The sequence below is a fragment of the Theobroma umbraticum genome, unplaced genomic scaffold (genome assembly GCF_002168275.2).
Source record: "Theobroma umbraticum cultivar Fairchild unplaced genomic scaffold, ASM216827v3 scaffold_44.0, whole genome shotgun sequence".
Taxonomy (NCBI): Eukaryota; Viridiplantae; Streptophyta; class Magnoliopsida; order Malvales; family Malvaceae; genus Theobroma; species Theobroma umbraticum.
In genome coordinates, this window is record NW_018397255.1 from 3,445,896 (window position 1) to 3,515,026 (window position 69,131).

At 36.0% G+C, this 69,131-nt stretch overlaps 8 protein-coding genes and 1 pseudogene across 15 annotated transcripts in view; 1 reads left to right on the plus strand and 8 right to left on the minus strand.

Annotated features, from left to right (window-relative positions):
- Positions 1-9: 9 nt before the first annotated feature.
- On the minus strand, positions 10-2,986 carry LOC110409667 (uncharacterized). The gene is made up of 4 exons (XM_021419101.1): positions 2,752-2,986; positions 1,744-2,224; positions 1,245-1,453; positions 10-1,149 (listed from the first exon to the last, which is right to left on the minus strand). The coding sequence occupies exons 1-4, from the start codon at positions 2,818-2,820 to the stop codon at positions 172-174; spliced, it is 1,737 nt and encodes a 578-aa protein (XP_021274776.1). The 5' UTR covers positions 2,821-2,986; the 3' UTR covers positions 10-171.
- Positions 2,987-4,810: 1,824 nt separating this feature from the next.
- On the minus strand, positions 4,811-7,108 carry LOC110410109 (tubulin alpha-1 chain pseudogene; annotated as a pseudogene). Of its 3 annotated transcripts, none has more exons than XR_016350727.1 (3): positions 5,751-7,108; positions 5,634-5,662; positions 4,811-5,525 (listed from the first exon to the last, which is right to left on the minus strand). The product of XR_016350727.1 is annotated as a tubulin alpha-1 chain pseudogene, transcript variant X2 (transcript). The 3 variants fall into 3 exon arrangements; XR_016350728.1 differs by lacking the exon at positions 4,811-5,525 and having other exon boundaries at positions 5,585-5,662; positions 5,751-5,808; positions 5,922-7,108; XR_016350726.1 differs by lacking the exons at positions 5,634-5,662; positions 5,751-7,108 and having other exon boundaries at positions 4,811-5,585.
- A 3,673-nt stretch (positions 7,109-10,781) lies between these two features.
- LOC110410104 (tubulin alpha-3 chain) lies at positions 10,782-13,330 on the minus strand. The gene is made up of 4 exons (XM_021419699.2): positions 13,088-13,330; positions 12,120-12,354; positions 11,665-12,035; positions 10,782-11,579 (listed from the first exon to the last, which is right to left on the minus strand). The coding sequence occupies exons 1-4, from the start codon at positions 13,178-13,180 to the stop codon at positions 10,923-10,925; spliced, it is 1,356 nt and encodes a 451-aa protein (XP_021275374.1). The 5' UTR covers positions 13,181-13,330; the 3' UTR covers positions 10,782-10,922.
- A 798-nt stretch (positions 13,331-14,128) lies between these two features.
- On the minus strand, positions 14,129-18,472 carry HSL2 (HAESA-like 2). The gene is made up of 2 exons (XM_021419032.2): positions 15,381-18,472; positions 14,129-14,668 (listed from the first exon to the last, which is right to left on the minus strand). Exons 1-2 carry the CDS (start codon positions 17,944-17,946, stop codon positions 14,298-14,300), a joined length of 2,937 nt encoding a protein of 978 aa, XP_021274707.1. The 5' UTR covers positions 17,947-18,472; the 3' UTR covers positions 14,129-14,297.
- Positions 18,473-26,081: 7,609 nt separating this feature from the next.
- PMDH1 (peroxisomal NAD-malate dehydrogenase 1) lies at positions 26,082-30,060 on the plus strand. Its single transcript, XM_021418573.2, has 8 exons — positions 26,082-26,720; positions 27,207-27,521; positions 27,881-27,970; positions 28,059-28,142; positions 29,146-29,181; positions 29,303-29,392; positions 29,516-29,610; positions 29,725-30,060. Exons 1-8 carry the CDS (start codon positions 26,427-26,429, stop codon positions 29,795-29,797), a joined length of 1,077 nt encoding a protein of 358 aa, XP_021274248.1. The 5' UTR covers positions 26,082-26,426; the 3' UTR covers positions 29,798-30,060.
- Positions 30,061-37,650: 7,590 nt separating this feature from the next.
- On the minus strand, positions 37,651-41,592 carry LOC110408857 (uncharacterized). The gene is made up of 2 exons (XM_021417973.2): positions 38,861-41,592; positions 37,651-38,318 (listed from the first exon to the last, which is right to left on the minus strand). The coding sequence occupies exons 1-2, from the start codon at positions 41,442-41,444 to the stop codon at positions 37,852-37,854; spliced, it is 3,051 nt and encodes a 1,016-aa protein (XP_021273648.2). The 5' UTR covers positions 41,445-41,592; the 3' UTR covers positions 37,651-37,851.
- Positions 41,593-47,766: 6,174 nt separating this feature from the next.
- On the minus strand, positions 47,767-51,587 carry HKL3 (hexokinase-like 3). The gene is made up of 9 exons (XM_021418870.1): positions 50,935-51,587; positions 50,699-50,849; positions 50,129-50,308; positions 49,949-50,023; positions 49,708-49,866; positions 49,513-49,611; positions 49,134-49,264; positions 48,630-48,711; positions 47,767-48,280 (listed from the first exon to the last, which is right to left on the minus strand). Exons 1-9 carry the CDS (start codon positions 51,213-51,215, stop codon positions 47,960-47,962), a joined length of 1,479 nt encoding a protein of 492 aa, XP_021274545.1. The 5' UTR covers positions 51,216-51,587; the 3' UTR covers positions 47,767-47,959.
- Positions 51,588-55,323: 3,736 nt separating this feature from the next.
- Positions 55,324-58,283, minus strand: LOC110409012 (transcription factor bHLH19-like). Of its 3 annotated transcripts, XM_021418223.2 has the most exons (6): positions 58,206-58,283; positions 57,775-57,855; positions 57,309-57,680; positions 57,081-57,215; positions 56,244-56,615; positions 55,324-56,085 (listed from the first exon to the last, which is right to left on the minus strand). In XM_021418223.2, exons 2-6 carry the CDS (start codon positions 57,808-57,810, stop codon positions 56,011-56,013), a joined length of 990 nt encoding a protein of 329 aa, XP_021273898.1. In that variant the 5' UTR covers positions 57,811-57,855; positions 58,206-58,283; the 3' UTR covers positions 55,324-56,010. The 3 variants fall into 3 exon arrangements, with proteins under 3 accessions (XP_021273898.1, XP_021273896.1, XP_021273897.1); XM_021418221.2 differs by having other exon boundaries at positions 57,081-57,680; XM_021418222.2 differs by lacking the exon at positions 57,775-57,855 and having other exon boundaries at positions 57,081-57,680; positions 58,206-58,266.
- An 8,591-nt stretch (positions 58,284-66,874) lies between these two features.
- Positions 66,875-69,131, minus strand: part of LOC110409234 (transcription factor bHLH18-like) — a 2,559-nt gene continuing 302 nt past the window's right edge. The window contains exons 1-5 of one of the 3 annotated variants that reach the window (XM_021418514.2): positions 69,041-69,131; positions 68,831-68,897; positions 68,108-68,710; positions 67,642-68,016; positions 66,875-67,533 (exon numbers count right to left, since the gene is read on the minus strand). The exon at positions 69,041-69,131 is cut by the window's right edge and continues 302 nt beyond it. In XM_021418514.2, the coding sequence (XP_021274189.1) occupies positions 67,459-67,533; positions 67,642-68,016; positions 68,108-68,710; positions 68,831-68,866 (1,089 nt within the window). In that variant the 5' untranslated portion in view covers positions 68,867-68,897; positions 69,041-69,131 and the 3' untranslated portion in view covers positions 66,875-67,458. Of the gene's footprint in view, positions 67,534-67,641; positions 68,017-68,107; positions 68,711-68,830; positions 68,925-69,040 lie in introns of all 3 variants that reach the window. The other 2 variants (XM_021418513.2, XM_021418515.2) reach the window with 2 other exon arrangements.

The window sequence follows — 69,131 nt, forward strand, 5'->3', positions numbered from 1 at the left end:
ATCAGTAAGACTTATATAGCACAACATTTGATGTGGGTCTTTGCCCTGGTTAAACCCTGCTATCCTCCAAAATTTTGGGCAAACCTCTTAAATGTCGACAAAACACAATTGTTTAAGCCCAATTGAGCAGAATCCATCCATCATCAACTACACTTGTCAAACAATTTTCTATCACCAGTTATCATATTGAGGCAGATCCTTGGGGCTAGTTCCTACTGCAGTATCCATCTTGTAAGCAACCTGATCTTTGGTTTGAGCAATTTCTTCAGCTTCTGAGCTAACATCATCTCCCACTTCCTCTTCATTCTCATCCTTTGCTGACCCTACTACGGCATCTTCAAGCTCATCTGAAGCATCCTCTTCATTCACAAAACTCCAGCTAGGGATGAGTTTTCCTGCTTGTCTGATTACACAGCCATTATCATAGAAACTTTGGGAGATCGTATTATGTATACTTCTCCGAGGCTGATCTTCAGGGTGGACACTAACAGGCCAACTAAGGGTTTCAACATTTGTTCCTCCCAGGTGTGTGATTGAAGCAACCTTGTTGTTTTCTTTAGGTTGCTGAGACAGAATCGAAACGGCAGCTTTAGACTCACCTACCTTATCACCACTACTTTTCATTTGTAAAGAGGAATTAGTATCAATTCCACAAATTTGTATGCCATTACCTCCCTGGTGAACTTGATTGTTGAATGCAGGCATCGGCAAATTACTTCCATTAACTTCCAAGTTAACACTGCTGTTTGTCATGACGAATGGGATCTTCTCACCATTATCTTTCTGGGTACTAGAAATGGACTGAACTGTTTTTTGTCTATCTTCCAACTTGTTCAGAGCAACTTTCTCAAAAACAAGAACTCTAGCCTCAGGTTGAACTTTACCTGCTGCAGGCTTTCTAGCTCTAGCTCGAGGATGAGACTCATCAGGAGAAGCTGACACATCAACTGAAGCAACTGATCTCTTAGGTCTCCCTCTCTTTGATGCTGCTCCAGATAAGCCAGTTCGAATAACTTGAGCAGCAGGCTCATCCACAGATGGTTTCAAAGATGAAATTTCAGCTTCAAGCTTTATTAAGCGGCTCTTGTAATCAGCTATTTCTGATTGCAATTGACCAATTACACTCCATAGCTGAACATTCTCAACTGACTGCAAATGGAAGCAGATAAAATAGCGTTATAATCATAGTTAGAAGAGGGGAAACCTAACTAAAATAACAGATTAGGTGAAGAAAAGACAACTACTTGAGCTTCCCAAAGTTGTTGGTGCTTCTGAGAAAGTTTTGTTGTAGGCCTGATTATTCCTCTCTGAGAGGATTCTCCAAAGGTTGCTGAGCAATTAGGCATTGCTGGTGGTGCTGAAGAAAAGTAGCCAAAACCTCCCGGGGAAGTATAGTTGAAAGATGGCTGAGATTGTTGACCATGAGCACACCAAGAAGAGGGATCCCAAGGACCTATTAACATGAAAACTCCACCATTATATATATGACTCAACTCATGCATTTAGCAACTTCTTGAAGAGTAATTTAGAGACTATGCAACATAAATTAGAACAATACACGAGTCAATGACTAATCATATAGCATCGTATATTCATTGATAATCAATTTTCAATCAAGGTGAGATGTTAAAAAGTCATTTTTCACTATTTACAATCATGCAGTATGACGTGAGATGATAAACATGAATCAGAAATAATTGCCTTGTCTTACTAGTTACTAAAGTACTTAAGTTGATATACTACCTGGAAAACCCGGGTATGGACCAAAATGGTAACAGAGATTTGGAACTTGCTGTTGGCTTCTTGAGATGGTTCCTCCAGTTATAGCAGAAGGTTGCCAGCTAGCATCAACTGTTGGAATGGAAGTGAATGACTGAAATGTGGCAGGCACACTTACTGCAGGAAAATGGTAACTATGTCGCTGAGGCAGCCAAAAGGGTGTGGTCGATTGGGCTAAATGCAATGTAGGTTGGCCCTGCAGGATTGGATGATTAGGGGTATTTGGCTGCAATGGTGCTACTTGCTGCCAACGACTTACAAGGCTTGGTGCACAAGGTCTTGGATTCAAGGAAGACTGCTCTGCAGCATGTTGAGTGGTGCACGTCCATTGAAGAATATGTGGGTATTGCTCATTTAAGGAAGAAAGATTTTCTTCTGAAGGGCTCCCAGTTTTGGTATTCTTTGCTGCAAGCGCCTCGTTGGATTGATTTTGTTCTTCCTTGCTCTGTCACGATTAAGTTCACCTCATTAAAATTGGAAAATAATATGCACACTCAACAACCTCACTCATCTCATTAAAGCCATCCATCAGCTGCAAAGTGGAAATGGATGCGTTAAATGGGATGAGAGGAGATAGTGATTGCTCATAACATTTAATTTTCATTGTAATTAATAGAAACATAAACACAAAAAAAAAACATAATTTTCTAGCACATACATTTAGCATTATGCAACTATTACAATTTGACCTGTTCAACACTATCGCCTAAAATTAGAAATCAAAACAATAGCAACAAAAGCATAGAGAATATGCACGAGTTCTCACTCCAATATGTTAAAATGAAAATTAGTCTTGTTCTTATCATCCAAAACAATGGGAAAACAATTCGACACTGAGATTTTTTCATTTTGTTCTTATCATCTGAAATACAGCGGGAGACGCCATGTTTAAATAGGGAGAACAAATAAAAAAAGCCTAACCCTTTTAAGAACAAAAAAAAAATTAAAAAAAAGAGAAGGAGAGGCACATACCAAGAGGTCATTTGAATCAGGTTCTTGACTAGGAGTCACAACTTTCTGATGCTTCTTCTTCTTTTCCATGGCATTAACTAAATAGTTTTTTAGAAGCTCAAAAACCTATCTTTTATGGATGAATGTGGAGAAAGTTAACTGCTGTAGGTAAAATGCTACATTACCCTAAAAAGAAGGAGAGCGAGAGAGAGGGAGGGAGAAAGAGAGGGTCAAAGCCATTAAAAGAGCAGGAAAAGAGCCCGAATGTCTTCTTCAGCACAAAGAGAATGTGAAGGAATATTTTACAGCTTTTTTCCCTGTTTCTTGTTCTTGCTGCAGACTTGTCCTTGTGTCTCTGTTGCAAATCAACCAATAATAGTAATTAAAAGGAAACAGAACAATATCATAAATAGTATTCCTTTCATGACTAAGTGATCATTATTTATTTATGAAATATTAGTTAGCGGTGAACACATTTTAAGGTTTATCAAAACCTATTTAAGTTTAATCTATTGCTTCAAAAAAGTACTGAAATTAGTGCATTGAACAAAAACATCAATAATAAGTTTACTTCATTCATTTATAGAGTGCGACAGAAAATGGCCCAGCACGTGCGGTAGAGTATTAAATGAAACATTTTTAGATCAAATGCTTGATATTTTTCTGTGGGCGATGAAGTGCAAATTTTCTCATGCAAGTAGTAAAAGTTTTGAAATTGCTTCGGTTTCAGCAAAATGCCTTGGAAACTAAGAAGCGGTGGCAGTTTTCCTCTTCCACTTGCAGCGGGCCAATGGGAACCATGAGGGGAGGACACAGGCAACATACATTGACTTGACAATGGCATGATAGTCATAACAACAAGGCATTGGTGAGCAGCTTTGGACGCTGATGTCTTGCCTTTTTTTTTTTTTATTTCCAATTTGCTTAATTTGTTAGCCACTGGCTTCTAATTCATGAAAATTATATACACAATGGACAGAGCAAGTAGCCAACTTCTACCCGAACCAACCAAAATTGTAGTACCAAGGTTTGTTTTATAATCATTGTGGAGGAGGGAAATATTTGTCCTAGCAGGGGAGCAAGAGCATGGAAAGGAACGTTTGCTGTGTGGGAGACCGCCCGCTCAAAATTTTACTTTGGTCAAAACTGCATTTTGTTTAGCTGGATAGGATCCGAAGCCCAAACAAGGATGCCTTTTCCCAATGCCTCCTCTAATTATGTACCTGCACGTGTGCTCTACGCAAGGGTGAAGAAAATTAGTAAAAGTACTAGTTTTCTAAAAACAAAAAAGAGAGGAAACGCCACGGAAAATGGAGAAGAAAAAGAAAGCGGACCATGTGAGCGAAGGAAACGCTTCAAGGCCCACTCATTCCCTCTGTCAAAATCCGGAGCCCAATGGGTTTTAACCCTGTGACAGATTAACCTTCATCTACTCTAAAACATGCCATTGCATTAAGCTTCGGCTCGCGATGGTATCCGGTGGGAGTTCCAAGGCAGGCCCTGGGACATTCGGGGTTCAGATTAGTGCTTATCGGTCGGGCCTTGGGACTTGGGAGGGTAAAGTCGATCTCACAATTGTCAAATTAAAAAAAAAAAACCATCCAATTTCGAAACCATCAATAGCTTTAGATATGCTTAGAATAAGATCAAAATGGACGTTTTAAACTACCACAAAAAAAAAATATGAAGAACTAATAACACGACAGAAGCATTACTTTCATAAAATAAATGTTATCAACTTAGCCACAGAAACAGCATACTTGTCATGAAATATGTGAATCCATCTAGAAAAGTAACAGCTATCGTGGCCCTGCATTCCCGATTTCAAACTCTACTTGAAATAGGAGCCTTACCCTCTGATAAAGGTAGCTCAAACCTTCCTCTATTAATGATAAAAAATTGTCACACAAACACCTAAACAAAATGTAGATTTCAGCCACTTAAATTGGAAACACAAACTGACATCTACCAATCAACCTGTTCTGAAACTTATTAAACAACCATATCAGGGTTCATACTTCATAATACCATATTACGCGTGCTGTTAAAAGTGATGCTATTTCATATGAATAAGCGAATCTTAGAACACAATGCCACAAGCATATCATTGATAAAAGTTTTAGTGCAGCAACAAAGCCAAGCTACTTCAACAAAGCAAAGCAGCACCTCAAGTAAGATAACTAGAATACATGTCCAACTATTATGAAAGCATAGTAACACCAGACATCACTCAAGAAAAGCAGACTAAAGGTCCAGAAAACACATTCAATTCTAGTACTCATCTCCCTCATCACCATCTTCACCCTCAGCAGACTCAGCACCAACCTCCTCGTAATCCTTCTCCAAGGCAGCAAGATCCTCACGGGCTTCAGAGAACTCACCTTCCTCCATGCCCTCACCAACATACCAGTGCACAAATGCCCTCTTTGCATACATGAGGTCAAACTTGTAGTCAATACAAGATAACACCTCTGCAACACTGGTGGAGTTGGAGATCATACACACAGCTCTCTGCACCTTAGCAAGATCACCACCTGGAACAACAGTTGGCGGCTGGTAGTTAATGCCACACTTGAATCCAGTTGAGCACCGGTCAACAAATTGGATGGTACGCTTAGTTTTGATGGTGGCCACAGCTGCATTGACATCCCTCGTCCCCACATCACCTCTATACATCAAGCAGCCAGCCATGTACTTGCCATGGCGAGGATCACACTTGGCAATCATCGATGAGGGCTCAAATGCACTGTTGGTGATCTCTGCAACAGAGAGCTGCTCATGGTAGACCTTCTCAGCTGAGATGACAGCAGCATCAGAAGAAAGCATGAAGTGAATCCTCGGGTATATATGGCACAAGGTTGGTTTGAAATTCACTCACATCCACATTTAAGGCACCATCATACCTTAAGCAGGCAGTCAGTGATTATATCACCTAAGTCATCAGTCGAAAGAAGATTAGTCCATATTCCCTGATAAGACAAAGTAGCTAGATATTCAACAGACATGACAACAAAATATACCTGAGAAACTAGACGGTTAAGGTTGGTGTAAGTAGGACGTTCAATGTCAAGAGAGCGCCTGCATATATCATATATGGCTTCATTATCAAGTAACACAGCAACATCTGTATGTTCCAGGAGGAAATGGCTAGAGAGAACACTGTTATAGGGCTCAACAATAGAGGTTGAAACCTGTGGTGATGGATACACAGTGAACACAAGCTTGGACTTCTTGCCATAGTCCACTGAGAGACGTTCCAGCAGAAGGGAACCAAGTCCTGAACCAGTACCTTCACCAACAGCGTTAAAAACAAGGAACCCTTGTATACATTGGTATGTTCTTTAGCTTTTCTTAAACACTGAGACATTGGAATTAGGAAAATTATTCTTCTTCCAAGAATAAGATATTATCACTAGCTATAACTTACATGATCAATTAACTACTAGTGTTGGCATGAATTCCTATTCCTGGGTTGTAATCATGAAGCTACTTTGTGTTAAAGGAGAGATCACACAATAACAAAACCTGTATGCTTTCTGATATGTTTACATCGATATTTATGACATATTATATAGCTTTAGAAGATTAGTGAAGTACCAAACGAACCGTTGGTGGTCAATCTTGCTGCACAGAGCATACCAGTAATATGAAAAAATTGGCCCACCGTTAGATTAGAATTTTGAGGCTTGCATCATATTGTCCACACGTGCAATTCTTTTGCCAAATGTCCAAAATTGAGCAGGCCAACTGTCAACCGAAGAGCCGTTTGCGAAGGAACAGTTTTCAGTCTCTCTATTGGTAATTTATCCGTGTCTATAATTGAGAGTTATAAAAATTTGAAACTTAAAGGCATAATATTTTTAAATTAATTCTTAAACTTTTTTTTTTTAAAAAGGCGGTAAGATATCTCATTAATAAAGTAGAAGATAACAGGAAGCGGGCATACCCTCCCTTTGTACAGAACTGCATAAACAGAAAGAGCAGCAGCAAGGTATCCCAAAATTAGGCTGCACAAGAGTGTGAGAAAGAACAGGCACCATAATAGCCTTAACAATGGACGGCGGCTAACGGCCCCTATACAGTCTTTAAAAATTCCTATCCGATGAAACAAAAGAGAGAGCGAGCAGACCAGCAACCAGCAAAAGGAGAAGAGATACAAAGTTAACAGCAGCTTCAAGAGGTCGGGGCATAGGAAGGAACATACCAGTGGAGTGCAAAAGCAGGGAGATGAGGATCAGGGGTGATTATCAAGTATCCAAAGAAAATCAACAGGTCGGAGCACACCTTCCTTTGCAAGTGAATCAGCAACGTCATTTGAGGAAGGTGGGATGCGTTTCATAGACCACCTATCTATCTTGGCAAGGAGAGAGCGCGTTTGGAGAATGATAGATCTCAATCGCCACGGTGCATCATTGGGATTTAATATCCACTTAACCGTGTTACAGCTATCACATTTTAAAATTTTTAATTAGATTCAATCAAAAATTTTTTTATATTAAATTAAATATATTTTTATATTTTTATTTTAAATCAAATAAATTTATATTATTTGTTATTTTATGTCATGTTATGTTTATAAGAAATATTAATATATCATAATTAATGATGATGTGATATGTTAATATATTATAATTAATAATAATATGATATGATAATGTAATATACATGTGACATTATAACATGCTGATGAGGTATTTTTACTCTACATGTTAGTATCATGTTATAATTATGTGAATATAAAATTATCAGTGTAATAAAAAATAAATTTATTTAAATTTTTTAAATAAGTTAAGAGTTGTTTTAGGCATTATGCCAGAATTAAAACGACATAATTTTATATACTCAAACTCCTAATAAGAAGAGGACTTAGGCTGGTATAAGTGAATTAATTTCTAGGGCACAAATTAATTATTTGATCTATTACTATTATAATTATTAGTATAATAGTTCTAATACCAAAAGTCTGAAACTAGGCTTTCCCAAAAAAGTACTGAGACTATAATTTATGTAAATAAATATAGATGCCCTAAATCAAGACATTAAGTATTCATAAGAGCTTCTACAACAAGAAAGCCACTATTGTTTTCAGTAAGTTTTCGACATCTCTGTTTTCATCTTTTTCTTAATAATTTATCAGTTGAGTAACAGAATACTATCGTATATCAAGACTTAAAATTCAATTATGTTTTTTTTTATTTTCTTAAAAACTGAGATGTTGGTATTACAATGTATTAATCTTCTTGCAGGAAATTATCACTAACTATATCTTATATGATCAATTAATTACTTATATTTGGTATGAATTCATATTCCTGCTTTGTAATCATGTTTGTGTTATTGGACAGATCATATAATAAAACTTTTATTCTTTGCGATAAGTTTATATTGGTGTTTATGACATAGTATGTAGTCACGTACTGCTCAAAAGCTGTAGAAGATTAGTGAAGTTGGAAACTCATGGTTGGTAACTAATCTTGCTGTACAAATGTACTAGTGTTATGAAAATATTTGCCCACCGTCATATTAAAGCTTCCAGGCTTGCATCATATTGCAAAGCATCTTCTTAATATTGTAGTATGTACAAATTGAGGTTTGGGTTTTGATTGATTTTTTCTGTTTTCTTTGCCTAGGTTTCTTGCCTTTTAAGAATGGGTAAGAGAAGTTTTCAAATAATTGAACTTTGGTGGAGCTTAAGTTCTGTTACCTGACATGGCAATCTTTATAGGTCAACATCCTATCTTATTTTTTGGTTTTAACATTGTAAATCAATTCAACAATTATTAGTATAATAATCCTAATACCAAAAGGACTCGGTCCACCATTTAGGTATATAAACATACTTCCTTCACCTTTTGATTATGCAGATTCTCCATCTCCATGGCTGTGTTCATTCCGTAAGGCTGGAAATAACATGGAGAAATGCAAATTCTTTCATCCCATGCACAATGTCGCTTATGAGATCAAAATTAATCCAGAAGTATCGAATGTTACAATCTTGTTCTCAGGATATGGTTGGTTGCCACTTTCTAAGGGTTATGGACAATTATTTTTATTTGATCTTGTCACAAAACAGAGCATTGACCTTCCTGATTGTACTGAAGATATGGTATCGGTGATGTCATTCACCCCTTCTCCGGCTTCTCCTGATTGTTTGGTAGTTGGATTATCATCTGTGGGTGACGTAGGCACCTCCTTCACTTACAAACTCGGAGAAGATAGTTGGAATGTATATTTCATTGAACTCGACAGACCATTTCTAACAAAAGATTGTTCTCTATTGTTTGGACGGGAAAGGGTGTTTAATAGAATTCAATCCTAATGAACCTGACCAAAGTTGGGCTACTTATAAAATGCGCCTCCCTGAGCGAGAGTCAGCAGCTAATCAAACTTCTATGCTGGAAAAAGAAGATGAGTTGTTGGCTGTTTTGATTACAGAGGATTCAAGAAGTGTTCATGTCTATAAGTGGGATGATGAGCAGAAGATGTTCCAGCCAATAAAAAGTTTAGGAGACTACATGCTATTCGTTAGTCATGGTGCATCATTTTCCGAAAGAGCTACTGTGAGAGGAACGGGAAACAAAATCTTTTTTCCAACATTTTTCGGCAGAAATGGCTCATACGCATTTTACTCGCTTGCTACCAAGAAATACCATTCTTTCTTGAATAACTATTCTCGTGAAAATTCTTATGGAATGAGGGAACTTCATAATAGCTTTTGGTATAGACCACCCATGACATGTAATAAAAATTTAGAGTGATAGTATATTTTTAAAATAGTTTAGGAATACGATTTTTCTTGCTTTGAGATTTAATAGTTCAAATCTATTTTTGTCTTACAATTATTAGATTGTCAAACTTTTGTTACTATGGGCATTTTTTGGTTATATTATCAAACTTTTTATTGAATTGTGCTTGTTTATTTTGTAATTGTCACATGATATTCAAGGTCTGTAATAGATTTAAAAATGAATTGATTAAAAGAAAAGCTAATTGTGCTAACGAAAAATAATTTATAAATTCAACATTAATCTTATTTATTTATTATTTTATTTTCTTATTATCATGTGTAGGTAAAAAGATTCAAAAAACTATTTAACCATTTATCCGTTTAAATATGATTTTATTTTGTTAGTTGGTTTAACATTATAAATCGATTGAAGGTTGTGCTTTGATTTAGAATTTTTTTTTTTTTAGTATTTGGTAAGGGTATAGCAATGGGTCAAAATTTGGCTGATTCATGGTTACGTAAAGTAATATAATTTTATAGCAATATAATTTATATAAACTCATGATTTACAATAAAATCTTTATAAATTAATATTTTTGAAATCATGAAAATTTATTAATTAAATGAAATTTTATTTAATTAATAAATTATTAATTTATACATTAATTAATAAAAAATTAATTTATCAAAAGTATTTATTTTTTTTAAACTTGGAACTTAACACATATATTTGTATATTATGATTATATGAATACTATCTAATTATTAAATTATGAATTATTATTATTTTATCGAGTTTTTAAAATGCATTATTATCATTGATTTTATCAAAAATTTTTGGAGAGTTATGAAATTGAGATATCAAAGCCAAAGAAGATAAATACTTTAGACACAATTAATCTTGCAATCTTGGCTTGTACAATAAATGTTCAAGCAAGTAAAATTACAAATTGTTTTTGACATTGTAAAATAAATGTTATAAATTTTTCCAGAGAAACAGCATACTTGGATGACAAATGTGAATCCATCCAGAAAAGTAACAGCTATTGTGGACTGCATGCCCGACTTCAAACTTTTTCTGAAATTGGAGCCTTACCCCTCTGATAAGTGTAGCTCAAACCTTTCTGTTTTTATGATACAAAATTATCACACAAACACTTAGACAGAAAGTAGATTTCAGCTACTACGATTGGAAACACGAACAGATATCTACCGATCAACCTATTCTGAAACTTATTAAACAGCCATTTAAGGGCTTATACTTCATAACACCATAATACGTGTACTGTTCAAAGTGATGCCATTTCATATGAATAAGCAAATCTTAGAACACAAAGCCACAAGCATATTTCATTGATAACAGTTTTAGTGCAGCAACAAAGTCAAGCTACTTCAACAAAGCAAAACAGCACCAGACATCACTCAAGAAAAGCAGACTGAAGGACCAGAAACACACATTCAATTCTTAGTACTCATCTCCCTCATCACCATCTTCACCCTCAGCAGACTCAGCACCAACCTCCTCGTAATCCTTCTCCAAGGCAGCAAGATCCTCACGAGCCTCAGAGAACTCACCTTCCTCCATGCCCTCACCAACATACCAGTGCACAAATGCCCTCTTTGCATACATGAGGTCAAACTTGTGGTCAATACGAGAGAACACCTCTGCAACACTGGTGGAGTTGGAGATCATACACACAGCTCTCTGCACCTTAGCAAGATCACCACCCGGAACTACAGTTGGAGGCTGGTAGTTAATGCCACACTTGAATCCAGTTGGGCACCAGTCAACAAATTGGATGGTGCGCTTAGTTTTGATGGTGGCCACAGCAGCATTGACATCCTTAGGCACCACATCACCTCTGTACATTAAGCAGCAAGCCATGTACTTGCCATGGCGAGGATCACACTTGGCCATCATCGATGAGGGCTCAAATGCACTGTTGGTGATCTCTGCAACAGACAGCTGCTCATGGTAGGCCTTCTCAGCTGAGATGACAGGAGCATAAGAAGAAAGCATGAAGTGAATCCTGGGGTATGGCACAAGGTTGGTCTGAAATTCAGTCACATCCACATTTAAGGCACCATCAAACCTCAAGGAGGCAGTCAGTGATGATATCACCTAAATCATCAATCGAAAGAAGATTAGTCCATATTCCCTGATAAGACAAAAGTAGATATTCAACAGACAAGACAACAAAATATACCTGAGAAACAAGGCGGTTAAGGTTGGTGTAAGTAGGACGCTCAATGTCAAGAGAGCGCCTGCATATATCATATATGGCTTCATTATCAAGTAACACAGCAACATCTGTATGTTCCAGAAGGGAATGGGTAGAGAGGACACTGTTATAGGGCTCAACAACAGAGGTTGAAACCTGTGGTGAGGGATACACAGTGAACCCAAGCTTGGACTTCTTGCCATAGTCCACTGATAGACGTTCCAGCAGAAGGGAACCAAGTCCTGAACCAGTACCCCCACCAACAGCATTAAAAACAAGGAACCCTTGTAGACCAGTACAGTTGTCAGCAAGCTTGCGGATGCGGTCCAAGCAAAGATCAACGATCTCTTTCCCAACTGAGATAAAAAGAAGCCAGTTTAAGCAATCAACATTTCAAGCAGTAAGAATAATAGAGAAATGAAGAGGACAAGAATTATTACTGGTATAATGGCCACGAGCAAAATTGTTAGCTGCATCTTCCTTGCCACTAATGAGCTGTTCAGGGTGGAAGAGTTGGCGGTATGTTCCGGTCCTAACCTCATCAATTACAGTGGGCTCAAGATCTACAAAAACTGCACGAGGGACGTGCTTTCCAGAACCAGTTTCACTAAAGAAGGTGTTGAAAGCATCATCTCCTCCACCAACGGTTGTATCACTTGGCATCTGGCCATCAGGCTATACAAAGACAAAATATAAGTTTTAGAAATTTTATAGAAGCTGAAAATAGCAATAGTGCCAGCAACCAATGAAGGAGTGGCGAGCTCATAAACTATTTCATTAAATTCATTATCGTACAGTTAGGATTAGCTCTTCAAAACCCACAAAACAATTATAGCAAGTGTTAAAGCGGTTGGTTCTAATGTTTTAGAGGACAAATTCATCAGCCAAATTCGACACCATGGCAATAAGCAAAAACCAAGTCACACTGTGGCTTAAAAATTAAAGCAACAAGCAAATCTGCCAGAAGAGAAAAGCCAAAAATGCATAATCAGACTGTTACTAATTGAAACAATTGCTTTCAGGAAAGTGCTAGATCTTTTGAAAATGAAATAGGATAAAATAAACTTTAAGATCCAACTTGTAAAGATTAATGGATTGAAAATCGCATGTTAATTAACCTTTCATTTACATTCAGTTGATGATGCGGACATTATTTCACAGATTAGCACCAATCATGAAATGCGATGTAAACTATAATTATTTTCGTAGATCAATCTAAAAAAGAATAAATCAAACGAAATTCAATACTGAATCAACAATAATCGCCAATTTATATCAGATAAGCATGAAAATCAGACATAAAAATGTGCATCCGGCCCTAAAACTTTAGCATTTTACCAAAATGTATTCAAAATTGAAACTATCGATCTACACAACAAATTATCCAGCAAAGAGATAGAAAATTCACCTGAATGCCGTGCTCAAGACAGTAAAGCTCCCAGCAGGCATTGCCAACCTGAATACCGGCCTGGCCGATGTGGATCGAAATGCACTCTCTCATTTTCTCTGAGAAAACAGAAAATCAACCGAGAAAAAGGAAATGAAAGAAAATGGTATCGATAATGAAAGAGAAAGAGAACGGCGTTTATGAAGACGCCTTTCTTTCGAAATTTTTTGCTTCTCCAATGCGGAAATGCGATGGAGGATTTGGTCTCCCTGGTGCCCTTTATATAGTTGGCGAGGACGTAAAAATGTCAAAATGGAGATGATTTTACCGTGGTTAGATTGACCTGCCAGTGGAGAATTCTTATTGGCCAGGGTTAACGACTTTAAAATTAACTCGGGGTATGGTCCCTTTTTAGCGGGATTTTCCATTAACGGCACCATTTCAAAATTCTTGCAGGAAACGACGTCGGTTCATCGATAGCATGCCGGTTTTAGGGGTTTTTTTTGACCAAATAGAAATGCTTAACATGACAAACTTGAAACTTTTCCCCTCTTGTATAAAGGAATAGTAAAATAAATCTATAATTTAGGCAACCAAATATAAAAAATAATTTTTAAAAAAAAGTCTGAAAAGGGTAGGCCAATTACATCAACAGGGCAAATGTTGCTGTGATGGGGTTGACAATTTAGACACCCTTGGGTTGTAAGCCAAGCGTTCATGATGTGATCTATAAGCGGATACCTGCCATCTCCAATAAATAAGAGTATCAATGTAGCAGAATGCAAGTTATGCACCTTGAGTGCATTCTTTTTGGTGCAGTTTTTCGATCAAAGAAGCATCAACTTTTCGCTTGATCAAATAGGAAGGAAATTATGTTCTGCTTCATGATCAGATAAGCTGTCATATCTCAAATTTATGTATCTTATCAATTGAGATTTACCTTTTTTAAGAAATGGTATGTTACCACTTAAACATAGATTGAAAGGTAGATAGGAGCATGGTACTGCATTTTCGCCTGTAAATGCTATATACAGAAATGGTGAAATTTCTTGGAAGCAGAAAGCAAAGCAACACATTCTATATATTTTCCCGTAAATTAAAAATATACATAAACTAACAACTCAAAATACAAGAACTAAACCACAACTACTTTGGCACAATTGCACTAAAAGGGAAAATGTGCCATATGTCTCAAAGTCATAGAGCAGCCAATGCCCAAACCTTTGGTTCATCAGCTTGGACGAACCGTTTTGTGGTCCTTTAGCAATTCAACCACCTTCCTCATAGAAGGTCTGTTAATGGGAAATGCCGAAGTACATTTGAAAGCCACGTTCAAAACTTTCTCAATCTCCTTCAAATCAGATGCAGATGGGTTCATCCTTGGATCAACAATCTGGGGTAGGTTTCCACAGAAGTTCCCGCCATCCTCGATTCCTTCTTCAGGAGATGGTGATAAAGTAGCCTCTGTGACCCACTTCACCAGGTCCTTGTTCTCACCAAATGAAGGGTCGTTTGGCCTTTTGCCAGTAATCAATTCCAGCAGCACCACCCCGAAACTGTAAACATCACTCTTTTCCGTGACTTTTAGCGTGTAAGCATATTCTGCAATGAGCAATCATTTCAACAGTAAGTACTGGTAAACCAGTTGGCATCACAGATGGCAGGTCTTTCAAGAACAAATAAAGCAATTTACAAGTAGGAGACAAGGGAATTTCTAAATCCAAGTGTACTATACTATTTAGTAGTACTGTTACTTAAAAAAAATCCAATCAAACTATACCAAAATCCAAGCATAGTCACAATTTGCATACATTTAAAGTTGCATTTGTGTGACATTATGGCCTCAAACTTTCAAGTAATCTGTATTTAAAAATTAGATCATGTGATTAATAAATTGTTATCTTTATATAATATATTTAAATTATTATTATTATTAATATTATGGTTCTTTTGAGAATTTTAAACAAAATTATATTTAATTTGTAGGCAATATCAGATATGATAATTTTTAATCTCCAATAATCAATAATTATAAACCAAACATAATAATTCTAAGATGATTAAACCACCATGATAATTCCAAAATAATACCAAACCTAACCTAAACAAATATCATGGGGCCAAAGCTTAGCTTCCAATATCAACAAATACCAAACCCATCAAAGCTTTAACAGTAGCATAATAATACAAAAAGTTCGGTGCACTATCACAATTTTAGCAACAACTAGAAATTATAAAACGGTAAAACATGACAAATCAAACATAAAAATAGTCTAGTACTCGAAAGTAAAAGGAAGAAATGAGAATGTCTGACCTGGCGCGATATAACCATGGGTCCCAGCGACGCGAGACATGGCCCGATCACCGTCCCCAACCTCAATCTGCAATGTTTTGGCCAACCCAAAATCAGCCACGCGCGGCTTCATCTCCTCATCCAACAGTATATTGTTACTCTTCACATCCCGGTGCACGATAGCTGGTAAGCAATCATGGTGCAAATAGGCCAGCCCCTGAGCCGCGCCGATTGCAATCGTGAACCGCTTGGGCCAATCCACTGACCCTGCGAACTTGTCTCCATGCAACACGTCACCCAAACTCCCATTCCCCATGTACTCGTAAACCAAAATCCTGAACTCTTCTCCGCTGCAACACATAAGCAATTTTACGATGTTGCCATGTCGGATCCGGCCCAATGTCTCGGTTTCGGATTTAAAAACCGCATCTGTCTCAGGTTTAACTCCCCATAGCCTCTTAACCGCCACGACTTGACCTGTTTTAAGCTTCGCTTTGTAAACCCGACCCGACCCACCTGTTCCGATGATATTTTCATCTTTCAAAAACGGGAATATTTCCTCTTCACTAAACCCGACGCGTTGGAATGCCGTGACTTGATACGGGCGTCGGGTTTTTCTTCCGAACTTGACCCGGCTTCTGAAAAACCATATGAGCGACCCAATGAGAAGGAGAAAACATATTGCTAAAATACCCACAACGTAAAAGGTTGCGGGTCTAGATCTCGGGCATGGAGGAAGCGGTTTCAAGTTCGGGCTACAAAGACCCGTATTACCCAATAAACCCGAGATGAAAAACACATGATTGAAACCCGAAGGCACTTTCCCAGTCAACTTATTATCCGAAAGGTTAAATTGGTTCAGCCTCAGCTTGGTTAAATCCTGTGGAATTTTACCGCTCAGTAAATTACCAGACAAATCTAGGTAAGTTAATACCGGTAAGTTACCGAGGTCGGGTGGAATTTCACCAGTGAATCGGTTTCTGGCCAGGTTCAATTCGGTCAACTCAGTCCACGAATTCCCTGAACTTGGAATCTCCCCTGTTAACTCATTACCTTGCAAATCAAGCTTTTGCAACTTCAAGTCCGTGATACAAAACGGCAGTTCACCAGAGAATCTATTATGGCTCATATTAATTTCTGTAACATTCTCCAACCGACAAATTTCTTCTGGAATGTTTCCGGAGAAATTATTACCATAAATTCGAAGACCGGTTAACTGATGAACGGCTGAGATTGAAGGAGAAATCGAACCTTCAAAATGATTGTTTTGTAATTCAAGAAATTGAAATGAAGGATGACCCCAGAACTTTGCCGGCACGGTACCAGAAAAAGCATTATCACCCATCCGAACATAATTCAACGTTGTACATTCACCGTACGATTCCGGTATGTTCCCCGACAACCGATTCTTGAAAACGACAATGCGTTTAAGCTTCTTTTTATAACAAAGAAACGGCGGTAACGTCCCCGTAAAATCATTTGTAGAAACATCAAAATCTTCTAAAGGAGAAAATTTACCGAGGTTGGCCGGTAACTTTCCGGTGAAGCTGTTATTAAAGAGTTTTAACTGCACGAGATATTGATTCGAAGCTAAAACTTCAGGTATTTCGCCGGTGAAATAATTGTCGTTGAGATTCAAAGACTCGAGCGGCAATGCAGCGATTTTCTCTGGTAATTTGCCTGTGAGACTGTTCTGTGACACGTCGAATTGAAGCAGGGCTGTCAAATTTGCTAGACTCTCGGAGAGCTCACCGGATAATTGATTCTGGTAAAACTCAATTTTCTCCAGATTTTTTAACATTGATAAACTTTCTGGAATTTTACCGCTCAAAAAATTACCCGATAAATCGAGACTCTGTAACGAAACGAGATTTCCAATGGAAACAGGAATTTCGCCGACGAGATTCGCATTCGTCAACCATAAAACTTTGAGTTTCGACAGATTTCCAATCTCGTTCGGCAAAGGACTTTCTTTAAAAGGATTATAACCGAGTTCGAAGTGAGTTAACTCACTTAGATTACCTAAAAACGAAGGAATGTTTCCATTGAGTAAATTCCCACCAAGTGAGAGAACTTTGAGAGACTGCATCCGTCCGAAGCTCAGGGGGATATCGCCGGTGAAGTTGTTGTTAGAAAGTTGGAGAATTTCCAAATTCTCGGACCAAAAAATGGGTAACTCGCCGGTGAATAAGTTGTCGGAGAGATTAATCTCTTGGAGACGAGAACATGGAGAGAGAACCTGAGAAGAAAGTGAACCGTTGAGGAAATTATCTGCAAGGTAGAGAGTTCGGAGGGTCCGAATCCGACAAAACCCAAACGGAAAGCCGCCTGAGATACCAAACCCTGAAAGATCAATTGAAATAACAGTTTGGTTTTGAATTTTGCAGGTAATGCCGGTCCAATTACACGGACTTTGATCGGGCGTTGAAAGAACCCAGTCATGAAGCTTTCCATTCGGGTCGTTGAGCTGAGAATCCTTGACCCAAGTCAAGATTTGGGAGTCTCCATGAAATGAGTTCACAGAAGGGAGAATGAAAAAAGACCACCAAATGAAGAAAAGGAAAGTTTTGAATTTTGGGTTTCTCATTTCAAATCAAAAACAAAAACACAGGAATGAGCATGGCTTTCTTAAGGGGTTTTGGGTTTTCTAGGATTTTGTAAGGAAGTGAAAGACAGTAACGGTTGGGGGGAAGGATACAACTGCATGACCATGGTGTCGAATACGAGGTAAAGTTTAAAGTGAGATTAGAATTTTCTCAAGAAGTTCGCATGTAAAGGAGAGGAAGGGGCAGAGTAAATTCTTCAACGTTGGAAACTTCTCCCTTCCGCTGTTTTTCTTTCTTTTCAGGTTTAATCTTTATGGAATGTCGCGAGGACATTGGTCAATTGCTGATTGTAATTAAAAGAGCTTTTGTAGTTACGGGGAGGATTTTTGGAAAACAGGAGAACTGGAAAACGTGACCGCCCTTCGTCTTTTTTAGCTTTTGGCAATTTTGAGGAGGAGAAAGTGACAAAAGCAGGTGGTTTGGTTAAGTTTTTAAGTGCTTTTTTGGGTTGGAATTGGGAAGAAATTAGATGCCCAAGATGAGTTGCCAAACAAGGAATGCATGCAAGACTAGTCTGATGTCAATCATAGTTCTTTTTTTCTTGGTGCTCGGAAAGAGACAGGTTTTTATTGGAATCGATGGAAGATTTAAATTTTCTTTAGTTAGGCAATGCAAGAACTGGAGTGCTTGAAAGCGTTAAGTACTGTTTCATTGTTTTGAATTTTAGGCTAGATTTAAGGCCTTTTTTTTTTGGTTCTTTTTCATTCTTCTGCTGATAAATGGATGTGCCAAAACATTAGAGGCAATTTGAAGAATAATGGTGATAATTGGGAAAGGGTTGGTCTCAGTCAATTTAAGAGTCTATTCAATCAGTGGTATTTGAGATGGCCTAAAATTGGGAAAAGTTGGTTGGGAGATCAGATGCAAAAACATAGTGGGCTGTTCTTTTCCTTTCAAGGAAAATAAGATTATTAATCAATTAATAGTTATGATTAACTCATGGAAAACAAATTTACATTGCTTTTATTTCAAATTATTTATAACAGAATTTTAAAACCGTCATTACTTCTGGAATTAGTAGGGTTGTAGGGGAATTTCGAGCTTTGGCTTATGATGATGGATTCTAAGAATCAACCCAAGTGAAGCAGAGTTAAAATTTTGCCATATTTGGCACATTTCTGCAATTTATTTGTCTACACTTTGGATTCTGAACTTACGAGGGGGACAAGTATCAAGCTTCTGTAAGAAGTGAGAAGTTTGACAAGTGAGAGAAACAGCTGCTAAAGTTAAATTTCCTAAGCAGCCCTGAGCGTTTAAACATGCCCCAGAGAGCTTACCCGGGCCAGGTAGAACCTGACTTAATGTCAGTCCATTCTTCTTCTCAAAGCCTTTGACAAAATAGAAGAAACATTGAAGATTTGCAGTCTCCCAGGGAGGCATATTAAACACATTCAGATTTCATTTCCGGTTTTGGGGTGCATGGGGCCTTGATATGTGAGATTTAAAGATAATAAATTAAAGATCAAATTTAATTAAAGAAGGTTTCGGCTTGGGAAGTAGCAGTCTCCAGCAGGCTCTGCGTCCCCGTAAAGACTCAGTTGTTTGGAGGAGAAGCTGTTGAAAATTATGCTTCCCGAGGCCCATGTGTTTAATACCAAATTAGGGGTGCCCCAGAAAGAAGAAGAATATAAATTATAATTATAAGCTAATTTACCATAACTCATCAGGGATATTGCTAATTTGTTCCTCGACTTGTTGATATGAAAGTTAGCAGATACTTTCAAATATAAATAAGATAACAAAGAATACTTTATTTGTTGAATCGTAAACGTAAAGTCTTATACATGGTTTATGGATTTAATCATTAAGAGAGACCTTGGCCACTTAAAAAGAGGTCAATAATGGAGTACTGTGGTTGTGTCATATCCACTACTAGCTTTTGTAGGTTACAACAGCTGCATTTCTCTTCTGTAAGCCGTTCCCCTTTTCCACATAAAATTCAAAAGCGACAAAACTTGGTTGGTTGAGCTAACCCATCTGATTCTCAATTATATACTCCAAAAGGTTTAAAAATAAATAAATAAAAGGAAAGAAAGGCTAATCACGTGGTTAACAGCCTTAATCCATATTAAATAGAAATTTTATGAAAATGACAAATGGTTAACAAATGAAGCCAGTCAAAAACATACATCGGGAGTCAACTAATCCTAGGTCTTGCAGATTAAAAACATAAAGAAAAAAGGATAAAATTCTAAGGATTTGAACTCCCCCCAGTCAAGCCAGTCAAAAAATCTAGTGTCTGGTGGGGTGTGTGTGTTTGAGAACCAGAACTCGGCAGCAACTGTTTACCACTTTCGGGAAGTTAATGCTCCACGGTCTATTGCAAACACCCAACTCTGCCGGTGAAGTGCACCGACACAGGCTGTTTTAGCTTTTAATTCTTGAAGATTCGTCGATATGAATTTGAGTCTGCAAAACTTCCATTCCTGAAACAGTAACATACTACAATTTTTAAGTCAAGGACTCTTGATCCTTTCTATTTGTATTTTTCTTTCTTTCTTTTTGGTTTTATTGTATTGTCGTGATACAGTCTTGCATATGTGTATGTCGACGTTGTGAGAAATTTGTATGGAATCCATGGATATATCAACCTCTCCAAGTCAAACACAAACAAATTTCCAGTCGAAATCGAACCGGAAAAACCAACTTTGGATTTTTATTTAATTAGCCTATCGCTAGGAGACGTTAAAGTTCGTAGAATTGCCGTGGAAACTAAAGTGACGAGTAATTGATAATAATTAATTCTTTCGTTACACCATTTCATTCCAGAAGCCGCGTTTTGCATCGTACCCTTTGCTGCTCTGGAAAGGGGAGGGAAAATGATAAAACCTTGATCAGTTTCCCTGAATGTGACCCTCCAAATTAAATCGCCATTGGCCAAGACCCTAGTGGTGCCGGATGCCTCAATAGCAGCCAGCTAATTTATGTTGTTCCTAGCTAGGCTATAGCCATTGACAGGACCAAATGCTTCAAAACAACAAGAGTTTTATGCCTAATTTGTTTTTATTTGAATAGTTTTTAATTTTGAAATATAATTTATGAATAGGAAGAAGACATGGACTTGAATCAATTGCAAAGTCCAATAAGTTTATGAAGCGATAGCAACCCTACGATTCTGCTTCCATGGTTTGCTATTAGTTAACCTTGAAGCCAAGCATACTACATGTATTATGTGCCCTTATATTCAAAAAAAAAAAGAAGAAGAAGAAAAATGTACATATATAATGGTATTCTTCATGAGAATTTGAAACCTTTTTTCTCCCAACTATTTGTACTGATCTTAAGATAGTGCATATTCCGAATTCCCACTTAGAAAATGGTGCAACTATTACTTTGATTATATGAATAGTTATATGAAGTGATAAAACATATATCAGCCAGGTCTGGCTTTACCCTACATGCATAGTCTAATATTGCCGCATTTCTTGACTTGGTGATTTGCCAGGATTACTATCTGTACTAGTAAACTTTAATATGTTACTATTTACTAACTTTTATATAATCATATTGCCAGCAAAATTCCACATGAAAAGATTATTCAAGTAATTAAAGGGTTGGCCTCGGAAGCAGAAAAGTTAGTAATGTAGTTTTTGGGAACGAAATTAATTATTAGTTTAGTGCTTCACATACTAACATTTTTGTCCTTGCTTTTCTCTATTTGCACAGCAAACCAAGTGTTTTACTAGAGGTACTAAAAGAGACACAAAACATTTCCATGAAAACTGGCTACATCCAAGGACAGCAGAAATTTTTGAACGGGTGGTTTCAAACTGTAAGAAAAAAACAATAACATTATCCCACATTTCAATGGCGTTTCAAAATATATAGTATTTGTTCATTTAAGTAAAAATAAGTTAACTTGAAATTGATTCAATCATGGACATGCGTCTTCCTGCCATCCAAGTTCAAGAATTGAAATTAAAAGATAATCCATTTAATTTGCTCCCACATCTTCAACCATGGTGCATCTTATAAAACGATGAACGCAATGAGAGAGATATGGAAATAAGTTTTGGGAGACTAAGCATCTTTCTGCACCTTATAAGAAAATAGAAACCAATATATTGCTTATTTATGGAGCATATATAGATAGACCCCATATGTGTATTAGCACCAAGTTGTTCCAATAATCACTTTAGGTTTCCATAACTTTGATCATCAGAATATTCTAAAAAAGAACGAGCCTAATAAGAAAAAAGAAGAGAAAGCTAAGACAGTAAAGAGAACCAAAACCATTGAGATTAATGAAAGCAGTATCAAATAGACAAAGTAGATGATTAAATGGAGTGCTGTTGAGTCTAAATAGTTTCCAGTTTCAGTACTCTTCTAAACCCTGCACATTCTAACAGTTGAATTTTGTGACATTCAGCAAGAAGAAAAACGGTATGCTTTCCTTTGCTTTTCTCTTCTTTCGTTTCCACTATGTTGGGCATTTAGCTGCCAGAATATCAGGTTAAATGCAATGTATATGAGACAAACAACATCCAGGGGCAAGGGCCATTGAATGCAGCGAGAAAAACAAGCAGCAGCAAAACATCAATCTTCACCCAAAGAAATAATTGAGGATAGATATCACTTACAAGATACTTTTAGATCTCAAAAATATAGAGACAAACCTACATTTACAACCATGGATATGACATCAAAAAGCTTCAAAAGGACGCCTCTTAGTGTCAATAAAAACTGCACTAGTTCAAAACTTTTGCCGGCTGGAGATAAGGAAAAAAAAATAGAACTACTCTTTTTAACTTTTTCCTTCTTGCCATAAAGAATATCTTTTTCTGCATGTCATACGAGAGAAAAAAACATGCAAAACTCGAGAATTTCTTTTTCTAAAATAAAAATCAGTGTAAGGATGTATTACTTTGATCCCTAAAGATCTACCAGATTGATTAATTTTGTCAGAAAAATTATAGGAAGCTAAAAGTCGAAACCCTGCAAACACAGGAAAGCAACTCTCTGTATAAGCAACCAGATCAACAAGTAATTTATGGAAAGAATGAAGTAATGTTTTCTAACTTCAGAGAGAGAACAAATGAAAAGTTTTTTAAGTGGTTAACTCAGAGTAGTCCAATATATGTCGTGCCTTCAACATATTAAAAACTACAGAAAGAGAAATGGGCAGGCCAGGAAAGAACTATCCTTAGTAATCGTCTAGAGGACAAACAACCATGAATCAATAATAATTAGAAGGCAAACAGAAAATAGCTTGAAGAAGGAAAGGAAAACAGCCAAGATAAAGAAAAGATCTGTTATATTTTTATGTATGAAAATAATTATACAATCTATTGAAAAATGGGAAGAAAATGCAACATCACCATCATCATTGTGCTCATAATAACATGAAAAGGCCAGATTCTCATGCAGATACATAGATAAGCAGATGGTTTCTTCATAGATGCTGGGAAAGACTTGCTGCTAGCTCTTCCTTTTCTTGGAAAGTTAATGAAGATTTAACCAAAAGGAGTAATGGTATGATGAGAATAATCTAAAACTAAGCACAGAAAACCATAACTACTACAATTGCCTGGCTCCATCCTGTCTGCCTTTTTTCTATTCTATGAAGGAATGATATTTTTGTACTGAGATAGACAAAGCGAGAGAGTTTACATTTTCACTCTTCAAGCTTAATGCTGTTTTCCCAATTATGACCTTTGGGCTTACATGGAAATGGATAGAGGGGCAACACAGTCTCCGAAGGGTAATTTGGTCTCATCAATTCCCCGTATAGAGAAATGGGTGGTTGAGAAAGATGCGAAGTGCTTGTCCTGTTGAGCCATTTCTGAAATTTTCCTTTCAGCCCCCCAACCCCACCCAAAAGAATTTCCTTCCTTGCAATTCTCCCTCAGAGAGAAAATTAAGCTTGGGCCTTTGAGGTATGGAGAGTGTAGGAGAGGAAAGAGAGATGGGGTTATAAAGAGGGACCCAGCATAAGAGAAGAAGAGGCAGAGGGAAGGGATTTTATGCATGCGGGGAATAAACTTTTTATGGGGCAGAGGCCAAGGCCAAAGCCGAAGCAATTTTTTGGGTGTGTGTTGGCTTTAGGTGGCCGGTGAAAGAGCCCTTTCAACTTACCCTTTGGTCCGTTTTTCTGGTAAGACATAAAGAACGATCTCTTTCATTGTCTCATTCAATTTGCTAATTATTATTTTAAAGGGTCACACTATACTGACCCACAAAGGCATGCAAATTTTTAGGTCAAGTTTTGTGTGACTCCAATGGGTTCATCAAAGCCTGTAGGTTCTCATTTCTTCCCATGGATGCTTGGATTGACTTGGAAACGCATAAAATTATATAGGTTGTCCCTTTTAATTCTTAATAAGGCAACAACCAAAATCAATAGTCTTAACAAATAACACATAAAAACATAATAATATTGACAATGACATTTGATTTGTATGGTGACTTAATCCAAGTTGGAAGATAGCTCCATTTTGATCCTTACTTTTTTATTTTTTTCATTTTTTTTTCTCAATTTAAATTGTGATTTTTGTTTTTTGACCATATAGACTAGCGACTAACTAGTTAATTAGGAGAAAGCAAACCACAAATGACCTCTAAAATAAGACGCAATTAATTTGTCATGTTGCAGCATTAATCAACTAATGAAGAATTACCCAGCAAAGGGTTGAAACGATGAGAAAAAGGCCTTTTGGGATGGGATGATGAAACCCTGCCCAAAGCAATTTATAACTTCGTAAATGGTTTATACTATATTTTATTTCCTTGGATTCCAAGTAAAATGACAACAAATGTCTCGGTTTCATTATGATGTTCTTGCTTTCGTGCCTCCGCCAAGATAACAACAATTCCTTTAAAAAAAATTATTTTCTTAAAAAGGATTAATCCACAACCTTGCTTTGTATCATAGATTAATATGATTAAGATTGGATAAATAATGATTAGATTTCCAATGGGGGTACGGAAAGATTTGGATAAAGGAAAAACAATTCTTAATTAACCACTAATACTTAAATTTGTTGAAAATGAAATATTATATTAAAATGTCCCAACATTAGGACAGCCACCCTCTTTTGACAATGAGAGGGGATATTCAAGTGCTGTGCCTTGGACGTCAATGGTTCTCTACATTCAAAGGAAGCCATCATCAAACCCCTAGTCCCCCAAATTTATATTGCAATCAGAAAAAGACATCACCTTTTCTAGAAGCCCTTTTTCCCTCCCGTGATTTCTTTAACAATGGGATCAGAAATGCCGACAGAGATATTTGTATGGTAAGAATAATTAGATATTAGCTTAGGGTAATGCACTTTAATTAATTATGTGTAAAAGACTTTGAACCTATGCTGGTTGGGCAAGAGAAGAAGCGCATTGGGTCAATAAATAACTTATACAAACTCATGTTTACGCCCAACTGGCTTCACAATGGGCCTCTGTCTATGCCGTTTGAATTGCTAAATCTGCGAAGGCAGGCTCTGTTGGACCGACTGTACAATACAAGGCCGGTGGGTGTTCTGTGAGTCAATTTTTTTTTTCTAATTATTACTCTTTTTTTTAAGATTCTAATTATCACCTCTTTATCTAATTACAAATGTGATTCACGTGATCTTTTAAAATAATTATTAATCCCAATGTGGCAAAGTGTTGATGGTTGGAAGTAATTTTTTTTATGAATTAAGGTGATAAAGTGTTTTTTTTTTCAAATTTAAACCTTAAATTCTAAAAAGTTATATATTTGTAAAATTAAATATTTGAACTTAATTCTTTGTATATAGCATTGATCTAATTTATTTTAAATTAAATGTCTGGTTTTACTTTGTTATGGTAAAACAAAATAACTTTGATCATTATTTACTATAATCTTATATGCAATATATAATTAAATGTAATCAAGAGATAATATGTTTGATCAAATGTACAGTTTTGAAGATTAACCTTTGTTTTCTGTGTTAATGAAATTCTTTACTTTTAAAAAAACTGTAATGAAAATTTCAAAAAATAAGTTTTGAAAAGCTCTAAACTCAACATTTTGAAATTATGATAAAGCTGATTAAATTTGATTAAAAATGATAAAATGATGATTTAATGTGGAACAAAAACAAATAATTATTATAAAACTTCAAAATAATAATACTAGTACCGGTGAATTTCAGGTGAAAGGAAAACAGTGTGATCATCTGAACTCGTGGAGAGATTGGCTAGAGCAGAAGTTTAACCGAATTTTCCAAGTAATGCGTGGCATCGAAAGCCACAATTATTTATTGTTCTGGAAAGTTCAGTGGAGATAAGATCAGTTTGCACGCTTCCCAATTCAGCAACTCTGCGACAGAACAAACAAATCTCGCACGTCATCATCTTCAAGCTTTTCCCACTCCATCGTTTATAAACTCCAAACAGCTTTTGCAAATTGCCAAAATCCCATCGCCCTTTCAAGTTCCAGCCCCCAACCTTCTAAAACAGGAAATTTGTAATCGAACCCAGAAAAGGAAAAGAAAAAAACATGCGGTTTAATAACTCTCAAGTCAACCAACGCATTGCAACAATCTCAGCCCATCTCAACCCTCCCAATTATTCCCAGATGGAGGGTGGTTCGGGTTTGGGTCGAGCCAACTGCCGGGCCAAAGGTGGGTCAGCCGGGTTCAAGGTGGCAATTTTGGGAGCAGCGGGGGGAATAGGGCAGCCGTTAGCGATGTTGATGAAGATGAACCCTTTGGTTTATGTTCTTCATCTTTATGATGTGGTTAATACCCCTGGTGTTACCACTGATATTAGCCACATGGACACTGGAGCTGTGGTATGTTAATGTTAATGTTTTCCCTTCATAAGAATATGCTTTTTGGCTTTTGAAATTCATTAAATTTGTTTCTTTTTTTTTTTTTTTGGTGGTGGTGGAATTGGTAGCCTGAGAGAATTTTTGGGTTCTCCAATTGAATTTGATGTTTTGGTTGGGAATTAGGAGAGTATTATGATCAAGCCATATATACGATGCCAAACCTTGAAATCAATAGGAAGTGAAGTAAACAAGTAATCTTGATTGGTACACTGAAATGATCAAGCCATATTTAATCCCACAAGATTTGTACTTGATTTTGCAGTTCCTTTGACTGAAGAGAACCTTCAAAAAGAAAAAAAAAAAAGATCTTCTTTTCACATATATTGAGGTTGAGTATGCTGACGACTGGAGAAAGAGTTCTACATCAATTTATAATTCTAATTGAAGGTTTTTAGCTTTGGTTGATGTATTTGTTTAAGGATTTTAATAATGTTGTTTAATTTTTAGGTACGTGGATTTTTGGGGCAACAGCAATTGGAGGAGGCTCTTACAGGAATGGACCTTGTAATTATTCCAGCTGGAGTTCCCAGGAAACCTGGAATGACAAGGGATGATCTTTTCAACATCAATGCTGGAATTGTTAAGACTCTTTGCGAAGGAATAGCAAAGTGCTGTCCCAAAGCTATTGTCAATTTGATTAGTAATCCTGTTAATTCAACAGTGCCAATCGCTGCAGAAGTTTTTAAGAAAGCTGGCACCTTTGATCCAAAGCGACTTTTGGGAGTCACAATGCTTGATGTTGTCAGAGCCAATACTTTTGTGGTAACTACAAGTCTTGCCATTTATTTTCTCTCCTTTGTTGTTGATTAGCCAACGCCTGGCTTTCTTAGACAATGTTGGATAGGATTCTTCATCATTTTGCTCCATGTTGTCAGTGCTGATGCTTTTGTGGTAACTAAAAATCTTGCCATTGATGTATTCTTCTTTACTTTAGATTAGCCAATAGTGGATTTTGTTACACAATGTTGGATAGGTTTCTTTCATCATCCTTTTTGTGTGGTATAGTGGAAATTGTGTTACATATGTGGTGAAGCTAATATTTTGTAACGTAGCTGTTATCAATGTTCAGTTCTGGTATTCAGTCATAATTTTTGGCCCCCATTATTTTGGTTTCTTTATAGGCGGAAGTGTTGGGTCTTGATCCACGGGAGGTTGATGTTCCTGTTGTTGGGGGGCATGCAGGGGTTACTATTTTACCTGTTCTATCTCAGGTTCAAAAGAACTTTTCAGACAATTACTTGCTTACTGTTTTGTATTATAATGACTTTCTATGTAATAATCACTGTTCCCCTTATACAGGTTAAACCTCCATGTTCTTTCACCCAAAAAGAAATTGATTATCTGACAGATCGCATTCAGAATGGTGGTACGGAGGTTGTTGAGGTAAAGCTTATATCTTTTGATTTCAATACTAAGCAATCAGATAGCTTGAAACCACTTGGTGAACTAAAAGTAATCAAATCTTATGTATGTTTGATTTTGTTTGAGCACAAAAAGCGTTCCTAAAATATATAACACATCTAATAATTAGCATTTCAAGAAATGGTGGGTTTGCCACAGAGCAGTGGAAGCTTTAGGCCAAATTTCTTGGAGCATGTGCATTTTCCTATCTTGTTAAATATGATGCAGAATTAGACAAGTTCTATAAATATCCAGCAATTGATATGTAGAAGCAGTTCTAGTTGCAGCCTGGGGTTGAGAATTACTGAAAAAAACTTGCGATGGGGTAGAAAAGACTCTTGTTTGTGGACAACCTAGATCAGGTGGCAACAAAAACTCTGAAAAGGCAACTGTGCAGGATCTGTTTATTGGGCATGATGGAGTGATTCATGAGGAATTGTTTTGAGTATCTGGTAAAAAGATGAATCTGGATAAAGTTTTGTTTGATATAATGCAGCTGGCATTAAAATTTGCAGTGAGTTACACAAAAATCCCTGTCCACATCATCTAATTCCGTGGTTGGAGTTTAACAATGAGGATGAATTGAGAGATCTTTGCATTTTTTATTTTCTTTATGGCTTCATAACTTACTATTAGTCGTGGCATTCTTCCCTGCTTTAAGGGAATCCTCCATAGGATAAGACAAATATGAGAACACCACCTTTTTGCACTTGTAGAGCACATCTGGCCAGCATATGTGCATGATACTGTGGAATTTTTGCTGCTACACCAAGATTTGTGGACAATATGTTGATCAAGTTTAAGACATAATGAACCTGACTGTGCTACTGCCTACATATTCTGTTGGTTTTGGTGAAGCTTTCCACTTAAATTGGTTCATGCTAGCATGTACCAACTTGGGCTCTAAAAACTTATTTTACCTATATGTTGCCATTGTTTACATGCTGGAAACCTGTCAGTGACCTTACTCTGTAATTTCTTGCAGGCAAAGGCTGGTGCTGGGTCTGCAACATTATCAATGGTTAGTCATATATGTTCTCTGTTTTTCTCAACCATTAAGTACACATATTTTGTCAAGTTTCCTATTGAGACATGATTCTAGCTGGTTGTTACACAAATGTATAAACATAATAAAAGTGCAGGCATATGCTGCGGTTAAATTTGCTGATGCATGCCTTCGTGGCTTAAGAGGAGATGCTGGCGTTGTTGAATGTTCATTTGTGGCCTCACATGTATGTTATCTGAGTCCTTATTTGGATTCACATCTCTTTTCCGTTTCTTCCTTCCCCTCTCTTTTCCTTTATTTTCTTTTTCATTTTTTAGGTTTATAATACCTAATACGTTTCCTTTTCTAGGTGACTGAATTACCCTTCTTCGCCTCCAAGGTAAGACTTGGTCGGTTCGGAGTTGAGGAAGTATACCCTCTTGGCCCACTAAATGAGTATGAGAGGTTTGTAATTATCTTTGTTAGAGACCTCCTCCTGAATTTTAATTGAAAATTTCATTTGTCCCATATGCCATATGTATTTAAATTTAACATAAAAATGGAAATGATGATCAACAGGGTGGGCTTGGAGAAGGCAAAGAAAGAACTAGCAAGTAGCATTCACAAGGGCGTTTCCTTTGTCAAGAAATGAGTAGGTGCTTGATATCTTGGTTTACCCTGAGAATCAAGGAACGCTACAGTTATACCTATTTTCTGACAACAAAAGTTTCTAGGAATAAGGGGTAAAACCCCTGTTTTGTTTTACCAAAACCCTGTGCCATGGGTTCGTGGATGTGAGCCAACCTCGCAATTGTGGTGGGTTATGGTTAAAATTCATGATGCATTAATGGTTTGTAAATTAGGAATGTCTGTTTCATTTTTTATTCTATCAATCAAAAGTTTATGTTATGCCGACTCTCCTATTTACCGGACATGGTATGTTTGAGGCTTGAGCGTTTCCTGACATCTCCTCCTTACGTCGAAGGTGTTTTCTATGATTCTCATTGGTAATTTTGGTCTACCAAATCATAAGGAGTCGAGATCAGTTGAAAGGAAAAAAATTGTTAAAGCATCAATTCTGGTTAGCTTGTGTGCCTGGGCTTGCAGCGATAAGCTGGCCTGCCGCGACCGGCCTCTCCTGCAATTTCAGGTACTCCTTAAGGCTTGCACTTCACCTTAGCGTCAACTGTCAATAATCTTTCTGCCTTGGTGGAATTAGATGTTTTTATTAGAGGTGGTAAAATGAACTTAAACTCGAAAACCGGAATATGATCAAATTTAAATCGATAAATAAAGGAAAGTTAAAATTGTGAATTTCAAAATGATTTCAATTTAAGATGGATTTAATTTAAAATTGTACAAATTGAAAACATAAGGGAAAATTGTACTAAATGAAGTCATAGAGCCACGGGCGTGACTCCAGACTTCAAACTGCACTGATTTAGGGCCAGCACGCTGGCGGGGAAACTTATGTGTCAAGAGTTTCCAAAATGTTAAAATGATTCTACCAAATCAGCTAGCTCTTTACATGGGGTCTTATCTTGTTGCCACATTTCTGGGCCATTAGAGATTTAAAGCCCATAATGTAACTAGGCCGAAAATCAACTCCCTCTGGACCATCTGCCTTTGGTTCCAAAATTGGGCCGAGTACTGGACATTAAATCTCTACCAACGTAAAGCCTTGCCTTTTCACCAACGTCAATGGCAAAAGCTCCTTTTATTCACTTCTTTATTTGGGAGACCAAGACAAAAGAAAAGATAATCAGGGCCACGTGTGTGCCGGAAATTTGCTCTGACTTTCTGGTTGGTGGCACATGAAGATCACATGATACCATGATGGTGCTAACTTTATTTTTCAAGCTTTGACTCTTAATCCATCGGCTTCTAATGTTATAAAACATAATCTTAAAAATAAATTTATTTTTATACATAAAATTTATAATATTACCATGTATTTATTTAAATAATTAAAATTAATTAATTAGTATATAGAACAACGTTTTTAATTATAATACCACCAAAGGATAAGATGAAGGATGAGGAATCAACAATTATAGCCCCGTGAAAACCTCACATGATTGAAAAAGCTGTTTCACTAAGTTTATCCCTACCCCAGAGTTTTTCCTGACCCCACAAAGTTTCCATACATTTTGTTCATGCACATACCAAAGCTTCATGGGATCTCTCTTTCATAAACAGATAACATTAATGTATTTTATGGATTACCTTTTCCAATCTTTCCAATGGGAGTAGGTTTCAAATAATAAACATACTTTTAATCGGTGGAGTGGACTTTGGTTAAAGGTTGCTTTAAATGAAATATATGATGTTGGAGCCCCATGTACATAGCCCCACAAATGTTTTCTCTTCTTTTCTTTTTTCGCTTCTCATTACACATGTTCAACTTTGTTGCTAAAAATGCTGGACAAGTGAGTGCCAAAGTCCAACTTATCTTTCATTCTGCTTTTGCAGTCTTGTTGCTTACCAGGCTGCCATTTTCCCTTGTTGAATTTTCAAAAGTTATGAACATGAAAGGCGCTTGTCATGTCTATCCTTTTATTTCTTTTCCCTACATCAATTCAGTGTCTCCCCCTCGACTTGTGTGTGTATATATATATATATAATTTGCAGTGGAACAGTGTCTTAATTGATGGAAAAGTGGGAATGATATAATTTTTGGAGTAGTCTTTGTTTGCTTTGGAATCCAGCCATCCTGCCAGAGGCATGTTTTCTCCATGCAGCTAGCTGTGTTTAGAGACTAAGAATTCAGCTCTTTTGGTATTCATCCACATGATACCTAGAGCTAGCCATATGATCTTTCACTTGTCCAACAATCAATCCTAAGAGGGAATTTGTAAGTTCTTTCATTAAAGAGTCGACACAAAGCTATCGATATAATTTACTCGTACATGTAAGACTGTGCATAGTTACCGAATGTTAAACTTAAATTCCAGGGTCTCTTTATATTCTTAATTACTTAGGATGATAGCTTTTTCTATGATTTTCAATTAACTTTCACTCTATGTTTTTACTTTTCCATGAAAGCTTGGTGCTTCATCGGGTGAATTGAACATGTCCTTCTCCACTAGTGTCCTTTCTACCAACTCAAGTGCCTTTCCTCCCAAATTTTGGATCATCCTGTCTCTCATCTTTATCTCGTTTATCGTCTTTTTCTTTTTTGGTACATTATATCATCTTTTTACTTTTGTCTAGCATATATAAAATATAAGGCACACTTTCAAGGAAAAGGCAATGCCCCCCTGCTCATGGTCTTTTACAAGGTACAGAGAAACACTAGACAGGAAATCTTTTTACCATAAATTCAAAAAATTAAACAGTGAAAAAACAAAGAAAAGGAAGAAAGAAGTGAAATTTTCTGCAACTTTGCTATTCAAAGGGAACAATAATGTGAGTTGTTAAATCATGGACTGGCTTCTTCTGCCTAATATTATGAACGGCTGTCAATGACTCTCATTTCCATTAGCATGCATTTTCACAGCTTTTTTTGATTCAATTTTTGCAATATATCAAGGAAGAAAAATGAAGTGGCATGGTTTGTACTTATAAGGTTAGGTAGTGTACTAAATTTAGTCCATGATGGGAGGTTGAATTCATTAACTCTTCAAACCTATATAAAAGTAGAGGGGAAAAAGAAAGAAAAAACTAGTAAGATTATAACTTGCAAACAAATAACCTTTAAAATGCATAAGCAAATAATGAAAGTCTATAAAGCACAAATAATTGTGAGTTTAGCTGTAGTCCAATTTAGGTATAAATATTATATAGTATATCCTTAGTTAATAATTCACAAATATACTTATTAAATTAAAAATAAAATTTTTTTTAACTGAAGAAAAAGGATATCCGAACTTCATTCTTTGAATAAGAGATATAAATGTCATAAGATAATAACAGCTGTAACTGGTGGCCATAACAAGTGCCTACCAGGTAGGGGTAAAACCATGGTGAGTGACATTGAATTTACATGAGGGCATGGCATTGATGATACCCAAAAGTTTGGGGAAGTAACAGAAGCACAAATTATGAAAGAACACAATAAATGAAGGCATGTGCCAAGAATGGTACCCTAATAAAAGATTGATACAAAGGAAGTATATATATCTGGAATTAATAAATGAAGCTGAACCCAAAAATCCTAACTTCAAAATGAAGTGTGAAGTCAAAGAGATAAAGCAGATGAAAGGTGGGGTGCCACAAAGAAATATAAATCCCTTACCTACATTGTGGACTTCCATTTCTTCCCTAATTTCAGCTTTTATTGCATGTACCAAATTTTCCGGCCAAAATCCCAAGGCCTCTAAGTCCCCTCAACATGAATTAATATGTTCTTCTTTTCTCTTTGCTTGCCTCGCCATCATTAACATGCAACCTGAATAGGCCCACTCCTGTGTCCATAAATATAGAATCCATCAACCACAGATATATAGAGAGAAATCATTAATTTCTCGTAAATAAATAGAACCGAAAAGATTACATTTTAATTCGATATAAATAATTTAGAGAATAGTAAATTTTAAGACGAGCGCTTAGCTAGCTTTCCCCTCTCCTTTCTGTAGTACAATAAAAATGTTTAGTTAAAGAATGAAAACATATACCCTACTTATTGGAAGTTTCCCTTTCGATAAAGGGCAAATCAACATAAACATTGGATCCCATCAATTAAACAGCGACAGATTTGTAGTAGTGGAATACTCTTGACTAATAAGCATATAATCACAGGAACAATAGAGTTACATTGATTTGTTGAGTGGTCACCCTGCTAAATGAGAAAGAAATGCCAAAAAAGGAGATGGAGACAGGGAATTATTATTGGCAAACTTCCATTAAATAATTTTGAATTGTGATGGGGTAAAATTTAATTCAAGACCTATCATTGTAGAGGGAGGCAGTGGATTCCAATGTGAGAAAAAAAAGACAAAGCTTGAAGATCTCATATGGTTGTAGCAAAAAGAAAGGCTGATTTGCTAAGAAAGAAAGGAAAAAAAAAAATATTACTAGTCCTTTTAGTCCTGGTTGGTGCCCCATGTTGGATGCATTTTTTCCTTTGAAAAAGTTGTTTGTCATTTAGGAGTATTTCATCTTTCTTATTTTGACCTTGTCCTAGTGTTTTTTCTTTAAAAAAAAAAAATCTCTCATGTTCATCATTTAAAAAAGAAAAGAAAAGAAATATAGACATCAAATATCAACTTGAAGTCCCATTCACAAGAATCCTGAAACACATTCTGATTTCCACCTTATCACATTTACCTCATTTCGTTTTCCTCTCTTCCTAATGTTTTGTCCTTTCCTTTTGGGTTTTTTCAAAGGTTCCCTAGGTCTCCATTTCTCAGTTCCACATCATCAATCATTGAGCAATGATCCATCATCTTCCATTGAATGTGCTTCCATTGTTAAGGCTTCTAGTGACCAACCATAACATTTGGAAATTCTCTTTTTTCCTTCTTCCCTAACTTCAGAATTCTATAAACTTATTAATCAATTGGGAAACGAGAAAGTTTAATCCTGATACCATTCTTCGGAAAGAAACCATGTTTAGGTATCAATCAAATTATATACTATTAAGAATCTTTGGATCAACTATCATCTATTACGTTAAATGTAAAAATCTTTATATAACTAATTAATATCTTAATGAGTGTCCTAACATACAAAAAGAAAAGAAAGAGAAACAGAAGGTAAAATATTGTTGCTATTATCAAGTGACATAATGAGTAGGTGGGATTAGGTTTTGAACATTGATGTCCACTTACTAAGCTCCCAATTATTTAGTGACTACCCTACATTCAATGTGCTAATTGCCTAATTCAATCCAGACCGACAGTGAGCTCCCTCCTTGAATAGATATCTACGGAAAAACCACCTTTTTTCGGTATTTTTTTCCCTTTAATTTTACTTCTAGGAAGATCTATGGAAGAACCAATATACTTTATTAGTTAGTTTTCTGTCCTTTCTTCTGTTTTCCCTTCATTATTTGACCTTCACCTGCCAGTAAACCTATTAGAGAGGGGACCATATGTTCACACATTAACGTAAACACGAGGCAAAAAAAATTAAATGTTGTAAAATGACTCAGGCAAAAGCACATGCATGAGAGGGTATGGAAGATGAAATTCTTAAAACACATTACTACAACCGAAATTATTGGCAAAGGAATTGTTTACATTATCAAATCAAGAGGTAGATTATAGCCAAAATCCCACCAAACTTGCCACAAATGGTGAAAGCTTTTTAAAATTTTAGCCATCTTGGATTAAGGCAAGGGGGCCAGGAGTGGGGCAGATTAAGTCACACCCTACTATCAGAAATTGAAGTCCTTCAACTTCATGTCATTGGGTGGGTCTCAGCGTTAGAAAAAAAGGGTCATCCCTTTGGACAAAGACATTGTGAACAGTTATAGTGATAGGTGAATATCTATTATTGGAGTACCCAATACTAAAAACACCATAAATAATCAACTCCTTTTCACTTTATTTTTTTTAAGCATTATTCCACTTTACCAACCAGAAAATTGAAGAGAGATATTAAGAGAGGAGAGGAATTGAAGAGTTCTTTTTTGAACTAATTTGAACAACAATCAGGGATATATCAATATGATGAAAACCTCCCTCAGAAGGAAAAGAAATGGACCAGTGAAACTTAATAGATGGACATTGCTAAGAAGAATTTACCCATTCCCCAGGAAAAAAAAAACAAAGGAGAATCTATTGTGCTTTTCAGCATTTGAAGCAATCTATGAAATATGAACGAGAGCAGAACAGATTGAAAAAAAAAGATTATATTATATATCAAACTTTACGTCAAAAGAAAAAAGAGATATCAAACTTGACCTGACTCCCTGGTGAAGAAACCAATCCGCCCGTGCAAAGCCCAGAAAAATAAAGGTGAATGAATTCCTCTTTTCGTTTTTAAATTTTTCAGCTGATCATATAAAATAGTAGAAGAAAGATCAACAACATCAGAAAAAAGAATATAATGTCAGAATTATTTTACAATAAAATATTTTAAGACCTAACTTTCAACTCAAAATCAAGGCTACACGAGTGTACGTGGTGGTGAGGAATAGTAAGGCTATGTCAAAGGAGGAAAAATGCAAACTAGTGGAGTATATTTATTATGCAGTGGTTGCATAGTGGATAGCAATATTTTGGTACAAATTGCAGGGGTATATGATCATTCCATTCCTGGTGCCTGAGTTTTCACTTCGCAAACTCCAATACAAGGTGGGCAATTAAATGTAATAAAATTCAGAAACGTATAAAATTAATCCCATCAATCAAAAAAGCTCCGGAAAACGAAAAATGCCACCCCAATCTTCTCCATGCTTGTTACTTGGATTGGACGTTCCACGTCACTGATGAAATATACGTACAATCAACAATAAAGAAACTTAGCCCACTTTGGGCGGAATCAAACAAACCTCCAACATGGGCACCGCACGTCTTAGCCATACGAATAATTGCCAAACACAAGTAGGTACAAGCAACCGCTACCAAGCTGGGACGTCGTGTTTTGTCGTTGTCCTGTAAAAGAGCCGTATCATATGATATGAATGTTCATGTAAATTTAAGATTGAACATTTTCTGTTTTTAAGGTTTCATAAATATTCCAGATTGGTAGATTGTTTTTAACCTTTAAATTAGGGGTTTCAGATGTGGATATAGAAATCCGAAAGTAACAAATTATAGCTAAGAGACAAAATTTGATATAAAATGGCTAGGATGATTTTTATTCTATCAATGGGGTTTTTTTTTGGTTGGTGATTTTGTTGACGAAGAATCACTCCGATTCAAGAATCAGAGTCCAACAACCAAAAGGACAATCCCTCCCTAACTCAAATTTTGCATTTGCATGTGAATTCAACTTGCATGGCATGTGACGGAAGCCTCAAAATGGGGTCCAGCAGGAAAGGCCACCATTCCCTTTGCCTCCAAAACCAGAGACCAAAAAATATTTAAACCCTCATGGTCCCCCTGCTATTGCTACACCAAAGCTTTATTTATGGCGGGTGAGAAACTAAGAACGTAGACTTGTAAGTTCGAAGTGAGCTTAAGCATGTAAAAGGATCCATCCCTGCTTCCGTTAAAGGGGAAACAAGCACTCATTTCACTTGATCAATTGATTCAGAAAAAAAAAAATGCCAGAGAGCCCATCATCAGAAAAGCCGACGAGGTCACTCTCCACCAGAGGAAATCTATTGGCCATAGGCCTGGGTTGGTGAGCGCGACTGCTTTCATCTGTTACTGTGTGCCTATCCACTTTACGGGCTATTATTAATCTGCATTGAACCATATAATACACGATTTTGGGTCTCTTTCAATGTTTCACTCTCGTCTGTCAGAAACGCTCCTCAAAATACAATGACTAATTTTCCCTTGATGTTTACAATGGGGCTTTGAGTTTTGCAGGGTTAGAACAGTTAACAGATGTGCCATAAACAGATAGCAGAGGGGTGAAGCAGCGGCATTTGCAGCCAGTACAGCATGATGAAGACAAAAGCTTTTATAATAAAATACCCCCCACCAATCCTACTGTACAAAATTAAAAAGGAAAAAAAAACCCTTCAAACGTTTAAACACCTTAAAGTTAGAGAAAACCCCCCAAAAGATAAATAAAAAAACACAGTAGTAACTAGCACAATTCATGAAATTTAGAGCACAAGCCAATCCCTCCAAGCAAAAAACAACTTTAAATGCTAAGAAGATCAGGCGGCGGTGATTTAGGTGCCGGAGGCTGTTGCTGGTCTTTCTGGTCCTTTGTTGTTGCATTAGGAGAGTCTAAACTTGTTCCTGGGGATGGTAATGACTCTGAGACTGTGAAATCTCCCTGCTTTGAGTTGGGTGGTTTTGGGAGTTCTGTTAGAATTTGAACCACTTCCCTCATTGTAGGTCTCTCTACAGCTTGTTCTTCGACACAGAGCATCGCTACATAGAATACGTGCATCACCTCATGGAGAGGCACTGAAGGGAGTCTGGGATCAAGGATTTTGAGAACCCCTTCCTTGTTTGAATCTGTCATTTTTCGAACCCATTGAACTATGTCTACACCATCGCCAAATTCACCCACTGGTTTTCTGCCACTAACAAGCTCTAAGAGGACTACACCAAAACTGTACACATCACTCTTCTCATCCACCTTAAGCGTGTAGGCATATTCTGCAAAAAAAATGACAATGAAATTCTCAGTGAAACAACAGAAAGAGCCAAGTATGAACTTCAATGTAGCACAGTTATATGCTGTTGATTTTTTAACTTTGAGCAGATTAGTAAAGACGATTACAGTAGATCATTTGAAGCAAGCAGCTAGAAATAACAGATTTAAGTTTCTTGTAATTGTTTCTCAATCGTGGACAAGAGGTTTACTTGGTCAAACTTAACTAGATTGATGTACTTTCAAAGCTACCGATACCGATTGAAATGAAGAAAATATTTAACTTCCCTAAAGACAGTTTCGGAGCACCAAACCATGCTAACAAGAACCCACAAAGTCAAACGAAGTACACAAGAAATTATTGGTAGGTATTAATGCATGATCCTAACCCAAATCATAACAAGAGTCAAAAAGTTCGCTTGGAAAACATGAGTTTTTAAACTTTTTTTTTTAAAACAAAGAGACAAATATATGAAAACTAGTACAAATTTCAAGAGACAAAAACAGCAAAAAATCAAAATTCATCAATTTTAGAGTTTGATTATACCTGGAGCAATGTAACCGTATGAACCAGCTATAGCAGACATGCATTCAGATGTGCCTGAATCTTGCAGAAATTTGGCAAGGCCAAAATCAGCAACATGTGCTTCAAACTCAGAGTCAAGGAGGATATTGTTCGATTTCACATCTCGATGGACTATCAAAGGGGAGCAATCATGATGAAGGTAGCAGAGCCCCTTAGCAGCCTCAACTGCGATCTTATATCTCGTATCCCAGTGCAAATGACCCCCTTTTTTGCCATGAAGAACCTCTCCTAAACTCCCATTCGGCATATACTCATAGACCAAGAGATTTGTCTCATGATTTGAGCAAAAACCCAACAGCCTCACAATGTGCCTGTGCCTAATCCTCCCCAGAGTCTGTATCTCAGCATTGAATCCATGATCATGAGAAGATCCTCGGCTCATCGCCGGTAACCTTTTAACTGCAACCTGATCACCATTAGGCATAGCTCCCTTGTACACAATCCCAGCACCTCCTTTTCCAATAATGTTATCCTCCTTCAAACAATCCAAAACATCATCACAGGTAAAATCCAAGCGCTGGAAAGCAGTTAACTTCCACGAGCGAGACTCACTGGCCTTCTTCAAAGATCTTGCTTTGATTATAGCCGCGACTGCAAACAAAATCGAGCACACAAGTAACCCAATAACAAGCAAAAGCTTCAAAGAAGCTGAGAGTCCACCTTTGACATGAGTTTGATGAGTTCCATTAGCAACCCCATCTTTACAAGGCCCCAAATAAGGGCCGCATAGTTCAGGATTCCCCAAAAATGAGGTGTAGTTAAAATAACTAAACTGACCAGTGCCCGGAACCAAACCAGAAAGATTGTTATATGAGAAATCAACTGAAGTTAAACTTTGCATAGTAGCTATTGATGAAGGAATGCTACCAATAAGATGATTTCTTGACAGATTCAGGTAGTTCAATATCCTCATACCTGTGATCTCAGTGGGAATCTCACCGGAAAGCTCGTTTCGACTAAGATCAACAAACGTTAACAGCTTGCATTTGCTAATTTCCGGGGCAATCGTACCTGAAAACTTGTTATGACTAAAATCCATCTTTGAAAGTTGTTGTAACTTCCCAATCTCAGCTGGGATTCGACCCGAAAACTTGTTCCCATCAAGAAGAAGCTTCTGAACACCTGAAAAGTTACCGACACTAGCCGGTAAAGCCCCCGAAAGCTGATTGTTTGATAAACTAATTTGCCCAAGATTCGCCGAAATAGAAGATTCAGTAACAGGAAACTCCCCGGTTAAATAGTTATCTTGCAATTCAACTTGAGTAAGCTTAGGTAACCCGAAAAGGCCTTTCGGAATTGATCCGTTGAGAAAATTTTCCCCCATTCGAATGCGACTGAGTGACTCACATTTCCCCAACGATTCCGGAATTGGACCAAACAGGAAATTCCCCAAAGTAATCAACGTATGCAACGTGTAGCCGGAACACATATCCCGCGGCAAAGTCCCCGTTAACTTATTCGACGAAAGATCTAGAAGCTGAAGCTTCTTATTACTTCCCAGCTCCTGAGGAATACTTCCCGTGAAGTTATTTTCCCATAACTGTAGAACCTCCAACTCAGGCAACTCACCAATGAACTCTGGAATCTGTCCATGAAGCTTGTTTCTGAAGAGATTTAGAAGTGTCAAGTTTTTGAGGTTGGCGAAACTCTCCGGCATCTCTCCGGCGAGCATATTGTTCGATAAATCCATTGATTTCAAGCTTTTTAAGGTTCCCAGCTCGGGAGTTAAGGAACCGGAGAGTGCATTGACTTGAAGAAACAACGTGTCGAGCTTCTGTAACTTGCCGATTTCTGGTGGTATTTCGCCGGATAACATGCAGTTAGCAGCGTCGAAACGAACGAGTTCGGACAAGTTTCCGATCTCCGGAGGCAAACCACCTTCAAAACTATTGTAATAACCAATGTACAACTGCTGCAACTTGGTCAAGTTACCGATTTCCGGTGGAATTTTACCATCGAGTTCGTTACCCGAAACGGCTAAATATTCCAGAAACTCCCAGCGGCCGTAGCTTGACGGGATCTGACCGCTAAAAAAGTTTCCTCCCAAATGTAAGTGGCGTAAATTGGGAAGCTCAGTAACGGAAATCGGTAACTCTCCCGTCATGTTGTTGTTGTATAAATCGAGGACTTGGAGATTTTTGAGTTGGGAAAGTTGGGAAGGGAAAGAGCCATTGAAAACATTGTTGGATAGGTTGAAGTAGCGGAGAGCGGAAAGAGCGGCGAGTTCCGTCGGGATTGGACCGGAAAGCTGGTTGGCTGCGAGGGAAAGGCTTTGGAGGAAACGCAGCTGGGAAAAGGAAGGGGAAAGAGTTCCGGACAGGTTGAAGTTAGATAGGTCGATGGATGTCACATGACGACCGGTATAGTCGCACGCGACTCCGGTGAATGAGCAAAAGGGTAGTATTCCAGTTGGAGAGATAAGATTGAGGTCGTCGGTAAAGGAGGATTTAACGGCGAGAAGCGCGCGAAACTCGGAGACGGGTCGTGCGGCGGAGGAGTGGGAAATGTGGAGGAGAAGAAAGAGAAGGAGGAGGAGCAACCTCATCTCGCTCTTTCTTTTTTTTTTTGGTTTTTTTTCTTTCTTTTCTTTTCTTTTCTCTTCCTGTAATGGATATTGGGAGGAATGGGAGGGAAAGGAGAGAGGGTGGGGAGCGAAAAGAGAGTGAGGTGAGGTCGGTAACGAAGACGCGAAGAAGTGTGATTTTATTCTGTTTTTTTTTTTAAAAAAAAAATATTATTATTATTATTTATTTGTTTTTTTTTAAGTTAAGGTAAAGCTGGTATTTGAACAAGATGGGGGGAATTTTCATAATTGCCGAAAGGTTTCATTTATTTTCATTTTGGACTGTTGTTGTTGGGTTAATTCTATTTATCCCTCTTTTCATTTAGGAAAAAATTACGACTGAGTTGGCTTGCTTTTGTGATTTTGTTAAATTCTGGAGGCACAATGTTAAGAGTTCGTTAAAGTTAAAAGCCATAATCAAAGAAGAAATTTCTCCTTTAATTGAATGGTCCAAAAAAAAAAAAGCAAGTTGTTTATTTTCCCCCAAACTTGTTGAAATTATTTCAATCATGTTACCCAAAACAGAAACAAAATTACTAGTATTAAAGGAAAAGATAGGAGGAGAAAAAAGTATATCGGCTGAATTTTACTATTTTAGTCAGCCAGCTAATAAAAGTTAGCATATACTAAGAAAGTAAAAATTAGAAGAATGAACCGTTGATGAGTGGGTAAAAAGATTTGTCTCCAAGTTTGAAATAAAATGGGTTCTCTTGTGAAGATGAATAATGTAATTTTTAAAATTTTTTAGGTGACCAGAACTTGAGATATTGAAAGAAGAAAAGATGGGATTGGAAAAGGGTTCCCAAATTAATCAAATTTGGAAAATTGTTTGGTGTGATCCATTATTATTTATTATGTTTTTATTATATATATATAGTTAAATGTATTTTCTTTTTTTAATTTCTTTTAACATAATGATTTGTAGTTGCTGCATTGATTTGCAGCAGTATGAAAATTTTGGCATTATTCGTAGACGGGTTTCATATTTCTGGTAGAGGCAATATATGTAGACTAGCTGTATGTGGGGGGGTTGACCTCTCTATATTGAGGCATTTATTGTTCAATTAATTTCACAAACTGGTAAACTTCATCTCATCATATGTTACTGCAGATTTTAATATTGTCTCCTTTCTCTGTTTCTATTTTTGAGCGTTGGGGTTATTTTTTTTTTATGCTGATTGAAATCGTCTAATTATTGTCTGACTCTGACTACACTCGATGCTAAAATGTGTAGTATTAGTAACAGTGAAAAGGAAAAGAGCTTTACTAAATGAGACGGCTCACTGGTATTTGTTCCAGGGTCAAGAGACTGCTATTTTGTTTTCTAGCAGATTGATTACAGTGCAATGACCCAGGAATCAGGATCATCATAATTCATAAGCAAAGAACTGAATCACTGCACCAAAAACTAAAAATAAAAACAAAGAAAACATGTGGATTAGTGATAATTAATGGAGGGGATGACCCAAAATTCTCTACCCTAAAAGAATGGGTCCCAGTTGGTGTCTGATGCAACCCCAAGGGATCAACCACGAGACACCCGAAAACCAAACCAATACAAAGGGTAGAAGGGTCCCATATAACCCTTACACTGTTAGCTACTAACTGTGACCATAGAAACCAAATATACAACAAAAAAAAAAGTACCCATCATCATCCTCATCATCATTTCTTTTTAACCCACCATATCCTCTCCCAATTGCAGCCAATATTGTCTTGACTACATTGTAGAATCTAAAGAGGAAGAAGAAGAAAATATGAAAGATCGGGAAAAAAGGATGGATGGGGGGGGGGAAATCATTTACAATTATTAAACAGTAATAATTTTGCTGGGAGGTGGTAAAGAAAGTTGGTCAAATTCTGTTGACTGACAATGGAGAGAGACACGAGAAGTGGTGTCTTCGTGAAAACCCATTTCTCTGTCTCTCTTTGCTATTAGTATCATTTAGCAGGAGTATCACTTTTTTGTTTCTTTAACCAGTAGGCATAATTACCATCGCCGTGTTGTGAAATTTCGGGATTACCCTGAACTAGGCCTTTGGTAAAGACAGGGGACCCCGCTAAAGGGACACCCTAGGGAGGAAGATGGTCCAAAAACAGGGAAGAAAACACAAAAGAGAGCTTGATTTCCCATGGCGGCAAAATGACCAAACGGCCCTTACACGCCAGGGGAAAAGCCACACTATACTGTGGGATGAGGGCGGGGGGGCAGGTGTCCACCAAAAGGGACTATAATACCCCTTTCTTACCTCGTGGATATCAGTGACTTTTGAAAAAAAAACAAGTGTCCCTTTCAGGGTGTCCAACAGCTCATGTGGTTCAAAAGGGTATTGTAGTGATTTTATCTATCCGTGCAGCTAGCAAAGTTTTTCTTTTTACAAATTCTTTTTGCTTTTTGAATTTGGCCTTATCTGTTTTGGCTCTTATTCAACTCCAACCTCGTTGCGCAAAGATTCACAGCCAATGATCTAATGGCACCCAACGATTCCTGAGCAAGATTAGGCACACTGCCACTGCTGTTTCTAGTAAACTGCAGCCTTGCAGTTTTAATTAAAGGGGCTATTAAACCTTCTTTATTATTACTCATTTTTAATGATAATTATTTAACAAAATTATTACACCGATTGATAAGTTTTTTTTTTTAATGTTTTCTTATACATCTACACTTATTTAACTTAAACTACATAACGAAAGATCGTTCTAAACTTGATACCATTGCTATTCAAAAAAAATCTTATATCGTTCCATAAAATTTATCAATTTACTTTAAAATTCGAATTCAAGTCTCAAATTCTAACCAATGAATTATATTTCTAATTTATTGAGATAATTAACTAAGAAAATCCATAATCTTAATTTGGTTTATGATTTATATGGCGTTTTGGGTATTTAGATAAAAGAGTGATAAGTATTTATATTTCAAAATCAGAACCTTGGTTGCTCAACTTTTATAAAACTTCGTAGAAGTAAGAGGGAAGATTTGGAAGGGTGGCTGGTGGGATTGGGTGTGGGTGGGGGGGTTAATATATATATATATATATATATATATATATATATATTTGGGAGTTCCTTGGGAGTGTAGTTGGGAACGGAGGTAAGTGGGTGGGGTGAGATTCGCTGGTTTTATCTGCTTTTTTCAAACGCTCTTTCACTAAGTACTAGAAGCTTTGGGCTAAGATAAAAATATCACCGAGCCCAAAGCTCTTCCAACCCAGAAAACACGTTATGTCTCACTATTTTATGCCTTGAATGGTGTTCCTTTCTGTCCCCTCGCACTTCTCTTCTCTCCTTTCCATGGAAAAAACATAGAGTTTGGCTCGACTTTCACTTTCTTCTTGCTTTGGGAGAGTGAAGCAGGCTCCAAAATCATCTTCTTTTACCCTCTACTAATGCCTTGATATAATACAACTAATAGGATACGTGCTTTATCTAGGGCCAACAAAGCCTACTTAACTTTCTTCATTTCAAAAAGTTTTTTATGGTTTGTTAGGAATGTGAGTGTTGTACACGACATGACATGAAAAGTTTAAAATACTTAAACTTCCATCTAATTTAATCTTTTTCCTTATGCATTCTACAACTTTTGTGCTTAAAATAATGTATCTGTGTACTTGTATTCAATAGAAAAATAGAAACAGATAATGGCTATAGTGAATCCCGATTTCTTCTTTAATTTTTAACACTTGGACAGTCTGATTATTCTGTCAATAACGATTTCTGGACATTTAATTTCTTATATGAGCAATTGATTGCTAAACACTTTAGCATTCTTTTACAATAATCAATCCCATTAACCTTTTTCTGATTTCCATAATTGTAACTTACACGTTGAGACCATTAATTGATTTGCCATCTTGTAAATTGGGCCTAATAAATTGTTCATTTTTTCCCAATCTTCTCTAATGGAGAAGTGATTTCGAGGCCAGAATATGGGGACACCTCCATATGAATCTAGAAACAGCGAAAAACATACGTAAGAAGGGATAATTACGTGAAGGGATGATTACAAGCACTAAACCATCTCAGCCTGCAAAAGCCAATTTCCTTTGTCTGCCTCATCTTTTTCTTCATTGTTCGTGGGAATAAACATAAATAAATCTCGCCTTCAACTTTTGTTTCTGACTGTGATACATTTGTTGCTACTGACTCTTTCCTCTTCCCCACCTCGTCATTGATACCCCATTTTTATCTAAATATATATGTATGTGATCACATCCAAGACAATGGAAGGGAACATCTATGATTTGATGTATAAATAACAATTAAAATGTTTTCATTACTCTTCCTAACGATATGTGACATAAAGCTGTTAGTGGACTATCATTTCCTTCATCTTTCAATTTTCCTTTCCCCTTTTTTCACTGTCTTCTTTCTCGTGGGAGCTGGGGAGAGTGATAGAAGAGAGGCAGGAGTTGCGTGTGGGGTAAAGTTTAATTTCTTGGTTTGCTTCACTATACTTTATTGATTTGAAATTGTCATATGTTTGGAACCCAGATTTACTTGATGTGTCAGCCCGATGCTTGCAACTTTCTCTTGTATAAGTGGGTAATGGGTGGTCTTTTTTTTTTGGAAACCAAATTTACAAGGTGCTTTGTCAAAATAAAAGTTACAAAGTGTGCATTAAAATATAAATTTGACTTAGATCTATTACTCTCTGTAATTATTTTATTTTGGTTTTGCTGTAAGCCAATAATAAGCCAGAATCATTGTTCCACTTGCAAGCTTTCTTAAGATGAGGAATTCTTTTTTTCCAATTAATCTCAAGTAGGTGAGAAGGTGAGGATTTAATCCAAGTTTATTACAAGCTATTATTACCACCAAAACACCTAATTATCAGTAAGGGAATCTGGCATCTTGGGTTACACATGGAATTTAAGGTTTCTTATCCAATGGAATTCAAACTTAAAAAGCTTCATTTCCATGAGTGGTATTCATAACCTGTGTATATAAGTTTAATTTGAATGATAATTGCTTGGTCATGATCCAGAATCTTCGCAGCCTTAAGAAAGGCTGTGCAGTCTTTAAATATTAAAATAATGATCTATACCATATACACTATTCTTTTTTCAGATATATGATTTTCATATGACCCATGAACGATGCCAGCTCTCACAATTTGAACTTACAAGCGTCATATTTTTGTAGGATGCGTTTACATTTTATTAGAGAGCTTGTTACATAAACCACATAAAATGAAATGATTCCGTTTTAATCTTGAGGAAGAAGCTTCTTATTCTCCATTTAATTTTGATTAGCAGGTCAGATCTCACTGTCATTGGATTTGCTACACAGCCCCTGCAAAAGTTTCAAAAGGCTACACTGGTGACTTGGGATTGGACGTCAAAATTGCAAGGTACCCATTTGACCTGACGTTACAATCGTTGAATTAAATCACCACTTTTAGTGTAAGCGACGGAGTTGAGAAAGATCAGGGTGGTCCAGAAAACAGCTTGATAGGATTAACATGGGACCAAGCTTATCCTCTTGCAATCTTGGCCCAATGAGTGTGTGGGCTTCTAAACGAGCTTCTACTAGCTTTTTTAACTAACTAATAAGGTGCTGGGATACGCTCCAAAATTAAACCGGAAGCAATCAAAGCAGTGAAGTATAGGTTATTATTTTCATCATTTCTGGTTTATTTAAATGCAGTTTTATATGCATGTCTTGATATGTGGGAGGTTCAACACTGAAGAGTTCACTGAATTTCTTTCTGCTGCTTCTGGGATCTGGAGCAATTGCATTAATGTTGTAGGAAATTGACAAGTAACAAGACAACGGTGTTTCAGCAGTTTTGTTTTTTACCTTACAGCTCGAGTCGTTTTCAGCTTGTCTTGCTTAATATGTATCGTATTGGTCAAGTGGGCACCAGTCCTTGTTACTGCTGCTCCATTTGCAGGTTTTGACACCCTGGATAACCATTTGCTCCTTAGTGGAATAGGTGAAACATAAGAAAGAAAATGAAAAATGAAATCTCACAAGTGGGTTATTTCCCTTTGCCGGGTTGGCTTACCAAATTTACGTGTGGCATTGGAATGGTTTTTCACACATGTACTCTTTCGACTGATAATGATATATCAAACATGCCTCTGTTAATCTGTTTCAAACAGAAAGGCATGCATGTCGTTTTTGTACGAATAGTCACAGGTCAGAAACCATCTCTTAGCATCTAGACTTGAATCCCAGATCTCAATCGTTTTTCAGAGGAGATACATCTCATTCTTTATTTCAGATGAAGCTGAAATTTTTACTTTGACAGTCCCAAATCCGTATTTGTCAACCGACACCTTATTACCAAGATGTCCAAAATGATTCTTTGTATTTGTTAATGGATGTAACTTCCTAGGTAAACAGTTATTCTGTACCTAATGGAAGTGACAAGAGCAAAACAGACCTGGGAAAAAGTGAAAAAGAACAATTACGCACCAAAATGAACTACTCTTTTTTGCATGCTTAGAAAACATGTACACTGAGAAAATCAGGGATGATTGTATTAGGAATCAGGAGGAGTCGGTATTCTGAGAAGCGGCAAGAAACAGAGCACCAGCTCCAGAGCCACCATGAGCATGTTCAATTATTATGTTGCCTGAGAGCTCATCCCCAAGCATTTCCCAAACACTGCTGTGAAGATAATTTCTGAAGATCCTGTAGTGCTCATAAAGCCCGCCTTCTATTACAACAACACTCCTTCTGTTGGCTATTCTCCCAAGCTTCTTCGTAATGGCCACAATGCCTGCTCCAGCCAGACGGGCTCCTCGTTCTGTTACGATGTCACATACCTCTGCAACAATTTCTCTTGCCATTGCAGTAGAATTGGTGATCTGGGTGGATGAAATGTCAGAGTTTAAAGGAGAGAAATTTCCACTTTTAATCAGTTTTAAAATCTAACATCTTGGTTTCAAGAATGAGAGTTATAGTAAACAGAGTATTTAGGAATTGATTTATTTCAATTTGGTGACAGAGAAAAGATCCTTAACATTCAATACTAGGACTCATTTGAAGCTTCCAAGGACATGTCCAACATAAATGCATTCAATATTTTTTTTTTTCTAAATTTTGCCTTTTATTTAGAACGTTATACCCTATATCCATGTTCACTTTAATATGTGATGGACATTGACATACGTGGAGTACAGTCTGATGGAATCCAAGACGAGCAACAAGCCTTACCCCAAATATTTCCTTGAGTTTTTCATGCACGACTTCAAGATCTTCTGATGTATCTTGATGCATTGCAGCCATATCTGGCGGTCTGAAGAGGAAAAATTAGGTCAGGATTTAAAGATTAGGTTGACGTGTCTATGATGCAATCCTGATCTATCATGACCACCGAATGGAAAATTCTTTTTCTTATAATTATTGCCAAATTTTAAAGATTATTTTTATCCTTTTACTATTATTCTGTACTCATATAAGATGCAATTAAGCAGGCAATCATGCACTTAGATTAAAATTATTGTAAGCTTGTGTATCTTAGCAGGTAAGGAATCACAAATTTTAGAGGTACAATTTCACCAAACAGGGCTGCTTCCTGGGCCAACCACGACTCTTATTACAATTTCTTCGAATGTATATTGCCAATTTAATGATTATCTCTAATTAGTTTGGACTCAAATGAGATACAATTAAGCAGGCACTGATGCATTTAGATTAAAATTATTTGAAGCTGTGTACCTTAGCAGGTAAGGAATCAGAAGTTTTGGAGGTACAGTTTCACCAAACAGTGCCGTTTCCTTTGCCATCTCAACTAAAACTCTCCTTACAATTTCTCCCAAATACATTCCTGAAATCAGCTTTTCGAAGATCTGAGATAAAACAAGTAAAACCAAATAGAGAAAAATTATGTATTTCTATTTGAGACGCATAATCATGTTCCATAGTACTCATTTACTATTTAACAATCTTGTGTGCCTTTTATCATTAACTTTCTATAATTTTAATTACTAGTGTTATAGTTTCTGTTTTAACCTTGTTCTAAAAAACACAACTCAATGGATGAGATGTCATACAATTAGAGTTGCACGTATCATCTGAAATAGGAAGGTTGCCTTACCCGGCTGCCAGGATTCGAACTTTCTGCATCTAAAGAAGCATCAAACTGAGTTATTGGAAGTTGGCAGGAATTGAAGTTTCCCCATTCGATGCTAATAACCTATGAATGAAACAAGCTCAACCGTCAAATTTATGTTCACTTACAAAGCAAAACGAGCAGCATATAGTTATAAATATATATATAGCATTGACATACTATCTCGCCTGAATTTGGCAATAATGTGCCACGCCATCTGGGAGCTGATTGAGTTGTGTCTACGTAAGCAGCATTTATGCCCATTCCTAAGGCAATTGCAGCCACACTTTCCTTAGTATAGTATCTACCACCAGCTAAATCTCCAACAGTGTCGTCAACCTGCTCAATATCTTAGCTCAAACATACTCCTATCTACTAGGATAACAAGAGTAACTAACGCAAGCAAATGAAAGATGCTTACTAATGCATGAACACGCATATTTACGCCGTGTTTTTCCAGAGCTTGATTGATTTCGCTGACCAGTCCCTTTCCTTCCTGATTACGTGGTTAGATTAATAAATATTAGTCTGATAGCTATGGAAGGTTGTGAATTCATGTTAACCATGTTACCAAGCAAAATAGGATAAGATAAAGCTTAACCATGTCGTCAGCAGAGAAATTTTTCCATTTAATAGCAGAGCCAGCGGTGGCTGCAGCTTGGTTCGCTGCATATGACAAGGTAAACCCCAGTTTCTTGTCATTTGCTGCTGTTTCATCATTGTTCTCGGGATGAGCCGAGATAAATTTTGATAGCTCCACGGCAATGAAATCGTATAATTCCTGAAGATTAAAACTTAATTGATAGGAATGACTGTTCAAATAATCACGGAAATTTGGAAGCAATAACAACAACATACTCAACCTTCTATTTATGATCAATATTCAAGTTCATTATGTCGAGCAATTTTATTTCTTTTAGCAATTTACTTTATCAGAAACATGGTAAGGAAGTTTTTTAATTGACAGAAGGATTTGGCAAAGGAAAATATTATTTCATCCTATAGATGGTAAGGTGTGTTACATGTGGTAAATTTCTTTATCAATCTCATTATATACTAAAACTTTTCTTTCTTCCAGCTTTTCTGAAACAACTATTTATCTCTCACCCGATTATTCGTACCACTATATAGTTTATGATAATCAAGACAATCAGCTACACCAAAACCACACCTGTGAAGTTCCAAGCATGACATTTGAGGGAAGAGAAATCTCCTCTCTATAGAAATCAGAAATAGGCTCATTTTTGCCTCCAAGCCTCGCACACACCATCAAAAAATCCGTTCCTCTCAAGTTCACCCCATAATACATTCCCTGCTCATTCCTGCTACCAAGGCAACACTCCAAAACAACATCAACATATACTATAAAACAATTACCAACTATCTATATTTGAGGATTGAATTTACCCCGTGGGAAGAGGAGAGACGTAGGAAGCAAGCATGTTGAGGCAACTTCCTGCTGCATCTGAAGAAAGTGAGGCTTCCATATCAGATACCATGCCATTAGCCACTTCCCATAACTTGGGGACCGGAGTTGCACATTCCCTTGCAAATTTACGGATAATTTGTTGACTTTTCTTCCATTGTCGTTCCTTTTTTTGCTTCCAATATTGCCTCGCTAGAGTCACCACCACCACAACCGTTGCAGCCGTCGTGGTCACTACTGCAAGCGTCACCTCTTTCTTCATCGTTCTCTTGGTTAGATCACTACTGGGCAACAGAAACTCACCTTTTTCTTTGTAGTTAGTAATTAATCCTCTTTTTCTTTTCCCATGTTGTTAAGGTATATTAACAGAAATCCGTGTATTTAGTAGAGAAGAACGAGTATCCTGGGCGGGAAGTTCATGATTGTGTTAGTTGAGATATAGGCAGCAAATGTCCAAAGGTTCCAAGCCCAAGTTAACGGGGAAAAATCTCTTGGACCGCCCAGCCTGGGCCTTTGTTTGGGCTTAAGAAAAGTTCATGGGATCCACTTCCAAGTAAAGAGAGGCTTGTTCCAGTAATATCATATAGGTCTCCATTGTCAAAGCAGTGCAATGGTGGCCCAACCAGATCAACAATAGATTTGATCTTCTGTGACCCAATACAGAGCTGTCATATTTCTATTTAATAATTATGTTAATTTAGCCTAATAAATATGTGGCAAATTGTATAAAATAATTTTCCTAAAAGTTATATGGCGGCAACTTTTTTCCTTTTTTTTTTTATTTAATTTCCTAACTAAAGGACTTCCACGTTAAAAAGAGGTGGAAGGGGGAAAATGCAAAGAAAATTGGAAAAAGGGTAATGCGATCGCATCTTGGATACCCTAAAAATTGTCGTTGGATTTTCTAAGAAAGAATAAGATATGAAATGAAAACCTTGGTCGTTTTCAAACCCAGCCGACGTCTTTTTATTCTCTTGGGTACTTTCCCGAGTGAGTCTCTGGTCTCTTTTTTCTCTCCAATAATGATCATCTTACATGTAAAAGCCTAATCATTTTGCGTGCAATTTGGAGAGGTTTACTACATCAAAAGTTCCGAATCAAGTCAAATTTGTGGTGCTTAATCATTTGCCTCCGTGGAATATTTTAACGTTTGAATATTTTCTTGTAAAATCAGAAATCTTTGGACAAAAATTAAACTGTTTCACTTGTATAAAAGTCAGCTGGAAAAGCTTTACCCTAAGTCCTTGATGATAAACCCCATGACTTTTTTGCATGCCCCTTTTGAAGATAACGCATGTCCTTACTAGAAGGCCAACCATATTTGATGCACGAAATCAAGGAGGCACGGCTTTATCACACCTCCCTATAGCTAATTTTCTCTTTCGGTTCCCAGGATAAGGGGAACAAAAACCTGTATGGGAACAGAATCTTTGATAGAATAATAATCATACATTATGAATTAAAAAGATGTGGATATCAAGACTTATGTATATAATGACTTTACTCTCGACCAGGCATATTCAAGTGCTTTATAATTAAGTCATTTTGTTTAATTTGAGTTTCAAATTTTTTTTTGAGTAATTATCTATTAAAATCTTTGGATTAATATCATATATATCAATAATAAAAAATTTTAACTTCACAAACAATTTATTAATTTTTTTAAAATTTCAGTTATTCTTACATAACAACCACCTTATAAATATATCATTGAGGAAAATCTTTAATTTTACGAGTATGTTTGTAGTTTGAATGTCTCGTTTTTGTTAAAATATTTTTTGAAAATTTTTTTACACTGTTTCAATTTGTATTTATAGAGAATTCTTGATGTTATTTGTTTTTATCTCTCTTTTTAATTAATGAAAACTTATATTTATTTTTTCAAAAAAAAAGAAGAGTCACGGTCAATGTACATGACAAGTTTTTCCACCTTATTAACTTTGACTACTTCTTGGTAAGTAAATAGGTGACAAATTCCTAGTTACTTTAACATGGTGGGGTATTGTGACTAATCACAGCATGAAAGTAGAACCGTGTGTAAGAGTTCTCTCCCATTGGGTCAAGCTCCGGCAACCTAGAAGGATTTAACAAATTTGAATGAATATGGCTTCACGAAAAAGGGGGAAAACATAGAACAATGGAAGAAATAAAGGTACTATCGTACAAACTTTTTGAAAAAGTATGAAATAATTATAATATGCGCATGTATATTATTAGTGGTAATAAAAAATTTTGACATAATAATTGTTCCCCACTGATTCTAAATATCCAGCATCCAGTGCAAAAGGTGGTGATGAACACATTCATTGGCAGGACAAAACCCACCAAACTTTCACCAACTTGTCCCCGAAGAAATTAAGCTAAGAAAAAAACAAAGCCAAAAACTAACTTTGTGTTGTTTAATCGTAGTTCAAATGTCCATATCAGGCCATAAAATGAGAATTTCTGTTTTTTTTTTTTATAATCATCCGATTTCTCTCTATCCAAATCAAGAAATCTCATTCAATCTTTTTGTTATTTTAAATAATATGAAGTAATTCAATAGGAATAAGGGGAGGCTTAAACTTTGATTATAAGCCACTATACATTAAAGATTGTTTACCATTCTTCTTTTATGTCATGTAATGCTACCAAACCAAATTTTTTCCATCGCAATTACACAGGGCATGGAATGAGTATATATGCTGGATAGATGCATGACATTTAGGTGGGGGAAACTCCAAATTTAAAGGATATGCATCTTGTCATACAGTGGGATGTGCCCTAAAGATGGGAAAAGGTAGGAGATAGAACATTAACATCATTCTAGTTGTAGCCGTCAACCATTCTTCTGCTCATACCAAACTCAATATTAACACCACCGACCTTTGTTTGGACTGTTTGGGTCAAAAGTCGTAAGAAAATGGGCTCTGTTCCTCCTTACACGTAGCTGCCTCACTTTGACTATTCCTCCTTGTCTCGAAGGATCCTAGAAAATGAACACGACCTTTTTTCGATTACAAACTTTGGGGACCTTTCCAAAATACCGTCCATTGTGGTCGGTTTGGGTTGGTTTATAGTCTCATCTACCTTCATTAAGTGCAGTACTGCAATTAAAGTTGCAAAATCTCGCCATAATGGTTGGTTAATTAATTAGAAAGGTTTTAGTCTTACAAGTTAAAACGACGGTTCCTTAAACCACTTTATACAGGCATGACTGTTCCCCCCCTGCGAAAGGAGTTTAATTAATGGAACATCTGTTTTGGACTTTTTTTAAGTGGATAAAGAATGTTCACCTAAAGGATCAATCTTTTAAATTGAGCTATCCTATTTATTAACTAAGAAGAGAGCATTACAACTTGAGTTCAAAGTCATTAGACAATATTCCTCATCTTATTTTAACTGTCAATTAAGTTACATACACAAAGAGCTTAATAGAATGTTCATGATCTACTCTCTAAAGATTGTTTTGCTCATTGATGAAATTCATAATATTTATAATTATTTAATTTCAACCATCCGACTGAGATTGATCATACATACCATAAACCGTAAGTGATATAAACTCTTTTAACGGACTTGTATCTACGTATTCAGCTCCTTCAACTGATATATTCCCTTCCTTTGAAACCAATGTACTAATTAGGTTTAGTTTGCTTGGACTTTTAAACCCTCTACCATGTACCAAAATGATAAAAGTAAGAGTCACTCCTTCTGAAAACAATGACAAAAGCCATAATATATAAATATAAGATATTTATTTAGATATTTACTCTATCCTACAAGCTAAGATATGCTTAGGTAGCAAAACGGAGTTACCCCTTGATGTTCGTTTTTAACTAGTAACCTCGGAACTCGCAAACATCGGATGGTGTTTCTATCCATCGATGCTACTCCAATTAATGTTTGCTTTGAAGCAATCGAAATACCGGAGAGAAGAGAAAGTTGCAACAAACTTAATTCCCCATTAAAGGCAGAAAGAGATAAGAGAGAACAGAGAGTCAGAAGTCAAAGTAGAGAAAGAAAATGAGGCAGATCACTATCTTTGGTGGGGACTAAGATAACCTCTTTTTTGTACAGCTATTATCTGGAAAGTATTAAATATTTTCACAAGGCCCCATCTGTTTGCTTCCAACTGTTACAATCATCTTACCTCACCATTACATATCTTCTGATCTTCTCTGTTCATATATATATATGTTCATTTCAAAAATATAGTTAAATTAAAGATATTTCCCAATTCAATAATGAGAATGATATACTCAAACTCCCCTTATTATAAAGGAAGTTGCCCATTCACTACTTTACAGAAGAAGAATGTATGTGAAAAAAAAAATCCAATTGCGTAGGGCTAAAAGCAATTGATTAGGACATTGAGATAATTTTAGATCATTGTCAAAATGCGATGTCAATTTATTCGATTATAACTCTATGGGCATATCATAAAAGATCATAATTTAATCATCTTAGTTAAAAATTAAAGAATAAAAAAAACAAAAAAAAACCCTGTTATTCAATCCATCAACTACAAGGTGCAAATTACAAGGAGAGTTTACACAACGACAACGACCTAAAGATAAGCAAATTATCTAAAGGTTCCTAAAAACTCCAAATTGTCAAACCTAAGAAAGAAAAACTGCCTGTAAATCTCCAACTTTAATGGAGAAAAAGGAACCACTGCTTACAGCGGGAACGAGGCCACGTAGAAAAGTCAAAACCTCACAAAAACCTCTTCAAGCTAGCTAGAAGAATCCAAATCGAGCACATGGGGGAGTTAAACATGGTCAACAAGTCAACCACGCAAAAATAAACACAAGAGACACTCCCTTACTGCAAAATTGGTTCCTCCCAGCTTTTGTTAATGGCAGGTGGTCATTGTTGCTGAGAGAATAATTTACAGGCTCCTTTTCTCTCGTTAAGGTCTGGGGGAAGAACAAACAAAGATAAACTGTAGAAATCATCACTGATCAAAAAGAAAAAAAGAAGAAGCTAAATAACTCTATAGTGTTTATTCCTATCCAATGGAAGTCAATGGGTAATCCTTTTTTTCTCAATGTGAACATGGTGTTGCAACTTCATCACATGAACTTGAGCAAAGCCGTTCGAAGGCTTTTCACAAGATCCTTCATTGTCATTGAAAACTCAGCTTCCATCTGCAATTTGACATAAAACTATGGTTGAAGTCAAGGGTTGTTATAACTTGTAACTAAACTAGATTTGAAAAAGCAAAGCAAGCTTGAGAAAAGATTGAATACAAATGGAGAAACAAAAGTTCTCTACAATCGCTAAAAAGGTCTGTTGAATTAATTACCTGAACAACAATGGTTATGTCTTGAGTAGCTTGTCCAAAGGGCAAGACATTGGTATTGAGCACAGAGAGATGAAGCTTTTCGACTTCGTTTATGATGTTTGGTATGCACCCTTTGTTTTTCTCGCAGTGGATTCTGATGAGCACATCCTTGTCTGCAACTCTTGCTTCAATTTCGGGGAGTGGCTTGTTAGAGTGGCTATCAAAGTTCTCATCAGATGAAGATGTCTCATCATCTGCAAAAATTTGGGTTTTCTTCACAAAGATTACAGATTCCATTGTTTTCTTAGCGACTTGTCCCTCAAGTGTTGTTACTCGTTCTTGAAGCTGTTTCAGGTATTTGATAGCGTCTCCAAGAACGGAAGCCTTGTCCGTCTGCATAGGCATATGAGATCAGCATAAGGCTAAGCTTTGTTTCTTTTGAAAGTACTTTGCTTTTGATGAATTCCAAAAGTTATTGCATGCAATACTAATATCATAAGAAACTAATTAATATTAGGCTAAACCTTCATATTTTATGACAATTAAGAGTCCCATCGGACAGAGAATCATGAAATTTAAACATCACATATGAACCGAAATCTAAAAGATTGAACTTAAGCTTTTATTAGCTCCTTTATTTCAAAGAAATCACTTCATAATTTCTTGACTGCTTTTTCCCCATGAAATCATGGAATTCATCAATCAGGTTAAGGCAAGAAAACCAAAGCTTAATAGTTTTAATTAAATTTCAAAGCCACAACGACCGACAATACTTGTTCTCTACATTGACCTAAACTATAAAACAAGGAAATTTAAAAAAGGAATCTTTGAAAAGAGTTAAGGACTCTGCACTCGTACCTTTTTGAGGCCAGGAATAAGTGCTGAAAGAGATATAAACCTCTGGCTGAGCTTCTCACGGCGTTTTCTTTCAGCAATTACATGATCTTGAGCATGTAATGGAGTCCTAGTCAATGAACCAACCCTCTTTGAAGCCTGCCCATATTTAGGTGAACAATATTGGTCCTTGTAGGCATTTTGAGGAATCAAATTAGATGGAAATTCAATACAATTTCCATCATAACCCACCTCATTTTTTGGTTTCACAGCACAGTCTAGACCATAATATTGCTGGGAAATAGCTGGTGATGAATTCCAGTTGTCGAAGGATATAATATGGGAAGACGGGGAAGAAGAAGCCTTTGGTGGGATGTTTTCTGTGATGCAAGAGTTCGGGCTGTTGGTCTTGAGTTGTTTCATTGGCCTTTGAAAGTCGTCGACCTGATGAGAAGCTCCAATGCATGAATCATTCATATTGTTGTGGGAGCTAATTTTCTGGTCGATATTTTGATAAGATGAATAGCTCTCCGAAGAAAAAGATTGGAAATTCAGATCGTCAAATGAGTAGTCCATGGGGTTCATCATTTGGTATTGTGGGAGAAACGTGGAATCCTCCATTTCCTGGCAATCAAAATCATCATAATTCTCATAAGTAAGATTTTTTTCTTTATTTTTGCTTCACAAAGGTTGGGAACTGCGGCAGAACAGTCTTTACCAGTTCAGATAACCATTTGCCTGAAGAGATTTCCATTAAAGAAGCTTTTCTTTTTCTTTTTTTTTGTTGGGGTCCTTAAACCTGGAACGATTAAACCAGGGACCAAAATCTTAGAAATGAAGGCTCCAACTGAAGAAATCAAGCAATTAAAAGTTGCTAAGATTTCAAGCTATATATCTGATACTAGTACTATATATCCCATAATCATCTTTGCTTTTGACCAAAGAAACTACAAAGAAGAAAAAGCCAAGCAAAACTATACCAACGCACAGATCAAGAAGAGAAAATCCATTAAAGACCCAGCAGCAAAAACCATCAAACTTAAAGCCAAAACAACATAAAATGGAATATAAAAGTTAATTGTAGAGATCCAAAAATCTCCAGAAAGAAAAGTCAAGTGGAGTTTGGGGTTTGGGAGTTGAAAAGCCTACCTTCAAACAAAGACTGGGAGTCTGAAGGGAAGTTTTTTCAGCTTTTGGTTTGATGGAATTCTTTCCCAATTCGCCAGGAGGAAACAGATTCGTGAATGTATATATACAGGTGTACGGCTACGTACGCGCTTCCAAGTATTATATGGCGTTCTCACATGTGTGAAAATGTTGATACCCTTTTCTAGTTTTCACTATTCATGTGGAGGCTCTGTTTCTGGACTTTCTCCTTTGAATTTAATATTACTAAACTAATACCCCCACATATATCAAGGATCTCCTGCTTTTCTTGCCATATTTTGATGGCTTTTTCAACAAAAAAATTATGGTAGTAGTGAAAGGCTTCACTGTTCAGTAAAAATATTGCTGCTTTCTCTTAATTTGTTTATTTTAATTGGGAACAAAACTTGAATACTTGATGTTTGCTTACTAATTCATACCGCCATTTTTTCCTGGTTATATTTGTAGTAGAATTGCTAAATTTTGTTCCTTGTAACCTTATAATTTTTGTCAGAGAGGGAGGAAGAAACTTTCCTATAATGGATACTGCCATACTGGTATTGCTTGACTCTTCTTAAAATATCCACATGTTGGAATCTCATTTCATACCCAGAAATGGATATGAATTCAACTTCCAACGGTATGGTGATCTCCTTCTCCACATTGAAGAGATAGCACATTTTTATTTTGCTTATAAAAATGCAAAAAAGACTGAAATAATATGAAGTAATAAGTCTATTCCCTTGAGATTTCCTCTTCTCATAGTCAGATTCAGCAACAAAACTAGGATTGGCTCTGACATTGCTCGAGAATCAGGTGGCAAGAGAATGGGATTTTAGGTGAAAATCTAATCAATAACCTTACAAGTATCAGTTAAGTGCTTTCATTTGATTTTTGATTTTATCTTTTTCATTGAATTTTAATTAATTATTATTAAATGAAGAATCAACAAATTTCATCCAAAAGATTCTACTTAAGTCTTTATATAAGATCTTATTTGATAATTTCTTCCATTATTTCTTGATTACGAAATCATGGGTCATTTTATTTTATAATAAATTATGAATTGTTTATATCATATATCTCAAAATTAATTCAAAGAAAACATTTTCTTTCAAAGAATTTTTCAACATTTAACAATGGAAATGTTTTATACACTTTTATGGCTCTAATGACCCTCCTAGCATTACAAATTGGAATGGAACCCAATAACACCAACTCAAGCAGCTGTCTCGTAGTTGTAATACAACAAAGAAACCAAAAAAGAAAGATATAATTGGCACATGCCTATTTCTGTCTAGAGTTCAGAAACGTGTAAGCAACTCCGTGTTGCCCCTACATATGATGCATTAAGGTTGAGTCTCAGTCACATGCTAAATTAGGAACCTCGAATGAAGGTCCCTATTGATATTGGGGAAAGATATGGTTCCTAAATCCTAACACTGAGCAAACAGAGAGGACCGGGACAGTCAAAGCAGGCTCCGCTTTCCACACGGGCCAAACAGCTAGCGGCCATTTCTTCCGTTCATTGCATCACCCATCTAATTAATCGTTACATCATCCTTCACGTTATAAAAGAAAGCTGAAAAGATCAGATGGGAGGTCTCAAATTGAAATGTATATTTTTTTGTTTTATTTTATCAAGTAATATCTAATTTTTTTAAAACATCAATTGGCTTGTGTTTTCTTTATCATAGAAGTTGGAATGGATGATCCAAAATTAAAGATTTCTGTAGTTTCTTCTAACGATTTGGGATCTAATTAAGAGATTGTACTTTTTGTTTTTATGGTTCAAAGACAATTGGATATAGGCCCTTCAAATATATTAATATGGCTCATAAAAATGGAGGGATTATGTTGTTAGTTGGAACAGGCCCCCTCTCTCTTCCAACTCCATAGACTGGTCAATTGTTTTTCATTTTTCTTTTTCTTAAAAAAATTAATAAAACTATTATCAATAAGATGTAATTCACATCTAAGAAACCCACTCCTTCCCCTCTCAAAAAAAAAAAAAAAACAGAAAGAGAAAGAAATAGATTTGAGGTGAATTAAGATGAAATCTTAAAAGAGAAGGTAACTCATTCAAGAAAATATCATCTTTTATTTTTCTTGTTGCCGATTAGAATGTGAGAATCAAAACTAGCTAGCTAACTTTATGTTGTAATATGAGCAAGTTGCTTAAATCACCATCAAAGGATTACTATATATTTAGCCAAAGGTTAACTTCTTTTTCCTCTTAAAATGATTGGGCAATCTGAGAATAGATTTTCTATGAGAATTTAGTAAAACATAGTAAAGAAGAAGACATATAAACAAGGACATTGAAAAAGAAATGTAGGTGAGTTGTCTCCTAAGCGAAAATGATAGCTTATTACTTGCACTTCTCTCCTTTCGCTTGAAACTTTTCTTTATTAATACAATCTCTTTCTCCGTCCATCTCTCAATCTGCCATAGCCTTCAATTAACTAAGGAAAAATGATTATTGTGGGGATTATGAAGATCTACATTTCTTAATTCTTTAATACCTCAGCCACGACAAATTTTGTCAACTTTAACCATCAATTCGCCAAGCAAAGGGAAAACGATTACCGGGGAGGAAATAATTAAAATGGCGTGCAATTGACGATAATTGTATTATTAATTTAATCCTATTTAGTCAAAAAAAATTATTCATCATTGGTGCCATGTCAAGAAAAGAATTAAGAAATGACAATCAGAAACGTTTTTTTATGTAGCAATTAACAAATGTTATTTGCATTGGATTATACTAAATTTAGAAGGTTTGCTTTTGATTAGTGGGGTCTATTTTTCTTTGTTTAATGTTCTTAGTTTATTTTTCTTTGTTTAATGTTCTTAGTGTTGAGGCTCCTTTGATTTTCATGTTACGTCATCATGTCGTAGTTTCTAGGGAGCTTCTAACCTGAAATTTTTTTAGTTTATTTTTTCTTTAACTAGAGTAAAGTTAGACCGAAGGAACAAAACGGACGGCGCAACCACATGACAAACGTGGTTTCGCTTTGCTCAAGACAACCAAAAAAAAAAAGAAAAGACACGTGATTAACAGTTCAAATTGGCTTGTCAATTTTTATGTTTTATACTTATTTAATTTAATCATTAATTAAACCAGTGGAGTTTGAGCTTAAGTTAAAAGCTAAATTTACGCTATTTAATTATCAAAGCCCTTTTCGTTTTCTTGTTTTTTTTTGGCATTAGAAATGAAGAAATTCCATAAGTATATACTATTATAAATAAGTACAATAAGGCAGAAATATAATTATACAAGTAATAAGCTTTTTCACCCATACTTTATACACTCTAAATTAGCTGCAGCTTTCTCATAGATTTTTTTTGGTGAAATTAAATGGAAATAAAATATCTTTGTAGTTAAATTTGATTATTAGTTGGACTTGAAAATTAATTTGAAGCTCATTTAGTAACTGTATAATAAAATGGATATAGATATTAGATTAAACCTAAATAGTTAAAAAAAATCGTAATCATTATATAAAATTAGATTCTCATAAAAAAAATTAGCCAGCTACTGAAAAAATAATTAAACAAAAAGAAGTGGCCTATTTCTATGTATGAAGCAAAACATCTGATATTGATCATTAGACCAGAATTTGAAGCTTTGGACCCTTTCTGGCCCTGTTTACCAATTTTAGAAAATTTGGATGATCTCAAGGCTTCAAACTGAGATTTAATTAATCTTTGTCCAACACATTAATTTTGAAAACTGATATCATATATCACTGGCAGAAGGATAATCAATATATAATAATAAAATATTAGGATGCGTCTCCTTTTATCACATTGCATCATTTTCCAATTCCAAAAACAATATTGTGTGAATATATATATTTTCAAAAACAATTTCGATTAAGTCACGAAAAATCAAAGAAAATGAATCTGAACATGATCTCTTAGAAACTGAATAAAGAAATTAGAGAAATCAAAAACATATTGTGTTCTAATTGACCAAATTAAAAAAATAAATGAAACAATATTGAAAACAAAGCATATCGAGTGCTGAAGAAGAATAAACTTTTGTCAACCCTTAACCCCTTCAGCAATATATCAAAATTCCAAAAAATATATATTTTTCTTTGATAAAAAAAAAGGATAAATTATCTGATGAAATATTTAAAAGTACCATATCTAGTGCAGATTTTGCTTTTCACTCAAAGTGAAACGGATCTGCAGAATTGAATAATTCTCATAAAACAATAAAAAAACAATGGCACCTCATGCGTATCATGTGTACTTTTGTCTTAATTGAACAAACTTTAAATTGGTCTTTGGATTAATTTAGTCATGGACGGAAATGATGTTCTAGATAAAGTACATACACGCATTATACCTAGTTCATTGCATTGTTTGAACTCTCGGCAGGATTTTGGAGTTGAAATATTGAATAAACTCAATTAATAATATGTAGATTACCATTTTCAACTTTATGGTTTTTATTGATCTTTAATATTTAATAAAACAATTTATGGATGATTTTATATTGAACTTTTATCCATGCATTACCATTAAGCTGCATGCGCTTGTTGTACCGTCTTATAATTACATGTAAATGCTACATATATCAACTAGGTTTTAGGCATTTTGAGACCTTTCAATTCTCCCCTTATTATTTAACTTTAAGTGGGAGTTCTATTTTAATTTTCTTTTTCGTTTTAAACTTGGGCAAAACTCACAAGCAAAAATCAATTAAAGTCTATAAATGAGGCCCTACGAGGCTGCAACTCCAAAATGAAGTACTTAAAGAGAACTACATCTTTTTTTTTTTCATGGAAAAGAGGGAAAAATTATTAAATATGTTTTTTTTATTACATAAATTGTAAATTCAACAGTGAATCAGATACAATATAGTATTAAATTGTCATCGCAACTTAATTCATAATAATTTTGTTAAATTAATGAAAATTTTGTATTTATTGGTAATGACAAGATAAAAATAATTAGTAATGTGCCATATCACAACTTGTAAATTACAATTGATCCAATAAAAATTGTTTATCGCATACTGATGCTCAATGCCCATATGCAAACTAAGAGATAAATTTTAAAAGCAATATGCCATGGCATTACATATAAGAATATGTTTTAAAATGCACATGAAAGTTGTATAGTAGATTCCTGTAGCACCAATCAAGCTCGAAAACCACTCAAACGTCATCTTAGGTTTTTTTTTTTGAAAGATATGATAATTTCATTACTAAATGTCATCGTAATTAGTTAATTACATGCTGATTTGGACATTACTAATCAGTTGGCTGTTTAGGTAACTTGCAAAATATTTTTTTAGATAGAAGGTGCACTTAAAAGTTGAACTGGGGCTGGCATATTATGAGTTACAGCACTAGCTAGCAAGGGTTTGAAAAGTCAGAAGATGGGTTGTTCTATGTCTGCTAAGGTTTTTGATCACTACGAGAAAAACCAATTTTTTTTTTTAATAGGAGCTATGAGGAAAACTTGAGGAGAGATGTTGTTCGTTTCCCCCAGTGTCAAGGACAGTTTTAGAAATTTAGGGGGTGGGAGATATTGACATTCCACCCACGGCATAGCCTTAAAAAACAAAGATTACATATTAATGAATAATTATATAAACTTACAAGTTAAAACTAAGTTGAGTCGTATGAATGCTAATGGGAAATGGTGGGAAGTTGACTGGCAGCAATATTAGTTAGCTTAACTCAAACCCCCGTTTTCCTGGAGGCTGGAGTAATGGAAGTCAGCTATGTAAGCTTGCATCTTGCATATAATAATTTACTTTTCAGAATAATTCAACTATTTTTTATCTTAACCAATACAAATTGAACCCAATCATAAGTTTGTGGTGAAATTGAAGCCAGCAATAAGTCATCAAAGTTCCAAATCCCGGCCAGCAAAAGGCATCTTTGATAAAGTCATAAAGATAATAATCATTACTGGTGTACTTGTTACCCAGCTTTTCTTTAGGTAGTAGCAATTTTTCAACGAGGTTTGGAGTCAAAGACCATTACAAGCAAGTTGCAATCTAACAAATACCTAGTTGGGGTATCTATCACCCAACTAGTTGGTGTCAGATTTTTTTTGATCATCAAAGAGAAGAGGGAATTACAAAACAGGCTTGGGATCATTTTTTTGGGTAAACTTTGGACTCTTGTAAATTAATTAGGGAAAATAATTATATATTTCATGTTTATTTGTTGTGGAATCGAGGAGGATGTATAACCACGTAAACCTGTTAAGTAATCTTGGTTTTGAAATGATAACTTAGAGATTTAAAGAGGAATTTGAACTTTTACCGAAGAGAATTACAATTTTCCTCCTATTCTTTTCTAGAAGGTAAATGTATCCTTTGTCCACATTTTGTCTCTTGGATTTAATGTGACATTCATTTTTTTTTTCGAGGAAAGTGATATCACTGATATTCATATTTGTTTGACGACGTGGATGCATATTCATCCATGAATTAATTGAATGAGGCATGATATTTTTTGTACTATATATAAATCAATAGTATAATTGGCACGTCGAATGAGAAAGTGAAAGTGATAAAAAATCCAAAAAGAAAGCTAGGATCACCTTGTTCAATTTGAATAATTGGCAGAAAGTATATATAGACTGAACATGAAACTGGAAAGAAGCGTGATTCATGAGTAATATAAACCCATCTTTCAATATAATGGGAAAGAGATTATTTTGTTGTTTCAATTTTCAAACAACTACCTAACTATTATAAGATTTAACAATTTAGTATTTGTTTGGTTTTCAACAAAACATCTCTAATTATTAGGTTATGATCTTGATGTATAGATACAGAAATAGATTGAATTGCTTGAATATATATATATATATATATATATTGGTTTCCTGATGATGTGGAGAGGACAAGGAAGATCTGTTTCTTTGAATTTGGTCGAGATGCACATGATGGAAAAACTTTTGTACACTTCAATAAACTATACGTTGTGTTTATTCCAAAATTCACGAGTTATACAAAACAATTATCTGGTTCTTCTTGTAGAACATTTTCACACTGTTGTATTAAAACCCAAATTGGTATGGGGCAGCGAGAGATGAACTGAATAAAAGTGTTCACACCTCTGCGACATGCATATATATAGAGAGAGACTGAGGCTTTTGTTTTGTTTTGTTTTCTCTGTCTCTTCTGTGTGAGAAAGTGTATCAACCAAAATCCCGAATCCATACCCACCTCAACAACTTGAGTTAATTCCAATTTGCTACAACCTCTTAATTCTGTAAAATTATTGCTTATAAAGGAAACCTCACAATGTTAAGAATTACGAGTATTTTTTTAAAAGTAAATTATTATTGTATATTGATGGATAACATGCATGGAGTGAAATGTGCTGAAACAAGTCTTTTAACTTTTCCAATTAATCATAAGACTCGTTCCAATCTCAAAAACTTCAGTGTATAGCTATACAACACGTAGAGCCCCTTAGCCTTTTCTTATTAAGAACTAGACTTGACAGTGTTTTTTTTTCTTTATTAAATTTTTGAAATGAAAATATGAGAAAATGGTGTGACTCTTCTTCTAAGCAAAGTCGATATATGAATTTTTATAAGTAATTGAAACCCCTAATTAACTACCACTAAAACTACAATCCCACAAAGAAATAAAGAAAAAAAAAACCCAACCAAAAACTGGTAAACCAGCAAACTTTCAGTATTTTTCATAATAATGTGTTATTTAATACATCTAGACAAGGTCAAGAGAGAAGAGGGAAGTTGAATCCAGTAGCTCTTGACCATTCATTGGAGGGCTAAGATAGTTAGTGTCATATATAATCAATATGAAGGGTAAGGAGTTGCAATTAAAGTAGGCTATCCTTATCTGCAGTTGTTATAACTTACTCTTCGTATAGATTCTCATCAATCGGTATTAATCTAACAGTAATCTTCCACTAGTTTAACACACAATTTTAGGGCATTTGTACTTAAATGTTATTATTCTAAGGGGGCAGTGCAACTTCTTTATTAGTTGCGACTTGGAGGATATCAGAACCGAGAGTTTTGCAATGAAACAAACAACTGATTTGTTCAATACGTAATCTTCCCTTTTCCTTTTTCTTTTGTTAGTAAAAAAAGTAGATGTAAAGTTTGTAATTAATGATCTTAAGTTCAAGTAATATTGTTCTCTCTTGTATTGAAAACAAAAAGCAAATTTATAAAACTAAAAAAAACAAATCTGTAAAACAAATTTTTTTTAAATTAATCTCACGTTACGTTATTCGATGAGAAAATCTAACCTTTTAATAGTGTAAAGATGAATAATTATAAGTACACATTGTTATTGAGCACCTGCACATGATCTTTTTCTCCTGTGTTGTTTATCTGATCTAGTCCAATATAATTGGAGATGCCGATTAATGTTGAAATATATTTAAGTGCTGTTTACTTATTAATTAACCTCACATTAACTCCTTGATGCATTCATGGACCCTAGCCTCCAACTGTGACAAGAATGCAAATACAGTCATTTACAGAAACCACGGGTTTGCTCACATGAATTTTCTTATTGGCTGAGCTGTAAGTGTGATTGAATATCGAAGCCCATATCTGGAATTCATATGCTAAATCCAAGCAAACGTGCTTCATTAATCAGCTACACTTATAACATAATCATATGAAAAAATTAGTTGAGAACTTGCGGCTAAACGGAATATGTACTTTTTGCAATATATAATCAAATGTTACAGTCGAAAAAGAAAGAGAAGACATTTCCGGGAGAATCGCCAAATCACACATTGTACAGAAGGGATGATTTCAAATTTCACACAGAGGTTAGACCCCTGAGAAAAAGCTAGATTCAATTCTAAGAGAAACCCATTTGCTCATCTATCCATCGTAGAACAACATATAGACCAATGATTAAACACCATATTCAACCAAATTCAGAGAGAAGAGATAGATTTCATTATATTGTGATGTTAATGAAATCTCTAAGCTCTCTCTGAAGCCATAATTGAATGAATTCTGGCCGTGATCAGTTTGCAGCATCAGGGTAAGCGAACGTGGTCAACGGTTGAAACCACGCAAAAACAAGTACAGAGAAAAACCCTGCAGTAGTTTGAACCTCACGGCAAAAATAAGCTTTAGGAACAAGAGATATATGAGCCTTGGTTTCACTTAGAAGATTTGAAACAAAAGAAAAATGGAGGACAACTTAAACTTAAAGATATTAGTGGAAAGAATCAATGATGCAGAAACTGATGAAGCTAGCTGGTTTTCTAGGATTTCACATGAACTTCAGAAAAGACACTCTTAAGTCCTTAACAAGATCCTTCACTGTCATGTTGAATTCAGCATCTTTCTGCAAAAAAAAAGGAATTGATTTTCATCGGTCATATTGAATTCAATTTCAATAAATTTAAATCCCCAAGAAAATAAAAGATGTTTTAAATTTCTTCTAGTTAATTACCTGAGCAATTATGGTCATGTCAAGAGTGGAATTCCCAAAAGGCAAGACGCTGCTATTAACAACAGTTAGAGGGAGGTTCTCTATTTCGCTTAGTATTTTCACCACGAAACCTTTCTGTTTCTCGCAATGGATTCGGATGAGAACATCGTTATCCGAGACTCTAGCTTCAATTTCTGGTAGTGCTGCATCGGAGGACTGACTATCGGAGTTCTCTTCACATGAAGAGGTTTCATCATCAGCTGATAGCTGAGATTTCCTGACAAAAACGACGGATTCCACAGTTCTCTTCTTGGTTTGCTCCTCGAGCACTTTTAAACGCTCTTGAAGTTGTTTCACATACTTGATAGCATCTCCAAGAACTGAAGCTTTGTCCATCTATAAACAAAAAACTCTCGGTTTTCACTGAACGAATCCTCACAAAAAATCAAGAGGAAAAACATGCTATGAAGAAAGATATATTTGGTACCTTCTTCAGGCCAGGAACAATTGCTGAGAGAGCTATGAAGCGCTGGCTAAGCTTTTCTCTTCTCTTTCTCTCAGCCATAATGTGATCTTGAGCGTGTGAAGGGCTTCTAGTCATTGAGTAAGTCCTGTTGATCCCTGGATTTGTTTTTGGTGCATAATTTGTGTTCTCGTAAGGACCATTTGTGATCACAGGCGAAAAGTTCATATTTCCTGAAGATACCATTTCGTCTTTAGGCTTCATAGAGCGGTGGTCAATATTATAAAACTGCTGAGAATTGGCAGGCAGTGAAGTTGATTTCTCGAAAGATAGAATTTGAGAGGTGGGAGAGGATGGTTTTGGCGGAACATGCTCGGTGGTTGTGCTAGAGTTCCAACTAGTGCTAGTTTTGATCTGTTTTGTAGGTCTTTCACAAGTTTCAATAGATGAACCACTAAAAGTGGTGGCGTTTTTGGTGTTGAAATTAGGGTAAGAGGAATAGCTCTCAGAGGAAAATGATTTCTTGAAGTTCCCTCCCGTCAGGGCAGTGGCTATATCTTCTGCGGTGGTGAGTTCAGCTAAAGAGTTCATATGGCATTGGTGGATGATGTTGTATTCATCCATTCCCTGGAAATTCAAAACCCCAAATCAGAAAAGTTGAAGATGTCTATAATCAGAGATAAGGAAGAAACACGACAGTTGGAACAATACATATTGTCATCATTTCTATTTATTTAGCAATCTTACCAATTCAGATAACCATTTTGCTGATGAAGAATCCATTGTTGTAGCCAGGTGTGAATAAAAGACTTTCCTGGAAAGATCAAAGAAGGTGCAACTGCTTCAGACATGAAGAAACCAACCTCAGAACAAAAGAAGGGAAATGATACAGAACAAAACTCTGCTTTCAGACCTTACATCAAGTTGAGCAAAAGAAAAGTAGAGATGCAAGATTACCTTTTCTCTAGCGATTATAAAAACTGGCTTAATTATCAGCTATCCTTTTCTTCTGCAATGGCTGAAAACTGAAAACAGACTTCTCCTCTCT

Bases quoted from the DNA above. Each gene is read 5' to 3' on its own strand.
- LOC110409667 (XM_021419101.1), bottom strand. From the start codon at position 2,820: ATGGAAAAGAAGAAGAAGCATCAGAAAGTTGTGACTCCTAGTCAAGAA. The intron at 2,225-2,751 runs GTATGTGCCTCT...TAATCGTGACAG, and splicing joins CTGATTCAAATGACCTCTTG to AGCAAGGAAGAACAAAATCA. The intron at 1,150-1,244 runs GTAGTTGTCTTT...TTCCATTTGCAG, and splicing joins AACAACTTTGGGAAGCTCAA to TCAGTTGAGAATGTTCAGCT.
- LOC110410104 (XM_021419699.2), bottom strand. From the start codon at position 13,180: ATGAGAGAGTGCATTTCGATCCACATCGGCCAGGCCGGTATTCAGGTT. The intron at 12,355-13,087 runs GTGAATTTTCTA...GTCTTTGTATAG, and splicing joins GTCTTGAGCACGGCATTCAG to CCTGATGGCCAGATGCCAAG. The intron at 12,036-12,119 runs GTAATAATTCTT...TTTTTATCTCAG, and splicing joins TGCTCGTGGCCATTATACCA to TTGGGAAAGAGATCGTTGAT.
- HSL2 (XM_021419032.2), bottom strand. From the start codon at position 17,946: ATGAGAAACCCAAAATTCAAAACTTTCCTTTTCTTCATTTGGTGGTCT. The intron at 14,669-15,380 runs GTCAGACATTCT...TGCTCATTGCAG, and splicing joins CCATGGTTATATCGCGCCAG to AATATGCTTACACGCTAAAA.
- PMDH1 (XM_021418573.2), top strand. From the start codon at position 26,427: ATGCGGTTTAATAACTCTCAAGTCAACCAACGCATTGCAACAATCTCA. The intron at 28,143-29,145 runs GTAAAGCTTATA...AATTTCTTGCAG, and splicing joins GTGGTACGGAGGTTGTTGAG to GCAAAGGCTGGTGCTGGGTC. The intron at 29,182-29,302 runs GTTAGTCATATA...ATAAAAGTGCAG, and splicing joins GGTCTGCAACATTATCAATG to GCATATGCTGCGGTTAAATT.
- LOC110408857 (XM_021417973.2), bottom strand. From the start codon at position 41,444: ATGAGGTTGCTCCTCCTCCTTCTCTTTCTTCTCCTCCACATTTCCCAC. The intron at 38,319-38,860 runs GTATAATCAAAC...TTTTTTTTGCAG, and splicing joins ATACGGTTACATTGCTCCAG to AATATGCCTACACGCTTAAG.
- HKL3 (XM_021418870.1), bottom strand. From the start codon at position 51,215: ATGAAGAAAGAGGTGACGCTTGCAGTAGTGACCACGACGGCTGCAACG. The intron at 50,850-50,934 runs GTAAATTCAATC...CCTTGGTAGCAG, and splicing joins GTCTCTCCTCTTCCCACGGG to GAATGAGCAGGGAATGTATT. The intron at 48,281-48,629 runs GTAAGGCTTGTT...TCATCCACCCAG, and splicing joins AACTCAAGGAAATATTTGGG to ATCACCAATTCTACTGCAAT.
- LOC110409012 (XM_021418221.2), bottom strand. From the start codon at position 57,810: ATGGAAATCTCTTCAGGCAAATGGTTATCTGAACTG. The intron at 57,681-57,774 runs GTAAAGACTGTT...TTTGATTGCCAG, and splicing joins GCAAATGGTTATCTGAACTG to GAAATGGAGGATTCCACGTT. The intron at 56,086-56,243 runs GTAATTAATTCA...GTCAAATTGCAG, and splicing joins ACATAACCATTGTTGTTCAG to ATGGAAGCTGAGTTTTCAAT.